General features: G+C 35.6%; 1 protein-coding gene across 1 annotated transcript; it reads right to left on the minus strand.

Annotated features, from left to right (window-relative positions):
* Positions 1-39,655: 39,655 nt before the first annotated feature.
* LOC141724350 (calcium-dependent protein kinase-like) lies at positions 39,656-45,584 on the minus strand. The gene is made up of 8 exons (XM_074526471.1): positions 44,606-45,584; positions 44,301-44,444; positions 44,037-44,189; positions 42,307-42,422; positions 40,944-41,111; positions 40,712-40,839; positions 40,119-40,218; positions 39,656-40,033 (listed from the first exon to the last, which is right to left on the minus strand). Exons 1-8 carry the CDS (start codon positions 45,324-45,326, stop codon positions 39,956-39,958), a joined length of 1,608 nt encoding a protein of 535 aa, XP_074382572.1. The 5' UTR covers positions 45,327-45,584; the 3' UTR covers positions 39,656-39,955.
* Positions 45,585-72,089: the final 26,505 nt, after the last annotated feature.

Here is a 72,089-nt window from a genome sequence, read left to right on the forward strand (position 1 = left end):
TATTTCTTATTTTAGTCCGGAAATATCTTGGTATGTTTGTTTGTCCACCCCCATTGTTATGTTCTGCTACAGACCAAGTCTATAGTAGAGACAAGGTTAAGGACTTGAGGTTTGTTTACTGAGTTCCATATGGTTATGTAAACCATCTAAAATAGTAATGCTTAAGTAAGACTATTTTGTTATTTATCATGGCTATCACAAATGTTAAATTTTGACACTTTAAGTAGTCAGCTATAAGTTAATGTGTTTGTGAATATGTAATTGTTGTGACACCATTGTCTAGCTTGTAACCTGTAGCCAGGCCCAAAGTGGTTCCAAATATATAATTGCCTATTTCTATTTCTTCTCTATTTGTATTGTTTGTATTAATTGTGTGAGTGTTGATCGACGAGGTTTGATATTAATGGGTTGCAGTTAAAGGGATTTTGTAGTAGTGTAGTTCGATTCAAATGATGCAATTCGTGTTGTTTGTGAAAGACGGTGATGGATATAAATAATTTAACCAAACAAAAGCCCCATGTGTAATAAATTATGCTCCACCTGACCTGACCATGAAAAATACCCGCTCTGGTGGTAAGGAATCATGTCTATATTCTGTGAATAAGAGTGATGATCTGGTTTGCAAGAGTAAGTCTGATGATATCATAGATGCTTATACGATAACTGATTTCTCTGAATATTTATAATTTTTATAATTTTTTTATTCTGATTTTATAGAAGGATTATCAATAGAGTTCATCTTGCATAGGAATCACCCAATCTGGATCTCCAAGAGCTTCACTGCTTCTTTTGGTTCCATTTGTGATAGAAACCCAGAATCTATTCAGTTGTTTGCAGCAGCTTTTCGAGCCTTTACTTCAGAATCTGAATCACCAAGTACCAAATGCCAAAGATGGTCTTTACTCCATACTTTTTGTCATGGCAAATTAGCCTTGATAATCCCGTATTTTCACCATTGTGTTGAGTCTTACTAGCGGATCCTTGTTCTGTTTCTTCTTCTGCTCCACCAGAGCTCTTTACATAGGCTTTTGACTTGTCGATATCTCTAGTTCTCTATATGAAGTTTTGACTTGTCGATATCTCTAGATCTCTCCATGAAGAAATGACTTGTTGATATCTCAAGTTCTCTACATGGACTTTTTGACTTGTCGATATATCTTGGGACTTCTCTACAAGATATTTTGGACTTCTCAACAGACTTCTCGATATTCCTTGATCTGTGACTTGTCGATATCTAACTTAGAACATTTTTCCTAGAACAGATTTATTCAAATCCAAGCTGATATACTTCGCTCTGAGGCATGATCAGGATTTCAAATTACAGGCATGTCTTGCACAACAGAGTTTCAAATTACTCAATCACAATACTCACAAGTAGAGATACACATCTAGTCCATCTAGCCTTTGACATGGTCTTGAAAAATTCATGTGTATTAGTCAAAATTCGCTTCGGATTTTAACTTGACCTGGCCGGGTCAAACTTCCAAAAAATATCTAAATATTTTTGGTTGTCGAAATAGGACGCATCCCGTTTTTTTCTTGATCCAAACTGAAACCGACTTGATATTTTTCGAGTCCGATCGGGATCGACTGATTTTTTTGAAATCGATAAATATTTCTATAAATTATGTAAAGCCATATTTTTTGGACAATTTATAATCTACAAACATGTATACTATACTGATAATTGGTCATTCATTTATTAATTTGATAAATTAGTTGATTATCCGTGTATTTATATTTTATTAATGTTAAATACATAATTATTTTAGATATGGGCATGCATATAAATTTAAAGTATTTTTTATTAAGTGCAAGTATACATAAACATATAAGTAAATATATAATAAAAATTGAATTTCACCCGGTTCAGATCGGGTTTTTTATTAGGGTCAGGGCCAAAACCGGGGTATTTGAAAGATTAGTTATTATGATTAGTGTGAAGATCTCAATGATTCTATGTGAAGTAGATTGTATCTGGTAGAAAAATTGACAATGATTTATAAAGATTGTAGTATGAAGGCCTAAGAGCGGAACTAGTCGCTTGTGAATCAGACCATTGCATTAGGCGTTAGTGATTCATAAAAGGAAACTAAGTACTATTATTAAGAAGATTGTTAAGTGATGATCTGAATCTGGATATGCAAGTTATATGATTTATACGAAGACTTTGAGAGAAGACTTGAAGACAGGACTGCTTAAGGACTATAATGCTCTACAAAAACTAAGTCAAAGTGATCACTACCTAGTAGTAGGAGTCACCATGGTCATTCTATTTCTTATCAGAATTAATAACCTTGAAGTATAGTTTAATATCTAAGTAAATGAATTGTTCTTGACCTAGTAGAAGCATCTGGGAAGGAACTCGAGCAGAAACTCTCTCCAAATAAGCTTGTATAGCTCATTGGTCACAACTAAGGTTCTTACTATGTCAAAATGTTTTTAAGGCACTAAGTTGTTACAAGGGACCCTCCTACAGCACTAGAGGTCGCAAGTAAGGGCTTCAATGGATATTCTAGTCGCAACTTAGATTGTTTTAAGTTAAAAATATTCTAAGTCACTAAGTTATTACAAGGGGCATTCCTAGAGTACTGTAAGTCGCAAGTTATGATTTTTTAAGGCAAATACAGCTCCTAGGAGATGTAAGTCGCAAGCTAGCCGTACAAGAAGGATATGTCATAACTAAGGAGGTTTCTAAGGTAATCTACTTTTTATAGATCCTTGTATACGCGACTTACATTAAAATCCAAGTAAAATAATACTTCAAGAGTGCAGGGGTCGCAAGTGAGCTTCTAGTCTTCTTGTAGTCGCCACTTGTGAAAGAATCTAAGATAATTCTTCCCTAGGTAAGATCTAGGTCATAAGTGAAGAAAGAAAGAAGCTCCAGGATCGTAAGTTGCTTTGGTTTTGCAAGATGTCACATATTTCCAAGTTATCAATTCAAATACTTGGTTATTTGTGTGTCATGTGTCCTTTATCTCTCTCACCTACCTACCAGCCTATATAATCAATCAGATGCAGATTGGAATTGAATCTCTCTCTCTCATTGAATATTTTGAAACTCTTACAAATTATTCTCAGCACCTAAAAAACTTGATTTGACAAAGAGAGCTCATGTCCAATTGTTTACTCACCATTTAAAGACTTACACATTAGATACACTCATCATTTATTGTTAGTCCCTTAACAATATAACAAGAATTACAGAAGGGGGGTTGAATGGAATTCTTGAAACTTTTTCTTGATTAAAAATATTCTAACTCGAATATATATATAAGTGTGAATTGATTAGCACAATGCGGAAAAGTTACTTAAATGAATCAAAACATAAGTAATTAAAAACAAGAGTCTTTAAAAACTTTCTGGTAGATTTGAATGATTCCACCAGAGATATATAATATATATCGAGAGAACTCTGTGTGCAAAATGCTCACAGCTGCTTACAAATATTGAACAACTAAGAATGCAGAGAAATGTTAAGAATTCTGCTTACAAATGTTCCTCTGCGTGTATCTCTAATATTTCCTTAGTTGCTGCTTCTTGGTTTATATATCACCAAGATTACAAAGTAATGAGACAGGATAATAAAACAAAAACAATCTAGTCTATTAAAATGCTACTTCATTACTCTATTCCAGCATCTTTGAATATCTTCATAATAGCATGGAAATGGCAATGCTTCTTTGTTCTCGAAAACCCAGTTGAATAGGCTACCACATTCCATTTGCATCCACTCGACGCATGTGACTGTGTTGTCACTGTCAACAGATATTTGAATTTTTTATCTGTCGGGTTCATGATCATCCGTCGAGTTATTGATCATCCGTCGGGTTGTTGATCATCCGTCGAATTCATTGTTGTTTATCCGTCGGGTAGCAATCAGGCACTTGACTTCATTTCACTTATGCAGAATTACAAGACATCATCTATGTACAATTAATCAACCTATTCTGCATATCTAACTAAAGTCAACATGACTTAAGTACTACTACAGATTCTAAATAATGTGTATGTAAAAATGTGCTACAGACTTATTGTTACATAAGCTACTCACTCGATGGATAATAAGTCATCATCCGTCAGGACTATATTGAGTCATCCGTCGGGACTATAAACCTTATCCACCGAGTGCTACATAATTTCACTAAATAAAATCTACCAATATGTTTTGTTCATGAAATCATCAAGTACACAACATATACACAACAATCTCCCCCAATTTATGTCTACTGGAATTGTAGCCATAAATTAAGAGATACTTGATGATAACAAAACACCCTAAAAATACAACTTTTAAAAGACAGTAGATAATACTGAAAAGTGCTTCAATTAACAAAATGTACAAAGTTTTGCTCACAGTCATTTTCAAGTTGCTCCTCTAGCCTGAGCAGATTTATCTAGTTCCTTGAAGGTCTGGATCTCTTTCCAAGCTTTCTGTTATTTTCCTCAATCTGATTTTGGAGCTGCCTGTGGAATTCCAGTTCATCAGATTCTGAGATATTTAGCTTTCCTTGCATTTCCAAAAGAGTCTCATTTCTAGAGATGCTCAATTGGTCTTCTAATCTGAAAAATCTTCTCACTCCTTTGTCATCCATGAACTCCATCAGCCAGTAGGGCCTTAGATGCACTCTTCTCCCTGTGTAAGGAATGATTAGAGTCTTTGGGAGTGCATCTTTAGCTCTAACACTCCTTAGCTCTTCAATCTTCTTCAGTATTAATCTTCTTGCAGTAATATTAAACCCAAAGTTCTTCTTGAAGGATGAATAAACTTTAATCAGTACAGCTTGGCTTTCTTGAAGGATCCTGTAAAGTGGCCACTAAATCTCCTTTCCTCCTTTGTACTTGAACACTAACCTTTCAGGTAGGTTTCTGTATGCATCAATTCCTCTCACTTCATCTAGTTCATCTAGATAGAGGTTTAGATCAGAAAATTCTTTGATGTCACACAAGTACATGTAATCTCCCTTATTGACTTTGGATTGAGCTTTGACTACTGATTTGGATTTGAGAGGTGACAGCTTCACTTTCTTAACTGCTCTTGACTTTGTTATATTTGGCTTGTTAAGGATTGGCAAATAGAAGTCAGGAATTGGTATGTTCTCCCATTCTACTGGTTCATCCTTAGGCACCATAGGTTCACCAAGGATGTTCCTGTAAGGATCCACCACTTTGATATCTTCAAATACCACAGAGGGTTTTGATGCTTGAGTTATAGTTGGAGTGGATTCCTTGGGAAACTGATTCTCCAATTCCTTATCAACAATGTCCAGTTTCCTTTTAGTTCTTTTAGCCAATTCCTTGATTCTTGGAGATTTCTTCTGTTGTTCAGTTTGCTTCTTTGATTCAATAACTTCAGATGGCTGAGAAAGAATTTGTTGTGATGAATTTACAGCATGTAGTTTGGCCAAGATAGCAATTTGCTCTTTCTTTTGTTTAGTCTTTTTAGCATCCAGAGCAGCTTGCTTTTTTTCTTGCTTTAATCTAGCCTTTTCTTCTCTCTTTGCTTGAGCAAATTGAGGATGTCCAGCCACCACACAAATTTATTTCCCATTCCTGAAAATTTTAGCAATTCTTCTTTTGGAAGCTGAATTAGCTGGATCTTTGTAGAAAGCAATTGACCTTGATAAAAGCTTCTTTTCATCAGGCTTAGGTGTCTCATACACAGTATCCAAAGGGTTCTTTAGTGATGATTTTGGATATTTCACCCTTGGCTTCAAAAGTACTTCAGCCTTTGGAGATTTAATGCAGGATGACTGTCCTCTTTCCAGATAGTTCATGCTCATCTCATTCACACTAATTTGCTTGACTTGAGAGTGATGGATGACTGACTTAACTGGCTCCTTGACAAGTTCAAACTTCTTTTGTATTTCCTCATCAATCTTCTCCCAGCTGACTAAACTCAACTTCTCCTTATCAACTGCTCTTATGTTGGCTGTTGCTGCATTGATCAGATCTATACTGTCTGTAACTGGTGGCTTTGAGATAGTAATTGAAGGCACAATTAATTTACTGATTTGAATCTGAAGCCTATCCCCCTCACTTGGTCCTTTCTCCCCCTTTTTGTTATCATCAAGTTGATTGGAGGAGGGAGTTTGAGCAGCCACCAATTTTTGAAGTAAATCTGTCTGTTGAGCTTGATGAAGATGAATGGCTGTTAAAGATGCTTCCAAGGCTGACATTCTTGTGTCCAAGGCATCTATCTTGGTTGACAGATCAGAATTTTTCCTTAATTGCCTCTTGATGTCAAGCATTGTAGCTTCTGGAAGTTTAGAATCCATCTTGTCTGAAATGGCCTTCTTCATCTCCTCAATATCATTCTTCATGGTGTTTATATCCCTAGTATGTTGGAAGCCCTGGATTTGTTGAAGTTGCGGGGAGGCTAGATGTGCCTGAAGGAGCTTCTTGGTGTTGGCATTAGTAGTGGTTTGAAGAGCAGTATTTGTCAGATTGATTAGCTGGATCATGGTTGTCTTAAAGTAGTGCTCATCACAGTGCTTTGAAAATGCCCATTATGGCATACCTGATCTTGAACTTGAACCTACTTCTCCCCCTATGTCCATTGCCTCATCTTCACTATCCCCACTCCCATCACCAAAGAAATCAGCTGAGCCACCAGTCTCATAGTCCACATCACCAGCTGTAGAAGCCAAAGTTGTGATGGCATCCTTAGCTCTCATCATAGACTGTGTAGTATGCACCAAATTCAGCATCTTTTCTGCATTATCATTGCCCTGTTCAGCTAGAAGTTGATAAGCTGGAACAGGGTGAGTAAATGCCTCAGCATCAAGGGAGGTAGAATCTATAACAGCTTTAAGATGCTGAGATAGTCCCTCCCTGTCTGCATCCTGGACATTCATTAACTCACTCGCAATGACATCCATCCTTATAGCTCCAGTACCTGCATTTCTCTCATTTTCTCTCTTTTGTTGCATCAGGGTCTCACCCTGGCTCCCCACCCTCACACCCTCACCTTCACCTACTAAGGCGGGACTCCTGTCACTTTTTTTGGCCAATCCTGAAGAAATGGATTGCATAGTTTCACTCATTTCCTCTCCTTTTTCTTGGGAGCAACCAAGACTCTCACTCAAAACACTCTTCTCTCTCAATCCTAAGAGTGACTATACAACCACTAAATCTTCTGCACTTGAAATAAATGAAGTCTGAAGCTGTGCAGAGATAATCGACGGATGAGTGATATCCATCGGGTGAGTGGTTTTGCTATCCGACGGATAACTGCTGTTAAGCTTATCCGTCAGGATACAATCACTACTCGACGGATGAGCAATATCCGTTGAGAGAGCAGAAATGAATGAACTGTGAATAGAAACCATTGTTGACTCTGTGCTGATAGAAGATATTTTGGCATAGATGATACAACAGTTCCTGAAAGAATTGGCAAGTGAGCCAACAAATCATCTAAAAGATGATGCTCACTTGCACTAGATTTTGGCTTCCCCAATAGAGTTTTAGATTTCTTCTTTCTGGCATAAGTTTGGGGTGAGCTTGTGTCCCTAACCCTCTTGGCCTGTGCTCTTGGTTGAGATCTTTGTTCAATAACTACATCCTTTTGGGAGGATGCAGCTAGAAATGAGCTTTTATCCTTTTTAAGCACTGCAGTTTTTTGGAAACCTACAGTATGGCTAGGCTGGGATCCACTCAACTCTCCAACCTTATTCTTGGGGTTTCTTTTATGTTCACCCCTTCCCTCACCTATCTTTCCCTCCTTCACACTCCCCTCTTTGGTTTTAGTGGATTTTTCAACTGGCGTCTTTTGGGAGATACCAGAGGGGGGTTTCTTTGATTTGGGTTTGAAAATTTTTGCAGTTTTGGTAGCTTGGGTAGGCAACTGTTTGGTTATTGACACAGTTGTCATATCCACACTGGAACTCAAAGAAATTAGTGAGGTTGGAATAGTGGTAGGGATAGATGAACTTACCTCACTTACCTGAGGTGCTTGCATTACAGGAAAATAGAACAATGGCACATCCTTGTGATGATTGGCCCTGTTCAAATCTGCAATGAGCCTTCTCTCTTGAACTCAACAATCTAGTTTATTGTTAGGGTTCTCAAACACAATCTCTTCACAGAGGTGGTTAGCTAACATCATAAAGAATCTAGCATAATACACATTTTTACCTCTTTTATTTAACTCTCCTAATTTAAAGCCTAACTCAAACAAGACAAGGTCACTGAAATTATAGAATTTATCTGTAACTAGCATGTAGAGCATGTTAAGCATTGAGATATTGACTGAATCAAAATTACTGACTTTACCTGAAAAGACCTTTGTCACAACATCACACATAAAACTCCATTATTTCCTAAGACCCATTCTCCTAATGTCACTTAACTTAGAAGTAGAAAGAGTTCATGGAATTAAGCATATTGATTATATCAGTGTCAGTGTGTGGTGAGGTCACAGTGTTATCAGGAATCTTAAAACATGCTTTTATAACATCACTGTTGATACAGAACTCTTTACCTTTAATGGTGAGTGTGATTGTCTTATCTGTTGAGTTGTAGGTAGCAGTGGTCCACATCTCTTCAACAACTTCACAGAAGATTGTGGGTGATTCCAGCATGGCATAGTTGAGCTTGAAATTCTTCACAAAGTCCATCATCTTGTGATAGTCACCAGATTGCTGAATACCCTTGTTCACTAGTGTAGTGAAATTGTTCTTCTCATAAATGAACCCAGTTTGAGACATAATCTTTACAACAGGTGCCATTGTTAGAGAGTAAGAGCTTGAAGAGAAAGAGAGTAAGTGCTTTGAGAGAGAATGAAATTAGAGCAGTTGAATTGGGAATGATAAAAGAAAAGCGATTGAAATGAAATAAGCTTTTATACTATCTCAAAAATAACTGTTAAAAATAATAAAGTAAAATAAAGTAAACAATAGAAATTGCCTAAAATAGTCGTTTAAAAATAAACTGTAAAAATTCCACCCATTATCCGTCGTTTTATGCTTACAAACTGTAAGTATACTCGATGGATAATGCACAGGGAATTAACGGCTAAGATTAAAACAATTCGACGGATGAGGATAAACGGTTATCCGTCGAGTCACAAAATATTCAAGAAAAATAATTGATTTTTATTAGCAAATAGTATACCAACGGATGATCAAACTCGATGGATAAAGATCATCCGTCGAGATGTAAATTTTGACTTAGCCAAAATTTCATCCTAGACTGAGAAATCAATTAAATTTGTGGTTGCATTTCAACTAGCAAATTAACTCATATGAATTTAAGAATAATTAAGCATACCTAACTCACTTACCAATCTTGAAAAGTTGGATTCATCCAGTGGCTTGGTAAAGATATCTGCAAGCTGCTTCTCACTTGGAATAAAATGAAGCTCCACAATACCATTCATTACATGTTCCCTTATGAAGTGGTACTTGATATCTATGTGTTTTGTCCTTGAATGTTGTACTGGATTTTCAGTGATGGCAATTACACTTGTGTTATCACAGAAAATAGGAATCCTCTCAACTTGCAAACCATAGTCTAGCAATTGATTTTTCATCCATAATATCTGTGCACGGCAACTACCAGCAGCAATATATTCAGCTTCAGCTGTAAAAGTAGAAACTGAATTTTGCTTTTTACTGAACCAGGACACAAGCTTGTTTCCTAGAAATTGACAGGTTCATGTTGTACTTTTTCTATCAATTCTACAACCTGCATAATCTGCATCTGAATAACCAGTTAGATCAAAACCAGAATCTCTAGGGTACCAAATGCCAAGTTTTGGTGTTCCCTTGAGATATCTGAAAATTCTCTTAATAGCTATTAAGTGAGATTCTCTAGGATCAGCCTGAAATCTAGCACATAAACATGTAGCAAATATTATATATGGCCTACTAGCTGTTAGGTACAAAAGTGAGCCAACCATTCCCCTATAACTTGAAATATCCATAAACTTTTCAGTAGTGTTTAATTCAAGCTTAGTTGCAGTAGCCATGGGAGTTTTTGCAGATGTTCAATCCACTAGATCAAACTTCTTTAAAAGATCAAAGATATATTTAGTTTGACTAATGAATATTCCATCACTAACTTACTTAACTTGTAAACTAAGAAAGTAAGTGAGTTCTCTCATCATACTCATTTCATACTTACTTTGCATCAATTTGGCAAACTTTTTGCAAAGTTTCTCATCTGTAGAGCCAAAAATAATATCATCTACATAAATTTGAGCAAGTATACTAGAACCATTAACATTTCTGAAAAATAAAGTTTTATCTACAGTACCTCTTGTGAAGTGATTTTCCAAAAGGAACTTTGATAAAGTGTCATGCAGGCTCTAGGTGCTTGCTTCAGTCCATAAAGTGCTTTCAAGAGATAATAGACATGTTCTGGAAAATTTGGATCTTCAAAACCAGGAGGTTGACTAACATAGACTTCCTCCTCCAAATCTTCATTCAGAAAGGCACTTTTGACATCCATTTGATAGACCTTGAAATTGGCATGGGCTGCATAGGCTAAGAAGATTCTGATGGCTTCAAGTCTTGCAACAGGAGCAAATGTTTCATCAAAATCTATTCCTTCTTGTTGACAATAGCCCTTAGCAACCAATGTTGCTTTGTTCCTGACTACTATGCCATTTTCATCCATCTTGTTTCTGAATATCCACTTGGTGTCTATTGGATTCTTTCATTTAGGCTTGGGCACCAGCTTCCATACATTATTCCTTTCAAATTGGTTTAGCTCCTCCTGCATAGCTAAAATCCAATCAGGATCCAACAAAGCTTCTTCTACCTTCTTTGGTTCTTTCTTGGAAAGAAAGCTGCTGTATAGACATTCTTCTTGAGTTGTTCTCCTTGTTTGAACTCTAGAAGATGCATCACCAATTATAAGCTCAAAGGGGTGATCTTTTGTCCATTTTCTTTGTTGAGGTAGATTAGCTCTAGATGAGGAAGCCTCATTGTTGTCTTGATGTGTGATTGAGTTTTGATTGTTAGAAACTCCCCCTGAGTTTGTGGATCTTTGATTTGAGAAAGGGGAACTTTCTGTAGGTGATCTATCTTGATTTCCAGCTTCTCTTGATAACCCGACGGATGGTGAATTTTGAGTACCGACGGATGAAGCTGGTTGTCTCCCGACGGATAACACAGATTGCCTCCCGATGGATGAAGCATTATGCAACTCGACAGATGTTGAGTTTTGTACTTCATTGGTAGTAGATTTTTATGCATTATCCTTAGATACTGTTTCTTGATCACTTTCATCATCACTATCATCACTATCATCACTAACCATCTCCACATTGTCGAATTTGAGGCTCTCATGGTAATCTCCATCTTGCAGTCCTTCAATCTTTTTATCATCAAACACAACATGTATTGATTCCACAACAATGTTGGTTCTTAGATTGTAGACTCTATATGCTTTACCAATAACATATCCAACAAAAATTCATTCATCTGCTTTAGCATCAAACTTCCCATTTTGATCAGTTTGATTTCTCAGAATATAGCATTTGCAGCCAAAGACATGAAGAATATTTAGAGTTGGCTTCTTGTTCTTGAACAATTGATAGGGAGTCATGCATCTTGCTTGATTAACCAGAGAAATATTCTGAGTGTAGCATTTAGTATTAACAGCTTCAGCCCAGAAATATGTTGGCAGTTTAGATTCTTCAAGCATTGTCCTTACAGCTTCAATAAGTGATCTGTTCTTCCTTTCCACTACTCCATTCTGTTGTGGAGTTCTTGCTGCTGAAAACTCATGCAGAATCCCATTTTCCTCACAAAATGCTTTCATGACAGAATTCTTGAACTCAGTTCCATTGTCACTCCTGATTCTTCTAACCTTAAAATCAAGGTGATTATTGACTTGTCTTATATGATTGATGATGATTTCACTAGCCTCATCTTTAGACTTTAGGAAATATGTCCAAGAGAACTTTGAGAAATCATCTACAATTACTAGGCAAAATATTTTCCTTGAGATAGACAACACATTGACTGGTCCAAACAAATCCATGTGTAGCAGCTGCAAAGGTTCTTCAATTGTTGAATCAAGTTTCTTCCTGAATGATGCTTTAATTTGCTTCCCCTTTTGGCAGGCATCACACAATCCATCCTTAGAAAACTCCACTAGAGGAATGCCTCCAACCAGTTCTTTATTTACTAGCTCATTCATGGTCTTAAAGTTTAAATGGGATAGCTTCTTGTGCCATTGCCAACTTTCATCCTGACTTGCTTTACTGAGAAGACAAGTAACAGATTCTGCATTAGATGAGTTGAAATCAGCTAGGCACACATTTCCTTTTCTCACACCAGTGAGAACCACTTTGTTGCTTCTTTGATTAGTCACAACACAGGCTTCTGAGTTGAAGGTTACTGAGTTGCCTTTATCACAAAGTTGGCTGATACTCAACAAGTTGTGTTTGAGACCATCCACTAAGGCAACCTCCTCAATGATGACATTGTCCTTTGAAATCAAGCCATATCCCACAGTATAACCATTGCTGTCATCTCCAAAAGTAATACTTGGGCCAACTCTCTCCTTAAACTTTGTGAGCAGGGTAGAATCACCAGTCATGTATCTTGAACAACCACTATCCAAGTACCAAAGATTCTTTCTGTTTCCCTGCACACATCAAAATTAAATCAAGTTGATTTTGGTACCCAAGTTTCCTTGGGTTCTGCCTTGTTAGCTTTCTTTTTCTGTTTCTTAAGCTTTATCTCATTTGACTTGGGGATATCAGATTCATCTTTGGTCATTTGAGTTGGGCCTTTGAAACCATTCATTGCAACAGAATTATCATGCATATTATAATCAACAGGGAATGGCATGCTATTAGTAAACATGTTATTCCAGTAAGGCATGTTAAATGGCATTTGTGGCATACTAAATGCAGCATAATAAGGATTAGGTGCAAATGGCATGTTAGCAAACCGTGCATTCATATTCTGTGTAGACATAGCATTCATAGGCATGGGAGGCATGGCATTCATGTTGGGAAAGTGAGGTGGCACAGACATGGAAGTAGGCATGGCAGATTTGCAATTAACAGACAGATGATTTACACTACCACACTTGACACAGATTTTTCTAGGAGCATATTTATCAGGTGTGTAGTTATTGTGTTTGTTAATCCCTACTTTACCATTTCTATTGTTTTTCTTTTTAGTCTCTATTTTTACCTCAATCTTTTCAAGTCTGTCACTTAACTATTTGACAGTCATGTGACCAACATTAGCCTTTTTCCCTTTCTTAACCTGACTCGATTCTCCTGAAACAAAGTTCTTGGAAACAGAACCATACTTCTCATTCAGCTTAACAAGTTTGGCTTTACTGATAGGCTTGCTTACAGCCGACGGATGAGGGTTTTCATCATTCGACGAATAACCCTTTTTGTTATCTGACGGATGATCCTCATCATCCATCGAGTCTACATCTGTTAGCACTCCATCCACCAAATTTGGTTCTAGTTTCTCTTTGTTCTTTTTCCAGGCTACATCACAGAAAGACTCAATTCCTTGAACTTTGGTGATTTGAGCATAGACATCCCTAGATGTTTTCTATGCCTTAACCACCTCCTATTCACGCTCGATCTGCTTCTTCAAAATTTCTTCTTTCTTCAAGGATTTAGTTAATTCCTCCTTGGCAATCTTACACTCAATTCATAAATTTTAAAAATCAATGAACTGAGACTCAAGCACATTATTTCTCTCACTCAAAAACAAATTATTTTCTTTGATTTTAGCATTTTCTTTAGTAAGAGACTTAAGTGTAACACGCAAATGATATAACTCAGTAGACATGTCATTTATAGCATCATTACACTCAGCTTTAGATAAATGTGCAAGGTTTGTAGTAATTACTTGATTACTTGAAGAACTTGTTTCTGTTTCATTAGACTTGGCCATTAGGGCTAGATTGACATAGCTGGCATCTTCATCTTCATCCAGACCATTTGTTGCCCAGACATTTTCTTGTGTTATGAAAGCCCTTTCCTTTTGATTGAGAAGTTCAAAGTATTTTTGCTTATAATCCACAGACTCAAACTTTTTGTTGCTGGAATCTGACTTTCTACACTCACTGGCAAAATGTCCTACCAAGCCACATTTGAAACATTTGAATTTTGATTTATCCACCATGTTTCTATTTGGCTTGGCTGCTCCAAAGTTCTTCTTGAACTTGAGCTTGGAAAATCTCCTGGAAAGAAATGCTAGGTGTTCATCAATATCTTACATGTCATCCTGGCTCAAAGAATCTTCACTTTCTACTGCAAGCCCCTTGCCCTTGCTTTCACAGACCCTTGAAGTTGACTCAACAGCTTCCATCTTCATCTCCTTCTCTTTCTCTAACTCAGCAACTAGTGCAATGGATCCTCCTTTCTTCTTTCCTCTCTCCATTCTCTCATCTTGCTCTATTTCAAGCTCATAAGTTTTCAGGATGCCATACAATCTCTCCAAAGTAAACTCCTTATAATCTTGTGAGTTTCTTAGTGAGACTGTCATTGGTTTCCATTCCTTTGGAAGAGATCTAAGGAATTTTATATTGGAGTCTTTTGTCTGATAGACCCTTCCATGCAACTTTAGAGCATTTAGTAGTTTTTGAAACCTACTAAAAATGTCAGTGATAGACTCACTTTCTTCATTATAAAAATGCTCATATTGCTGAATCAGGAGCTGTATCTTGTTTTCTCTTAACTTGCTCAGTGCCATGACAGATGATTTGTATTGTATCCCAAACATCCTTGCAGTTTTGCAGTTGATAATGTTGTCAAACATATCTCCATCAACTCCATTAAATAGGATATTAATGGCCTTTTTATCCTTCCTGACTTGTTCAATGTCAGGATCAGACCATTCATGCCTTGGCTTGGGGAATGATGGCTCGTTTCCTGTTGCAGCTCTCATTGGAATATGAGGGCCTCTTTCTATGCAGTCAACATAGGCCTCATCTTGAGAAAGAAAATGAAGATGCATCTTTACCTTCCAATGATGGTAATTATCTTTATCCAGAAAAGGGATCTTAACTCCAACATCCTTCATGTTCATCTTGCTGTATTGTTTTGATCTTTAAACTCTTTATAAGTTAAGAGCTTGCTCTGATACCAATTGTTAGTCCCTTAACAATATAACAAGAATTACAGAAGGGGGGTTGAATGGAATTCTTGAAACTTTTTCTTGATTAAAAATATTCTAACTTGAATATATATATAAGTGTGAATTGATTACCATAATGTGGAATAGTTACTTAAATAAATCAAAACACAAGTAATTAAAAACAAGAGTCTTTAAAAACTTTCTGGTGGATTTGAATGATCCCACCAGAGATATATAATATATATATCGAGAGAACTCTGTGTGCAAAATGCTCACAGCTGCTGTAATAACCCCAATTTTTGGGAAATTTTTGAAACCCTTATGAATAGTGTTTTTGCTGAATGAGAAAACTTTTCATGCCACACTATGTAGGGGTTCTGATATGGATATTCTGAGATTTTATTAGTACTTTATATGGGATATAAGTGTATGTAAAGATCGTCAGAATCCAAATCTGAACACTTTGATTTTTCCCGGAAATTCACAAGATACGGAGAGAATTGAGTATAAGGTAACAGGATAAAAAGGATTTAAATTAAAGGATTATAGGAGAGGATCATAAAAGGAATATAATATATTGAGAAAGGTTAAGGGAACCTAAGTAATAAGATCCCGGGTATGATCCCTCAAACGATAAACGAGAACGAAAGATAAGCGAACCGTAAAACAAATAAGTGATCAAGAGACAAGCTTGTACAAGAAGCCAGGGATTGTGACATCATCAAACCACAAGGTGTGGACAAGTGGGAGCATTATGACATGTGCAAGGTGACATAAGCATGACATGGGAAGGAAGGAGGTGTGGTGGCTTTGTAACCACACAAATTCAAGGGCAAGAAGGTAATTGACTAAAGCAAGCACAAAAACCAAGCAACCAAGCCAAGCAAATCATTTTTCATCAAAATCAAAAAGAAACCAAGGCATTGTTCTTCATGCTCTCGGCCAAAACAGAATCAGAACACTAAAACTGCTGTATCTCCTTCATTTCTCACTCAAATATTGTGTTCTATAGCTCATTGGAAAGGTATTGAGATGGCCTACAACTCTTGTTCACAAGTCTCATCCAAATAATCATGGTAAGACCCTCATTTTTACAGTTCTTTAAATCGGACTTTTAGAAACTTCAAAGCCTAACTTTGTGTTCTTGATTTCTTTGGAAAGATCAAGCTTGTAGGAGGCTCCCTAAGGCTTCCTAGCAACTTAACACCTCCCAAGGAAGGTATAAACTTCAAACCCTAGCCTTTACTTTATTTGTTAGTAAGTTTAATGGTTGGTGTTGTGAAATGAGAAGCATGGATTGTGATTATTAGTAGTTTGGTTTGATTTGGAAGTGTTTTGGTAATTGAAGCTTGATTATAGTTCATAGGTCTTGATTGTGGTTGTTTGAGTTGAAAACCTTGGAGATTATGGACTGATGTGGTATGGTTTAGGTGAAGTTTTGTTGTATTGATGGTTATGAGTTGGTTGGTGGTTAATTGGAGTAGTTTAAACATTGGTAATCGCGTAAACATAGCCGTCGTAACGTCCGATTTTCTTTGGACTGTTTTTGTGCATAACATTAGGACCCGAGAACCCCCTGTTAGATTATGACCACTGCCATGATTAGATAGCTCATGTTACGAGCTTTGTTTTGATATGTAGTTCGTTCGATTCTGATGCACGGTTTAGGAGAAACGACCGTTTCAAGTAACGGCGTTTCGCGAACGAAACTTTTCCCCTCGCCTTACTTTGAAACATAGGTTAAAGACCAAAAAGGGTTAATTAATGTATGAAACATTTATGGTAAGTGTGTTAGGCAGTTGGTAAGACACTCGCGAAGGAATCGTTTTAAAACTCGTAAAGGTTAAATTATTAAAAATGGTGGAGCCGAGGGTACCCGAGTGGCTTAAGCGAATCAGTGAGCGCAAAACAAGCGTTAGAGTCTAAGTTAGTTAAAGTATAGATTTACAAGTGATTTTGGTTTAATTCCAACTTACTTGTTGTTTATAGGTTACCAGACTCGTCCCGAGCCATTCGTAACCCCAGTCGCTCAGGCAAGTTTTCTACCCGTTATACTGTTGTTGTGATGTAAATATATGTATATGCATTATCTTGTGATATTGCATGATTGTTATTAGCAAATTTTGCGATATATTGGAGCATGCTAATATGGTATATATGCATGTCTGTTTCGTAATCTGGTTATCTATCTGTTGATTTCAATGCTTATAGTTGCATAATACCTATGCTAGAAATAAGCAAGTAGTTGCGTATACCCTTAGTATAGGGGATAAAAGGTGAACATATTTCTAAACCGGGAGTCGATGTTCCCGAGTATATATATATATATATATATATATATATTTATATATATATATATATGGATATAGTTTTTAAAACTATTAATCGAATAAGGTTTATTCGATAACTTTAACTTTATTTTATTATTGAATATTATTTCAAATATTATTCGAAGGCGTATGACTCCTTTACATTATTTATTGAATATTATTTGAATATTCATTTGAGGATGTATGACTCCTTTATTTTATTTAATGAATATTATTTATAATATTCATTCGAGGTATTATGACTCAGCTTATTTTATTTATTGAATATTATTTGAATATTCATTTGAGGATGTATGACTCCTTTATTTTATTTAATGAATATTATTTATAATATTCATTCGAGGTATTATGACTCAGCTTATTTTATTTATTGAATATTATTTGAATATTCATTTGAGGATCTATGACTCCGATTATTTGCTGAGATATATTCTTTAATTTATTAAAGAATAAGGTGTCGATAATCAAACTTATTTTTGATTATTCAAATAAAGATATTACTTTCGTATAAGTATATCTTTGATTATTTGCTATTCATTTCAAGTATAAGTTTTAATACTTCTACTTCAATTATTTTATAAAGATTATTCTTTATGGGAATATTATTTAAATAATAATATTCAGACATTTTCTAAATATTCTGGGGACTGATTTACTTCATTAAATCAGCTTCACTCCAAACATTCTTAAAAATGTTTTGCGAGTCTTCAAAATGATTTTTTTAAAAGTTAGAGCGGATCCCAAAACTCATTTTTTTAAGATCCTCATTTCGAAGGGGATTTAAATACTCGCTCAAAACCTGAGGGATCCGGCTCTGTGGTGTGTTTTATATTCGCAACAAGGTTGTTGTTTTGATAAATGAATTGATTACTTACCCAACACTCGGGAAGTAAAATTCTTGGAACAAGTTAATCCATTAACAGGCATCGCCTGGGAAATATCGGTGAGTTCTCCTTTCCAAATAGATACGACTTCTTGGTGGAGCCGTATCAACAAGTTTCTACTTGGGGAAAGTGGGGACAAGCTTTACGTTTCAGAGTCATGGATTTCATCTGAACTAGGAGTGGCGTAAGTGGCCGAGTAGCGCCGGCCCAGCCTTATTATATTGGCCCAAATGGCCTGGAAGTTCCGCTAAGGCGGTCCATTCCTTAGGAGTTCAGTGTTCGGTTGACAAGTAAATCCGACAGGTTCTCCTCTACATGTAGAAAATGGTGGGGTTGTACTACTACGACTGATCATCGTAAGTGGTCTTCCTGGCGCGGTAAACTCCCGTAATGAGTTCATCATCCAATTGGATATTTTTGCAACACTACCCAAAGCACTTCGATAGAAAGGCTACGGTTGGGCGATTGTTGAGTGTTGGCAGGGTCAAGTTTTCAAAATAATGTTTGCATCAAATGAAGTATCTCATAACTTCATTTTATTTTGATGATATTTTAAAGGTTGAATCTATTCAAGTATTATCTTGTAGTCTCGTCTATGTGATGAACTTTGGAAACTAATTATAACTTGAATGGTGGTAGTTCAAGTAGTATTTGGAAAAGATATAAGTATATTGGAGTATTTTGTAACTTCATCTTTTAAACTTATATCTAGTAAATGATTATCTTATGCATGACAAAGATTTTCAGAAAAACGTTGAGACAAGGTTAGATATATGAGATCACCTTGCAACGATATTTTTATACAGTTATACACTGGAATTCTGTGTGTATTATGCATGGAAGAGGACTTCCAATATTTTGAAAAGTATATATGTATATATATATATATATACTGAATATTTTGCGACTTCATCGCATTAAGATATCAACTTGGTTCATTTCTTTTGACCAAGACTTTCATGAGTATTATGAGTAGGCTCATATATTGTAAATCATTATACATATTATTTTGGTGGGCTTGCTGCTCACCCTTGCTTTATTTCTTCATCACACAACAACAGTTAGGAAAGATGGCCAGACTCCAGCAGACCCAGCGCAAGCGCATGGGAAGCGTCCTGTGTCTTCCCGTTGATGTTGTAGCTGCTATAGCTGCAGAGGTAGATCTATTGTAGATCAGACCATCTACTTTTGAGAATCAATTATGTATAATTATAACTTGTGGCAGATAATGGCAATTAACTGTAAATTTATCAAGTAATCATTTTGGGTTGTAATAACTTTTAAATTGTGGATTCAAAGACTTGTACTTATTTAAATTTCATCTCTGAGACTATAACGGGTTGTGGTGTGTGTTAGTGTGGGGTCACAGCATAAGGTTATTTATTAATTAAGTGAAGTGATATTGTGGAAAGAAAGACCGTGACGACCCGGATCCCCGACCCCGGATCTGGGGGTGTTACAGAAATGGTATCAGAGCTAAGCGTTATAAACCTCAGAGATGATGGGACGTTAAGATAATAAGTTCACTAAGATAATAAGAACTATTGCCAAGTTCATAGTCGGACTACCTAACGTAGTACTGACAGTTAAAACCCTTATGGGAACCCTTATAAATGTAGCGATAGAAGCGTAGTTCGTTATCGTATATGGTAGCGGGACTCCGAACCCTGAAGTTGAGGAACATCAACGCGATGATGTTTTATTACTAATTGGAGATCAGATTGTGGATCCAATAGAGCGTCCTAACGCAGGACCGGATGATGTTGATATTGAGGATGTAGAGGTTGAGGATGTTGTCCTAGAAGGGATAGTTGCTGAGGAGGATCCCATGGAGGATCCTGACGAGATTGGATAAAGGACCACTGATGAATTGATGACCCTGGTTGGGTCGACTACCAGAGGTAGGATTGGCCGGTCACTACCAGAGGTTCGTTCAAGTTTGTAAAGATAGTAGCCCCTTTAACGCGGCTTACTCGTAAGACTGAGAAGTTCGAATGGACAGAGAAATGCGAGAACAACTTTTAAGAACCGAAGCAAAGGTTGGTGACGTTCCCTATGTTGGCGTTGCCGGATGGAAAATGAGATTTTGTGATTTGTAAGTGACGCTTCACATAAGGAATTAGGGTGCTTCTTATATAGCACAGCAAGATAATCGCGTCTGCGTCAAGACAATTAAGGGAATTTAAAATTCGATATCCCCACCCATGAGCTTGGGCTCGTGGCAATAGTTTTGCCCTAAAGATTTGAGGCACTACTTGTATGGAGAGAAGTGTGAGATTCACAAACCATAGGAGCTCTAGTACATTCTTACGTAGAAAGAGCTCAACATACGCCAGAGGAGGCGGTTAGAGCTAATCAAGAATTATGATTGGGAGATTCTTTATCATTCGGTGAAAGCCAATATGGTGGCTGATGCCCTTAGTAAAAATGAGAGACTCAAGATGATAATGTCTTTTGGAGAGTTTATAAGAGATTTTGAGAAAATGGAAATAGTAGTGAAGGTAACCGGAGCCGGTACCGAAAAGCTGTTTGAGATAGCAATACAGCCCGAAGTATTGGAAAAGAACATATTGTGCCAGTAAAAGTGATGAATGAAGGCAGAGAGCCAACAAATAGGTATGAGATTAATACCGAGAGAAATGATAAGGGAATAATGAGGTATTCCTATAGAATTTGGGTTCCAAAGGTTTAAGAGCTTAAAGATGAAATCTTAGATGAAAGCTAGTTTGAGGAATAAGAGTTAGAGCAAACCCTGAACGTGATAGTCAGGGAGGTTGCCACCAAGACAAAAGGAACCCATAACATGATGAAGTGGAAAATGAGGATTTAAATTATGTAAGATGACCCCAATTATGGGGAGTAGGAAGAAATATTTAGACTGAGGAAACAAAAGTCGAGTAAGGACAGGAGACCCGAGATGGTACCCCTATACGGCAATTCATGGACCTGTCTAAAGAGAACTTAGACTATTATCCCCAACCACCACCCTGAGGAGACAGTGCGGTGGGAAATTCTTTCATGACCTTTAAGTCGCTAAGCTCTCAGAGTTCCAAGGAACAAGCTGACCCAGTCGAGGCAAGAGCCTGGCTAAAGGAAATAGATGAATCATTTGAGATTCTAAATGATTGACGAACCACAAAAGACTGTTTTGTCACTTACCCTCCTAAGAGAGAGACCACCCGCTGGTGAAAGGCCAAGGAAGGCACGGAGCAAGAGATTATAATAAACTGATTTAAGTTCAGATAATTATTTTCGGGAAAGTACTTCCCAAGGTTATGGAGATAGTGTAAAAGCTTAAGAGCCAGAACAAAGGCAGACGAGTATGATGAATTATGAATCTAAGTTGTAAAAGTTATCAAGATTCGTTCTGAAGACACGAATCCAGAATGACGGGATGTTTGAAATCAATGCTTATGTTGTGTTGGTTCATGAAATAACGATAAGAGAAAGGAATATAAAGGCAAGAGAGTTTGAGGAATGATAAGGGAGTTGGGTATGAGGAAACCCTAAAGACTCGTAGAAATAGAAATAGAAAAGTATGTAATCGTCCGGATGAGAGTGATTCACCATGAGTTAAATTGATGGTTGAAGGTATAAGAGATACATATATTTTATCCCCTGTAAGTTGGGAAGATTCGAGGAAACCTTGAGATAATTCGAAGGATAAATATGAGACGCGGATAGACTGAGGAGACAAGGAAGTAAGAAATTAGGAAAATTGGATGAAGGAAGTGACCTTCAAGAATGTGAAGTGTAAGACCGGTGGCTTGATACCCAGAAAGGGAGACGCCAGGTATGAAAGATATCCCAACATTGAGATGACTATTGAGATAAACAACAAAAGTAAATAAGGAATTATTAAGAAGAAGTTCACGTTGAACATGACCAATATCTTCCAGAACATCCATGTTATCATTACCAAATCAGGAAAGAAAAGCGGATGACCATTGTTATCTTTTGGAGGCCATATGGATTGACCTCAATTTGAATAAGGATGTTATTATGAAGTTAGGTATAGACTATCGAGGTGGGAATGATGAATAAGATAATCTATCAAGGATATATGACTTGATTTATCCATGGAAGGATGCAGGTACCTTTTAAAGGTGGAATTAAGGATAGAACATTGGTAACTTAAAATGAATCCTAGGGGACTGCATAAAGGTTGGCATGTCACCCTTAATAGGGACAGTATGAGTTTTGACAGTATGATTGGGAAAGGGTTAAGGTAACAACAACCTTTAAGAATCAGTGGAGAAATTTTTCAGAAGAATATAGACAATGGTTCTAGTATTAGTAAATGGTATTGTGATATGCCCTGTATCTAGGGAATACAGGAGGAACGATTCAAGGATAACCTTAGAGGTTTTGCAATGAGAAAGGTAATATTCAAAATTCTCAAGAATGGAAATGTTGATAAAGGAAATATGACGTAATTATAATGATGCCAAGTGAGGCACGTGTTAAACCACGAGAAAGTATGGATCGAACCAGTAATGGTCGAAATTATTCAGGGCAATTAGGACTTAAGATAAAAGATGTTCTAAGTATGATTGAGAGTCCGTCGTGATAGTGATTAGCCTCTAAAGACTGAGGCAATAACTTATGGAAAAATGGTGATAATTTTTTTTCCCATCTGATTTTAAGGAAAACATCTTCACTCAAGCAGTGATCGGAAATAAGGTAGAAAATTTAGTTGAAGGTGGTTAAAATGACATTGACTGTAAGGAAATTTTACTATCAGGAAAGGCCAAAGAGGTGGCCGACACTTTAAAGGTAAGAGGATAATTATAGGCGTTTGTGCCAAAGGAATACAGTGATGATGGTTAAAGCTATGAAGGTTGTATTATGGTTTGGAAGATTGACATTCCTTCTGATGACTGTGCAATACCCAACCGTAATAGTAGTTCGGTAAAGGTTTAATTCGTGTAATCGCCATGAACGGGCTATCTATCTTAGAAGGTACTATCTTGAGAATAAGCCAGGACCATGTTTCCAAAAAGGACTAGACGAACCTTTGAGTTAAGTCTTCTATCTAAGGCATATGATTAAAAATGGTATTAACCTGCTATCGTTGCTTCGATTGAAACTCTTCTGCACTTTTATTTGCTTCATGTCATGTATGTATGTCAGGATCACGAGTGTTCTTCATGAATTGTGATTGGTGGTTATGTTAATTCCTTAGAAGGATTTGATACGACATGTATGGACTCCGTATGGTTAGCTATTAAGATTTCATGGAAAGTGAATGATGACAGTGGGTCAGTGGTGGACCATAGTAAGGCAGCAATGATTCTGCGAGTAACGAGCTGATTACAACCGTGAGAGTTGTATTGGAATGGATGTTGAGATTGAGTACCACTAAACGGGTCGTGGTAGTGTATAAGTTATCATTGATAGACTAATTAAGTAGAGTATCTACCTATTGAATATTTATTCCCTCTTATGAAAAGAGAGTCGTATTACTATATGAGGAAGGTTGCGGTGCAAGCATAGAATTATAGTAACGATGATGTATAGAATGAGATCCCAGATTCGATTTTCGATGTCGAGGGAGTTTCAAAGGTGATTATGTATAAGCTCGAGGAAGAGTGTGGGTCCATGGAATGATGGACGGAATAGAAATATTTAGGCATGGGAAATACGATGCTATAATACTTGATGCTGATATAAATACGTATATGTTTTGTTCTCCTATGACAAACCTCTATAGTTCAGAGGTAGGTTCCAAGCCAGATATTTTGTGGCAGTATATTTTTTTTATATATACTATTCTCTTCAGTTCGTTCTTTTCTCTTCTTTTCATTTCATGTAATCTGAGAAGAACAACCCTTCCAGAAAGGGGAGGTATTGCCGAATGACTATCTATCTGTGTGATAGAAGCCTAGTAGGATACCAGCTATTGTTTAATTGCTTGTCAAGTACTAAAGGCTGGCCACCTTCTGTACTAACTATGCGATATAACAAGTGTTCATGATCTTAGTGATCTCTCAACAAATTCCTTTACTTCTATTTGATTGATCAAATTTTGGAAAATAGAAGCAACTGAAAAAGGAGTAATAAAGTGGTGGTAGTATGCGGAATGGGAACACATTCGTGATACTAAGGTTGACGTGGTTATTAAAAGGTTATAGAACGCTAACGAGCAAAAGTATAACCAGTATAATATTAGGAACGGAAGGTAGTAGCGATTACGAACTGGAAAAGAATGGGTTTTGAGAAGCAGAAGCTCTAATGTTAAAAGCAATAATGAGAGTCTGTGCAATAGACTTGAAAGAATTTGGAATGATCACTTAATTCGGATTGAGTTATCTTACGACAATAGATCATATGTCATTATCGAGATGTCGCCTTACGAGATCATTGAGGGAAGACAATGTCGATCTCCCTTATGTTAGGATGAAGTTGTAGAGCGCAAGATGCTCGGACCCGCAGTAGTCCAAAGGACCAAGGATATGATAGATCTAATCAGAGGACGGCTGGTAGTAGCCCAAGATGGTCATGATAAGTATGTTGATTTGACACGAAAGGATAAAGAGTATGAAATAGGGGACCTAGTAATGTTATAGGTATCCCTTGGAAAGGATTGATGAGGTTCGGAAAGAAAGGAAAGCTAAGTCTACAATTTGTTGGACCCTTGGATATATTAAGACGTTTGGGAAGTTACCATATGAGCTAGCCCTACCCCCGAACCTGTAGCAAGTTCATAACGTGTTCCACGTATCAATGTTATGGAAGTGTAATTCGGATGCCAGACAAATAGGGGCATATGAGCGCATAGACATGCAACCAGACGTAACCTATATGGAGCAACCAGGAAGGGTATAGAGTAAAAAGGAACGAGTGCTTAGGAGAAGGGTTATCAAACTAGTAAGAGTTTGATGGTAGAACCACAATGTGGGAAAATTTACTCGAGAGTTAGAAAGTGCAGTGCTAAGAGAGTATCCCTATTCACTTTCTATCTGATTCCGGGACGGAATCCTTTTAAGGAGGGGAGACTGTAATAACCCCAATTTTTGGGAAATTTTTGAAACCCTTATGAATAGTGTTTTTGCTGAATGAGAAAACTTTTCATGCCACACTATGTAGGGGTTCTGATATGGATATTCTGAGATTTTATTAGTACTTTATATGGGATATAAGTGTATGTAAAGATCGTCAGAATCCAAATCTGAACACTTTGATTTTTCCCGGAAATTCACAAGATACGGAGAGAATTGAGTATAAGGTAACAGGATAAAAAGGATTTAAATTAAAGGATTATAGGAGAGGATCATAAAAGGAATATAATATATTGAGAAAGGTTAAGGGAACCTAAGTAATAAGATCCCGGGTATGATCCCTCAAACGATAAACGAGAACGAAAGATAAGCGAACCGTAAAACAAATAAGTGATCAAGAGACAAGCTTGTACAAGAAGCCAGGGATTGTGACATCATCAAACCACAAGGTGTGGACAAGTGGGAGCATTATGACATGTGCAAGGTGACATAAGCATGACATGGGAAGGAAGGAGGTGTGGTGGCTTTGTAACCACACAAATTCAAGGGCAAGAAGGTAATTGACTAAAGCAAGCACAAAAACCAAGCAACCAAGCCAAGCAAATCATTTTTCATCAAAATCAAAAAGAAACCAAGGCATTGTTCTTCATGCTCTCGGCCAAAACAGAATCAGAACACTAAAACTGCTGTATCTCCTTCATTTCTCACTCAAATATTGTGTTCTATAGCTCATTGGAAAGGTATTGAGATGGCCTACAACTCTTGTTCACAAGTCTCATCCAAATAATCATGGTAAGACCCTCATTTTTACAGTTCTTTAAATCGGACTTTTAGAAACTTCAAAGCCTAACTTTGTGTTCTTGATTTCTTTGGAAAGATCAAGCTTGTAGGAGGCTCCCTAAGGCTTCCTAGCAACTTAACACCTCCCAAGGAAGGTATAAACTTCAAACCCTAGCCTTTACTTTATTTGTTAGTAAGTTTAATGGTTGGTGTTGTGAAATGAGAAGCATGGATTGTGATTATTAGTAGTTTGGTTTGATTTGGAAGTGTTTTGGTAATTGAAGCTTGATTATAGTTCATAGGTCTTGATTGTGGTTGTTTGAGTTGAAAACCTTGGAGATTATGGACTGATGTGGTATGGTTTAGGTGAAGTTTTGTTGTATTGATGGTTATGAGTTGGTTGGTGGTTAATTGGAGTAGTTTAAACATTGGTAATCGCGTAAACATAGCCGTCGTAACGTCCGATTTTCTTTGGACTGTTTTTGTGCATAACATTAGGACCCGAGAACCCCCTGTTAGATTATGACCACTGCCATGATTAGATAGCTCATGTTACGAGCTTTGTTTTGATATGTAGTTCGTTCGATTCTGATGCACGGTTTAGGAGAAACGACCGTTTCAAGTAACGGCGTTTCGCGAACGAAACTTTTCCCCTCGCCTTACTTTGAAACATAGGTTAAAGACCAAAAAGGGTTAATTAATGTATGAAACATTTATGGTAAGTGTGTTAGGCAGTTGGTAAGACACTCGCGAAGGAATCGCTTTAAAACTCGTAAAGGTTAAATTATTAAAAATGGTGGAGCCGAGGGTACCCGAGTGGCTTAAGCGAATCAGTGAGCGCAAAACAAGCGTTAGAGTCTAAGTTAGTTAAAGTATAGATTTACAAGTGATTTTGGTTTAATTCCAACTTACTTGTTGTTTATAGGTTACCAGACTCGTCCCGAGCCATTCGTAACCCCAGTCGCTCAGGCAAGTTTTCTACCCGTTATACTGTTGTTGTGATGTAAATATATGTATATGCATTATCTTGTGATATTGCATGATTGTTATTAGCAAATTTTGCGATATATTGGAGCATGCTAATATGGTATATATGCATGTCTGTTTCGTAATCTGGTTATCTATCTGTTGATTTCAATGCTTATAGTTGCATAATACCTATGCTAGAAATAAGCAAGTAGTTGCGTATACCCTTAGTATAGGGGATAAAAGGTGAACATATTTCTAAACCGGGAGTCGATGTTCCCGAGTATATATATATATATATATATATATATATATATTTATATATATATATATATGGATATAGTTTTTAAAACTATTAATCGAATAAGGTTTATTCGATAACTTTAACTTTATTTTATTATTGAATATTATTTCAAATATTATTCGAAGGCGTATGACTCCTTTACATTATTTATTGAATATTATTTGAATATTCATTTGAGGATGTATGACTCCTTTATTTTATTTAATGAATATTATTTATAATATTCATTCGAGGTATTATGACTCAGCTTATTTTATTTATTGAATATTATTTGAATATTCATTTGAGGATGTATGACTCCTTTATTTTATTTAATGAATATTATTTATAATATTCATTCGAGGTATTATGACTCAGCTTATTTTATTTATTGAATATTATTTGAATATTCATTTGAGGATCTATGACTCCGATTATTTGCTGAGATATATTCTTTAATTTATTAAAGAATAAGGTGTCGATAATCAAACTTATTTTTGATTATTCAAATAAAGATATTACTTTCGTATAAGTATATCTTTGATTATTTGCTATTCATTTCAAGTATAAGTTTTAATACTTCTACTTCAATTATTTTATAAAGATTATTCTTTATGGGAATATTATTTAAATAATAATATTCAGACATTTTCTAAATATTCTGGGGACTGATTTACTTCATTAAATCAGCTTCACTCCAAACATTCTTAAAAATGTTTTGCGAGTCTTCAAAATGATTTTTTTAAAAGTTAGAGCGGATCCCAAAACTCATTTTTTTAAGATCCTCATTTCGAAGGGGATTTAAATACTCGCTCAAAACCTGAGGGATCCGGCTCTGTGGTGTGTTTTATATTCGCAACAAGGTTGTTGTTTTGATAAATGAATTGATTACTTACCCAACACTCGGGAAGTAAAATTCTTGGAACAAGTTAATCCATTAACAGGCATCGCCTGGGAAATATCGGTGAGTTCTCCTTTCCAAATAGATACGACTTCTTGGTGGAGCCGTATCAACAAGTTTCTACTTGGGGAAAGTGGGGACAAGCTTTACGTTTCAGAGTCATGGATTTCATCTGAACTAGGAGTGGCGTAAGTGGCCGAGTAGCGCCGGCCCAGCCTTATTATATTGGCCCAAATGGCCTGGAAGTTCCGCTAAGGCGGTCCATTCCTTAGGAGTTCAGTGTTCGGTTGACAAGTAAATCCGACAGGTTCTCCTCTACATGTAGAAAATGGTGGGGTTGTACTACTACGACTGATCATCGTAAGTGGTCTTCCTGGCGCGGTAAACTCCCGTAATGAGTTCATCATCCAATTGGATATTTCTGCAACACTACCCAAAGCACTTCGATAGAAAGGCTACGGTTGGGCGATTGTTGAGTGTTGGCAGGGTCAAGTTTTCAAAATAATGTTTGCATCAAATGAAGTATCTCATAACTTCATTTTATTTTGATGATATTTTAAAGGTTGAATCTATTCAAGTATTATCTTGTAGTCTCGTCTATGTGATGAACTTTGGAAACTAATTATAACTTGAATGGTGGTAGTTCAAGTAGTATTTGGAAAAGATATAAGTATATTGGAGTATTTTGTAACTTCATCTTTTAAACTTATATCTAGTAAATGATTATCTTATGCATGACAAAGATTTTCAGAAAAACGTTGAGACAAGGTTAGATATATGAGATCACCTTGCAACGATATTTTTATACAGTTATACACTGGAATTCTGTGTGTATTATGCATGGAAGAGGACTTCCAATATTTTGAAAAGTATATATGTATATATATATATATACTGAATATTTTGCGACTTCATCGCATTAAGATATCAACTTGGTTCATTTCTTTTGACCAAGACTTTCATGAGTATTATGAGTAGGCTCATATATTGTAAATCATTATACATATTATTTTGGTGGGCTTGCTGCTCACCCTTGCTTTATTTCTTCATCACACAACAACAGTTAGGAAAGATGGCCAGACTCCAGCAGACCCAGCGCAAGCGCATGGGAAGCGTCCTGTGTCTTCCCGTTGATGTTGTAGCTGCTATAGCTGCAGAGGTAGATCTATTGTAGATCAGACCATCTACTTTTGAGAATCAATTATGTATAATTATAACTTGTGGCAGATAATGGCAATTAACTGTAAATTTATCAAGTAATCATTTTGGGTTGTAATAACTTTTAAATTGTGGATTCAAAGACTTGTACTTATTTAAATTTCATCTCTGAGACTATAACGGGTTGTGGTGTGTGTTAGTGTGGGGTCACAGCATAAGGTTATTTATTAATTAAGTGAAGTGATATTGTGGAAAGAAAGACCGTGACGACCCGGATCCCCGACCCCGGATCTGGGGGTGTTACAGCTGCTTACAAATATTGAACAACTAAGAATGCAGAGAAATGCTAAGAATTCTGCTTACAAATATTCATCTGCGTGTATCTCTAATATTTCCTTAGTTTCTACTTATTGGTTTATATATCACCAAGATTACAAAGTAATGAGACAGGATAATAAAACAAAAACTATCTAGTCTATTACAATGCTACTTCATTACTTTATTCCAGCATCTTTGAATATCTTCATAATACCATGGAAATGGCAATGCTTCTTTATTCTCGAAAACCCAGTTGAATAGGCTACACATTCCATTTGCATCCACTCGATGCATGTGACTGTGTTGTTACTGTCAACAGATATTTGAATTCTTTATCCGTCGGGTTCATGATCATCCGTCGAGTTATTGATCATCCGTCGGGTTGTTGATCATCCGTCGAATTCATTGTTGTTTATCCGTCGGGTAGCAATCAGGCACTTGACTTCATTTCACTTATGCAGAATTACAAGACATCATCAATGTACAATTAATCAACCTATTTTGCATATTTAACTAAAGTCAACATGACTTAAGTACTACTACAGATTCTAAATAATGTGTATGCAGAAATGTGCTACAGACTTATTGTTACATAAGCTACTCACTCGATGGATAATAAGTCATCATCCGTCGGGACTATATTGAGTCATCCGTCGGGACTATAAACCTTATCCGTCGAGTGCTACATAATTTTACTAAGTAAAATCTACCAATATGTTTTGTTCATGAAATCATCAAGTACACAACATATACACAACATTTATAACTTTTTTGATTCTATTGTTATCATTTGATAAGAACTATGAGTGTTTAGATTGATAGATACAGGCCATAGATTTGATAGCTTATAACTTGTATCTGTTTGTAACTTTGAATCTTTATTCAAAGGTGTAAGCAACCCATTACGATTTAATTTTGTTAGGTCACACACACTGTAGAAGGGGGTTGAATACAGTGTATACTACAATCAAATCAAATTAAGAACACAAGTATGAAACACAGAATAATCTTATTAATAAAACAGTATTGCAATGGAACCATTCTCTCTCAGTGATGAACAAATATCACGAGAGCTGCTAGGGTTACAATGAATAATATTCTCGATAATGATAACACATCTAGTGTAAACCCTATACTGTGTTTATATACCACACAGTTACAAGATAATCTTCTAATTGATATCGAATATAAGTTTGCATCCTAAAATATATCAATTAGTTATCTTTTCCTCCAAGTCTTTCATTCTTCATAGAATTCTTCTCCATGCATACTTCTTCTTGTGTTAATCTCAATCTTCTTTTCCTTGAATCAGCCGCCTTCCTTATCTGAAAGTCTTCTTAAGTCCTGATATTATCTCCTGATGAATATCTTCTGATATCTTAAGTTTTGATAACTTAAGTTCTTATATCTTAAGTTCTGACTTCGGTATAAGTACTGATTTCCAGTTAAGTCCTGATTTGTCCTGTTAGTCAAGATCTGAAAACTAAACACAAATCATTATTAGACATGACATCACAAATATATCTAAAAATCTCCCTCAACTTGTAAATTAGCATAATATACAAGTTCAATAGATATTTGATGATGTCAAAAACATTAAGTACAAATGCATATGAGAATTTGACTAGATAACTACAACTCACAGTCCTTGTAGCTTTTACCATCCTTAAAGTCTGATATCAGCTTTAGCCTGTATATCCTTCAAAATTTAACAGTTTTAGTCCTTGACTTGGCTTCAGTTTGTGATCTCTTGAATGTCAGGAGTTGTCTGAGATAGTTCTTCAAAAGAGTTCTCTCAGCATATTCAAGTTCATTTATCATCCTCCTTTTAGCATCTTTAAGTTCAAATGTATCTTCCCATGTCTGAAAGATAGCAGCCATGAGATCATTAATCTTTGCTTTCCTTATTTCCTGATCCAATGTGATCAGATAAGCTTTGTCAGACTCCAGATTAAATTCAACACCCTTAATACCCAAAAAAGTAGAAATCTTCACAGTATTGGGCTTCATCTCAACTAATTCACCATTGTGAGCTATGTACTTTGGATAGTATGGTATGTCGGACATTACAAAATAAAGTTTCTTCTATCTTTGAATATCATATTTTAAGTAACTGGTAGCACCATCTATTGACCTGTTCTTCACTTGAAGTAGAAATAAAACATGTTGCAGTTCTTCATAATACTTCAATCGAATTGCATTCTTTCTTATCTGGAATACTCTCCCATCTGTCATAAAATAAAGCATTATGTCTTCTTTCAGCTTGGAATTGTAAACCATCTGTACAGACTCCAATTGATTTAGACTTTCTGGAGTTGTCCCTACTCCTGGTTCAGAAAGAGATGTAGGATCTAAGGTAGAGTTGTTTACTCTCTTTTCATCAGCGTTACCCAGTCCTGTTTTATCTCTAGCTTCCTTCCCTTGGAGCAATCTACCCTTAAAAATATTTGTTGAAGTCTTCATAGATTGAGCATATTGTTGAGCTTTAGTAAACCCAGGTAGTAAAATTTTTGAAGGTTTCACATGAGCAATGTCAGAGGTTTCTCTTTCTTCAGATGTCAAGACAACTTGAGCTCTGTCAGAGGTTGCTTGAATATTGCTTTTCTTCTTCAAAATCAGAGTTATATCTTCATCAGATTTTGCTTCCAGATCCATAGTTGGCATATATATCTTTACAGGTTCATCAACTTTTTCCTTACCCTTGAATCTAGGATCAACTTCCACCTGTGATTTGGACTTGGCCTTAGATGCCTCAGTATATGTCCTCTCTTTGATCACAATGCCCTTAGGCTTAGGTGGTTTCTTTGCAATGACTTGAGCTTTAGACTTTGACTTAGATTTGTCATTTTCAGCTTTCAGTCTAATATCTTCTTCCTTCAGACTTTCAATATCCATGCCTGGATTGTCCTTTAGGAACAGCCTTTTGGAGATCTCTTCATCAAGTTTCAGAGTTTGTTCATTAGAACTCATCCTTTTACCAGTATCAGAACTTGTTCTTTGACTTGTAGTTCTGGCTTCCCTTGATAAAGAGCCCCTGCCTTGACTTAGACCTCTACTCCTTTCAGAGTTTCCCTGGTCTTCATTATCATCATCCTTACCCTTCAGTGGTTGATCAGTTTTGCATTTGGACTTAATCACTTTCTCCCCCTTTTTGGCATCATCTGGTAGAAGCAGAGAGACAAGCAATTCCACAGAGTTTTGGATTTCATTGAGTTGGATTTGTTGAGCAGCTTGATTCTTTAAAATATCAGATATTTGATCTTGCTGTTGTTCTTGAGTCTTTTCTATATACCCAATGCGGTCAAAGGAATACTTGCATAAACAGAATCATTTAATTCAGCGATATGTAAAAAATTTATCTATCTTGAACTGAGAATAGGGAAAATAATACTTGCATAAGAAGATTTAAAATAAATATCACTTGAACAATAAGTGATGATAGGGATAATTGCCTTTGGTTTTTAGCAGTTATTCACACTCGTATAAACGCGAGCAAACTGGGTAAGAGCATTCCTGATTGCAGCCGTCTTCGCCATGTGGAAGAATTTAGTGAGAAACTTTTACGCGAGATCCTCCCAAGTGGTGATAGATCCTGCTGGTAGAGAGTGTAACCGACACTTAGCCTTGTCCCTCAGAGAGAATGGGAAAAGGCATAGCTTGATAGCATCTTCAGTCACATCATTGAATTTGAAAGTATCGCAGATCTCGATGAAATCTCTGATGTGCATGTTGGGGTCTTCAGTAGGAGAACCCCCAAACTGAACTGAGTTCTGTATCATCTGAATCGTGCTTGACTTGATCTCAAAAGTGTTAGCCCTGATGGCTGGTCTGATGATGCTTGACTGAATGTCATTAATCTTAGGCTTAGAATAGTCCATCAAAGCCTTCGGATTTTCTGCTTGATCTCCCATCACTACTACAACTGGTTCTTCGACTTTCTCTTCTTACTCTACCTTCTTTTCTTCCTCAAAAACTTCCTTACGAACTACCACAACTTCTTCCTCGACTTTATCCAGTGTTCTCTTACGAGTACGTGAACGCGTATGAATCCACTCTCGCTAGAGCACCTGAAATAAGATAAGGAAACAGATAAGTAACAATGTCCGAGTCAATGAACTTTAACGACCACTGATGGAAAGCACATAAACTATCAATTAACACTGCAATCCCCGGTAGTGGCGCCAAAAACTTGTTTGTCGCTAAACACGCGCTAATAATACACGCAAGTATACGAGTTCGCAAGTAGTATAGAATCTTTTCTAGTTCATTCCCACAGAGACTGTATTGGTTAACTAATTAATTCATGCACTTAAGCAACAATGTACGGTTATTATTCAATGCTAAGACGATAACAAATTATGGTTGTTTATAACTAAGAATTAAACTAATGATTATAACTACGAAAATAAGATTGATTGAATTAATATATATAACAAACATGGGATTCTAACTTCATTAAATACTTCATTCAATAGCCTTATTGTTCTTAACCTTAGCATGCAATGGTGATGACACTAATCAGACAACACGAAACTGATAAACGCCAACTTTCATTGCACGAGTACCATACTACCAGACATCCACAAAAGAGATAGAAGCTGAATAAACACCAATTATATTGAGACCCTATATGTCTATACAATTTGACAACATAATGGTTTAAGCACAAGTTATCTATCTTGATTACACAGGGCAAGTAAGATGGTTAAAATTACCTACGAATCATGCATATCGAATACATGAACCTATGCTAGTATGGCAAGTTCTAAATCCTTAAATTCACTTTCGCTTCATTAAGAATTAACACACTATCTTATAAGTTCGCGACGCTCATAAGACGAATACGCACAACCAATACTAGGATATCATACAATCACCACATACTAAGGCATCAAACAATTCAACTAAAGAAATCCATAAATAAATCCGCTAGAACCCCATGATAACGATTAGCCCATAATCGGACTCATCATCAACGTGGGCTCCGATGAAAGCATGGTATATAGAACGTAGTCTTTATAACGAATAAATAAAACCAAGTACAAAACAAGATTAAGGTTCACAAATAAGAAAATTGGCATCCAAATACAACTTAAAACAAAGGTTCACAAGTAAAAATAAGATCTTCTTCGTCTTCGCTGAATCGTGCTAAATCGGTCTTCTTACGCTCTCCTTGATATGTCTCTGGCTTGATTACTTATTAAAAATGACCTAGAGTTGTTTATATAGTAGCCCCATGCAGTATAGAAGTCTCCCAATTCGAATTAGAATAGAATCAGATTTCTGCATCCCGACACGGCGCGACCGCGCACTTGATCAGCGCGGGCGCGCTGGCATTCTGTACTTCGGCGCGGCCGCGCGCTTGATCAGCGCGGGCGCGCTGGGCTTTTGCCAAAACTGACTTCTTTATTTTTCTTGCAGCTTCGAGCCGGCTTTCAACGAGCTTTTATTCCAACACCACCTTGACATCAAATTAGCACCAAAATTATGCTAATGCACCTGATTACCGAGATAATGCCTGAAATGTAAAAATACTCGAAAACACGTTAAAACACTTAACAACTTGAGTACAAAGGCATCAATTCAAAGTTTATTAGAGCATTATAAAGTGTCATAAATGCCACTCAACAAATATATATTTTCTGTTAAATATAATTATAAATTTTGAAGATAACCAAAAACATAGGTGATTGGACCATTAGCAACAAAACTTCCATTATATCATTTTTAATATAATAGTATAGATAGATAGATAGATAGATAGATATATGTAGTGTAAATCATATTTTATTAAACGGAATAGTCTGTAATTGGAAAGAGGTGTTTTAGTCGGATAAAATAAGAAAGGTCGTGTGTTTTTTCTTAAAAAAATAATTGATATATACAGACTATTTAAGTAATGATAAGTAAATAAATATTGAAATTACTAATAAAGGTAATTAAGTAAATTAACGAAATACCGTACCAACCAATTTTTTAATAACAATTATATATACCTCAATATAGAACTGAAATTGATAAAATAAATTGACTTTAACATCAATTAAAACAGTATAAAGTTTAATATGAGTTAAAATTTAAATCGGTAGATGAATTAACTTCAATATCAATTAGAATTAGAACTGATCAACCGAGAGACCAAACAACTTTTTATAATTATGGTAATTTTATTTTTTTTCAAATTAAAACAAAAGTGAAACATATTTGATTAATATTATTATTATTTTTCTATAAATAAATAAATATTATTATATACTATCATCACCTGGTATAATCAGTGTTGTAAAAAGTGCATTAAGCGGACGCTTAAGCGGGGGCTTAAGCGGAATCGGAGGTCAAAGTGTTTGGATTAGTGCAAAATCGGATATTTAAGCGTTTAATAAAATTTAAGCGGGTTTAAGCGGCTCTAAGCGGAATTAAGCGGATTTTGACCGATTAAGCGGTTTTTGACCAATTAAAAGGGGAATTAAAAAATAATTAGAAAAATATAAATCTTATTTTTAAAAATGGTATAACTTGATATTTTTAAATGTTACTTGTATTTTTTAAGTTGATTATGACTTTGTGAATGATTATTTTATTGATTAATTATAATACGTGAATGTTATCTCTTTATTCAAAAAAATATTTATTAATTTTAATATATATATATATATATTTATAATCTGATTAAGCGTCCGCTTTTAAAACCGCTTAAGCGCCCGCTTTAGCGCTTAAGCGCCCGCTTTAGCGTTTAAGCGCCAGAAGGTGATCTCACCGCTTAGGTCCGATTTGCGCTTTTCACGGCACTTGATATAATAGGAGTAATACTCGGTACAATCCACTTATTATTGAGCTTTGCTTTTAATTTAGCAAGGGTTGCCTAGTTCGTGTACAATTTGGCAAGGATAAATTTTAATTTTTGTTTTCCGGGAGCAAAAGTAATTTAGGAAGGATAAACTTTTTTTAGTTTGCTTTAATATTATTTGAATTAGAATAAATTAAGTAGGGATAATAACTTGCTTTAATATTATTTGAATTACAATAAATTAAGTAGGGATAATCAGGTAATTTCAGTAAGTACCGACCAACCGACTACCCAACTTTTAATATTTCGTCTATTATAATATAGTATAAATATGATGTGAAATTCATACCCTCAAAGATTACGGTCTTCTTCAATTTTAATCGGTCTAACCTTATTTGTAATGATAACAAAAAGTGTGTTAGAGCATCTCCAAAATTTTTTGTTATAATTGGTAGGCTAAATCGAACATGCAGGGACAAAAAAGATTGTTGAACCTGTAAGATATTGTACTTCGATGGTATTGCCTATATTCAATGTTCTAAAAATCCCCGATTTTTAAAAAAATTCCCGATTAATCCTTAAAAAATATTTGGCTGATCTATTTATTGAAATCCAATTAATATTTATAAATTATTTTTGAATTATATATTTCATAATAAATAAGTTAAATATATTAAATATTATTAAAATATTTAAATATATCCGATTTTTGTTCAGATTAATTCCTGATTTACCGATTAATCCCTAGTCAGTACCTAAACCGATTAGTACCGATTACAAATTTTTACAACCATGCATATATTGCTTAGTTATATTTTAAAAATAGTATATTATTAAAATTTTAAGGCATTATAAATAGAAAATATTACTTCAATGTGGTAATAAATGATTAATTCTTTTTTATAGATTTATTACAGTTCTGCAGTGGTTCAACAAATATAACCAATATCAAGAGGTTGACTATATTTATGAATAAGGGGAATTTATTATTGGAGATGATTTTTTTTAAAAAGTAATCTCTATATTTTTTATTTATAATATATATTAATGATTTTTAGCTAAGGATTTTATATGGTTGAAAATGCTCTTATTAAATTTTAATTTTTTTTCCATTTATATTATAGTACTTTCAAACTTATAGTTTTTAAAATTTTACAATAAATCTTAATAAGATAAAAAAATCGAAAAATTTGAACCAAAAAACAGTAATTAGTTGAACTGAAAAAATCGTTTAAGACCGTTTGATTACGTCTACAACATATAGAAACCGAACATACTCAATTTATACAAAATGTAACAATTACATGTAAAACTGGAAATTATGAGAGACTTGCTACTTTGAGACTGAAAACCTAAACTATAATTTGTAATCCTAGAGCTTTTCAATTTAGTATTATTTTTAATTTTTATTGAAGCGATTTTATAAACGAAATCAAACCTACGTTTTTTATATCCGAAACTGAATATACGGTTACAATTTCGATGTTAAAAATCGATGATACATTATTTCAATACTGTACCTGTCAATCGTCATGCTTCATGCCTGCATCATGCCATTTATAAAATTGGCACGCCTAAATTTAAAAATTCACCAGATTCCCGCCTAAATTTCAGCCCTTGCCCTTGACATCAATCCCTCCTAATTTCCTAGTATTGTTTAAGTTTCTCCGATTTTCTCCATCATTTTCTAAATTTTAACCATGACATCTATTGTTTTAAAAACATCATCAAAGAAACATAAACCTGTTCATCATAGATTTCTAAAGCCAGGAGCATTAGCTCGAATTCGAGACTCCAAGAAAGTCACATCTAATTTGAAAATACCCAATTCCCAAAACACTCTTTCTCCCTCGAAACTCATCAATTCGTCTTCAACATCGATAATCTTGGATACCCAGATGATCCATATGGCCCTGAAAGGTGTCCCTTTTTTCCGTGCTTTGAGAATTAGTTAGTTTTCGAAGCGCGGTCACCGGAAGAAACTGTTTGCTGTTGCGCCTGTTTTTGCTGATGTTCAGTCTTGATGGGAGATCTAGTGAGGTTTGATTAGTGGGTTTAACTTGATTTTGCATAAAAGCAAAGAAAGTTGTGATCTTTAGTATGTCTAGGGCTGGAATTTTGGGATATATGTTAGTAGTGTATGTTGATGTTTGTTTGTTGCGATTATCGGTTGTTTGAAGTGTTTGCAGGATTTATCAGTACTTGAAATTTTGTTTAGATGATGAGATGATAAAATGTTAGAAATTGTTGGTAAGATTCTGAAATTGAGGGGTAATGGACTATTGGTGTAATGGACTATTGGTGTAATGGACAATACCAGTTTGCTTGCTTCAATTCGATATTTATATGCAACTGGAAAAGTACATGTTTGCAAGCTTAATTTGAGGAAACATATGAATCTGGTACAGATAGCTGAACCACATCTTTTTGCATACTCACACACAGGTCACTAGTACATGAAGATTAGACTCAGAAGACGCCTTACGCACTGAACACATGCAGGGGACTGATAGTATTAGTCCCCTGCCTGTGTAAACAAGTTTACCAATGCCTTTACGACATGTTGAGAATTCAAGACAACTCTTTGAAATGGGAAGTACTTGGTTGTTTGCCTCCGATGGCTGCTTTAATAAGCGGAAAGACGTTTTAAGTGCACCCATGCCACCGGTATCTATACTGTTTTAGAATAATATTTTTTTTGGCATGGTAGAAGAATTGGGCGTTGGCATCTTTAAATCTACTTTAAATGTTCAAATTTTATACAATATTCTCATTTGCTTTATTGATCAAATGCATCTCTTGCTTGAAGTAGCAAAAACGGAACCGAATGCTTCCACTTGAACTCAAGCCCCAGTTACTTGATATGTATTTCAAAAACTAGAGAACTAACTAATTTTTACTTATACAAACTTTTTGCAATACAGAACTTAAGTAGTTTAGTCGTGAGATTAACAACAGCTGTTGACCCCAGCAACTGTGTAACTCAACTTGTGGGCATGCCTCGTCTATTCAGCGCTCAACAAATTGCTTGAAAAGTGAATGATGAGTGCAAGTACACCCCAAAGTTTAGAAACTTTCAGGCTGAAATTTATACTTAGTCTGCTCATCCTCCATGTCAAAAAATCTATATTAAATCATGGTTTGAAACCCAGTAACTTTCTGAAGAAAAAGAAACCATCAGAGCATTAATCCTCGCTTGATATTGAATATAAAAATTATGGGTGGAAGTAAACCAAAGAAGCAAAAGTGACAATGTTCAAACAAACACAACTCCAAACCAAATACGTACAAAAGTCAGGTTTCAACTCTAAAGCCGCAGCTATGCTAGTAGTTACCTTTATTTAAACTCAGCAAGAATATATGTGTAACCAAAACACTAATACCTCTGGTAGAATATATTTATCTTATGTCATCATTATGAGCTGTAGTAAGTAATAGAAGGCTCCCTGCTCTTGTAGATGTTAAAATTACTCACTTCGTTAAAAAAGTGACTTAGTATGTTGTGTGGTTCCGCTTTTCATCATTGCACAAAATTCCTCGTAGTTGATCCGTCCATCCTACAAATTAAACAAAGAATCAGTCTTTATAAATGTCAACTTAAAAAGAAGCGATAACATCAGCCGTCTTGAAATTACAACTTACGTTATCAGTATCCACTTCTGAGATTATTTCCTTGATGGTGGCTTCATCACCCATTCCATACTCTTTCATGGCAGATTCCAGTTCATCTCTAGTAATGAAGCTGTAGTTAAAATAAGAGATGAGATTATTACCATTTAATTTCGTATGAAATTAAATTTGAAACAGTTTGACATGGAGGGAGTAGAGCAAGTAGATTTGGTTGGACAGAGTACAACAAAACTGACCAGGTTATATAATCGAATCCATTTTGATGTACAAGTTCTAAATTTATAAAAAAAATTGAGCCTGACAGTTGAGCCCAGTCTTTCCTTAAAACATTGCTAAGATAATGGCAGATAACACCAACTACTAAGTAGCTTAGAATTTCTCCCAGTTTCCGTAAAAGTAATATAGCAGAATCACAGGGTTTTGCAATAAACGGGAAAACCTTACTTGGGCCCTTTATTGTTTAAAATCTTCCTAATTAGCGGCCATGGATAACATTGAGTGCTATCATCATATCATGTATAATAGTGAGCAAATACAAGGAACAAATCAATAGCCAGTACGTAGGACAACACGAGAAGGACCAAGATAAGATTTTATTGACCTACCCGCTATTATCCTTGTCAAAATACTGAAATGCTTTGTAAAGATGCTCATCCTTCTCGAGCTTGTGCCGGTGCATTGTGGCAGTAATAAATTCAATGTAGTCTATTGTGCCATTTCCATCCACATCAGCCTGTAATGCATGACACACAGACAGTCTTAGAAGTATATGCAGTAAATTGCTTTGTTAAAAGAGGTACAGACGGAATTATTTCAAATCTTTTTTATAAAACTTACGGCTTCCATAAGTTGCTTGACTTCAATTTCTGATAGCTTTGAGCCTAAACGTGCTAGTCCTGACTTTAACTCTTCATAGGTGATTGTACCACTCTTGTCAGTGTCCATATTTGTGAACATTACATTAAGTCCCTTGATATCTTCTTCAGATAGACTTTCTGCAATTACCTGGAAAATATTTTTCAAATGCAATAGAATTTTAGGGATATAGTAAAGAGAAGTCATCTTTGTCAACGGTGTTAGTAAAGTAAGGGAACTAGTTCATATTGTGCATCATTTTTATCCCAAAAAATTATCTGCAATCTCAGAAAACATATACACGGCCGGTTGAATAGTGAAATTGGGCATGCAAGCAAAAGAAAATGGCAGAGATGATTATCCATTATATATCCAGAATATTTGGCTACAAGTTGTATAAGACATAATTTAATCTTTTTAAAAATATAAAAAAAAATAGAGATTAGTGTGTGATTTTCCCATATTGTTTTAAAGTTTCAAGCTGATTAAGAAATATCCTATTTTAAGATTAGCAGTCACTATATTCAAAATCCCACATACCCAAAGCAACAAGATGCAAACTCCTAATCCCTTAAATAAGATTACAGCATTTGGGCACTTTATCAATACAATATGAAGAAAATTTCAGAATGGAACCTAACAAAGGTCCAAATATATATCTCTTCTTCGAGAGCAACTAACAGCTGACTAATATATTTTGGCAAGTAAGATTTCTCAAGGTTACAATAGTGATTCAAAACTTTTTTTTCGAAAACATAAACACATAAAAGGATACCAGTTGGTCTTCATTATTAAATTTCCTTTCTTTTTACTTTGTTTAGAACTACAAAATTTGCCAGATTAAGCCCAAAATGAGGATTATGATGTTAGAATTGCAGATGTTCCTATCTAAAAACTTGGTACTAGTATCCAGCTTATGCAATCAGGGAAAATAATTGTTAAAACTCATGAAGATAGTAAATGCCATTAGCTGAACAAATATCGCATGCCTTTAGGAATTAAAGATTTTACATAGTTAATATCCGACATGTACTTTCAAAAGATTTCCTGAAAAAGATCAAAAGATTACTAGTAATCGTGTACGCAAATGTAAGAGATTTTGCCACTATGCAAAGAATTAGGCAGTATCACAATGGCTGGTCAAACTGCAAGTACTCTATAAGAAACAAGTTATGATAAAGAGACCACTAGGGCATGTGGCAAGTCATATATAGAAAATCACTTTTAAGTGGCAACACAAAAGAAATCAGTACAAACTAATGATTTATTCAGACTTCTCTTCCGTCAACTTCAGAAATGTAACTATATAAACATAATATTTGATTCAAGAATTTTGAAAACCTACCTTCAGCGCAAGTTTCTTGAGCTTGTTCATTGCCCTAAATTGCTTCATCCTGGAAAGAACTGCACTATCTATTGGTCTATCAGATGCCTCTCCACCTTCTCTCATCCATGGATGTTCTAGATATAATGAGAGAATGAGGAAAATTAAATATTAATCAGAAGTTTATAAACGATTAACAATACCAAGCGACCGCTAATCTATAAGATATTGCATCTGAATTTTTGGTGGACATACTTCAGTTGAATCACATTTCAAAAATACTTGCTAAAGTTTTTTCCAAAGTAAAAATTGAGGTATTTAATAATCAATTTTTTAAAGCATCCTATCATAACATATATGAGGCTTTGTGTGTGCATTGTGCAGTTTGTGAGACCTGCCATCTTCACAATTCTTATAAATATTTTTTATCATCCAGTGATTTAAAAAGAATTCCTCAGTGGATTAACCATGCTCCTTCAATATTTCCTACGTAAAACACATAATCTCCAATTCTCAATCAAAGCGGTTCTGAACAGTCCAGTATTTACCCATCGCAGCACATGAACATCCTTATCTGTCATCCTTGAATCCAGCTCTACTTTTGGATGATAAATTATTTTAGTGGAAAGAAGTTTAGTCATAGATCATTTTTGCGAAACTGTTTTTTTGGAGTTAGAAGTAGATGTAAAATAACTGCAAATGTATTAACATAAGGTCTGCCTGTGTTCGCGCACGCACGTTCACTACAACTACATGCATCTTAGCTATAATTACTCGTTAAAATTACTGCAAATGTATTCCTCACTAAATTCGCCAAAGAGGCATAATTGACCTTAACTATATGCATCTTCTCTTCAAGCTACTATATACACACCAAATGTGCAACTACAAGAGAAGAAATGACTTTGGACTTAAAAAAAACAAAACCCAAATTAATATAGTCAAACTTCTGCCAGTTTTCTGTGCAGAAACAGTTAAGTGATATATTATTTCCTCTTTGCTCCAAAACCTACTTCGTTTCCATTATATATTATCTGGGAAAAGGCTACTTCGTTCTTATAGCCAAAAAAATATCATTTTCGGTAATAAGATTCTGAAAACCAAGAATCCCATTCCATCCGGGCCTTCGTCTCTTTAAGCATAGATGGACCCAAAAGTGTTCCCCTGAACTGAAACCCAATCCTACAGTGCCCTGATTTTTGTGCATTATAGTGATGACCTAAAACACCTAAGGTGGCATACATACTGCTTCTGCCTCAAAAGATACTACCCACCAAGATGACATTTTAAAGAACCAAACTAGCCATCCGCAAGCCTCCCAATACTTTGACCATACACCCTTTCCACTGTACTAATATTATCTTCTCATCCTTTACCCTAGCCTAATAAATCCCTTTTTTATAATTTCTTCAAGGGCCACTCTGATATTCATGAGAACCTAAAGATCCTAAACAGTAACAGGCTAAAGAGGAGATGGTAGTTATATATAAGTTCAGATCAAGGAAAAATTCTAGTCCTATTTAGATAATGTACTATTCCACTTATCAAACTGATGGCTTGATGTCTCAGGTGATTTGAGTCCGAGAAGTAAGGTACTTAAGGATCAGCATCAAGAATCACAGAAAAATAAACAGTCCTAAATTACATAACCAGTCAAAAGAAATAGCATAAAAAGTAGCTCTGCACCAAGAATTTAATGTTATCATCCATCTACATTACACATGCTGTAAGAGGAAAGGTCAGTATGATACCAAGGACTTGTGCAGAAGTAATCCGTTTCCTTGGATCACGCGTCAGCATCCTGCGGACAAGGTCTTTTGCACTTTTTGAGATTGATGGCCATGGTTCGCAATCAAAGTCAATCTCTCCTTCCTGAATGGCATCAAAAATCCCTTTCTCATTTTCTGCAAAAGAATATTTAAGATTAATGTACAATTAATCTTAGCAAGCAATTAGAATTGGCTGAGGAACCAGATGTGAAGCAAAACATTAGTAAACAGTAGTTCTTGTCTTACCGGCCCAAAATGGAGGTACACCACAGAGGAGAATATATAAAATAACTCCTGCGCTCCAGATATCAATTTCTTTTCCATAACTGCGTTTTAATACTTCAGGAGCAACATAATAAGCACTGCCAACTATGTCACGGTATACTTTGCCTGACATCACAATTCCAAATATCAGTTAAATGAAGATTATAATTAGATAAACATGGCCTGATAAAATTTTTGGTATATAACATGTTGAAATTGTCGAAAAGATAACGAAATTATCTAAAGAGTAAAAAGACAGTCATATGCCAATTAACAAAAAAAATCACCTTCTTCAATGAAAACCGACAAACCAAAGTCAGTTGCCTTTATCATTGCTCCTTCACCCTGACTATCCAACAAAAAGTTCTCGGGCTTAAGATCCCTATGCATAATTCCCATAAAATGACACACATGAACCACATTGACAATCTGCCTACAAATCGTGGCAGCAGCTCTCTCAGAATAATGTCCTTGAGCAATAATCCTATCAAACAACTCCCCACCAGCACAAAGCTCCATAACTAGATGCACAGATTTCAAATCCTCATAAACACCCTTAAACTCGACAATATTCGGCTGACCACTCATATGCTGCATTATCTGAATCTCTCTCTTCATATCCTCCTTATCATTCTTAGTCACAAGCTTTCTTTTCAAGATTGATTTACAAGCAAACAATTCCCCACTTAAGTCCTCAGTACAAAGATAAGTTACACCAAATTGACCCCTACCCAATTCTCTACCAAGGCTATAATGCAACTTAACATCCTCAAAAGGCTTCCCTAAAATACTACCATCAGGCCTACTAACACTCCTATAACTCTGTGCCACATGCTTCACAACAGGCGCATTATGTGTTTGTTGTGTGTGAGACTGAGAATCATACCTTGGTTCTTGATGAGATTGATTATAATCTGAGATGGGTGTTTCATAGGTTTGATTTGAAACAGTTTGGTAGCCATTTGAGTGTGTCTCAGAGTCTTTGTCTTTGCTAAAACAAGAACCCATTATTTAATAGAATTGAACAAGTGATTGATTGGGATGGGGGATGAGACAATTTATAGGGTGAAGAATGGACGTGTGCAAGATTTAAGGAGGGGTTTTAGCAATGCGCGGATCACATTTAAGGCAAGTACAGGAGATGAGTAGTGATTAGTGAATGAGATGTGTGTAAATTCGGACAAAAGTAGAGTGACTTTATGGTTGACTTTGATATTAAAATATTGAATTCTTTGAGACCAAGTAATTCACGCGTGTTTACCTTCTTCACTTACTTTATTGCCTTTCTTTATCCCTAGGTCTAGGATGTAGCAATTCTATAGTAACAGTAATATTTGTCAGAAAACACTTGTTTTTTGGACTGCAATGGCGAAAACGAGTCGAGCTGATTTGGGTAGGATTTGGAGTTTAAACGAGTATTCTCTCGCTACTTTTCATTTCTTTCCCTTTTTAATGTCTCATTCATTTATCATTTATTTCTAATCGATAGATCACATCATTTCTCAATTTTTTCTCTTTTTTCACACTACTTTCACCTCACTATCTCATTTTTATACATTACAAATCAATTGGTCCATCCATTTAACCAACTTTTCTCTCTCAATTTCACTACTTTATACTATTACCTCCGTCCCAAAATACAAGCACTTTGACTTTTTACGCGTATTTTAAGGTGAATAAAAATGATAGCTCCCCAAGACATTTTTAAAATTTTTCTTTTCTGAATAAAAATATACATGTTAAATTTTAATTCAAGAAAAAAAAATTAGAAAAAAATATGCGGAAATATGATTTTTATACACCTTAAAGTACACGTAAAAAGTCAAAGGAACTTATATTTTAGGACGGAGAGTATATATTTTTCTTAATCTCCGTGTCCTTATTAAAAGGGCGGAGAGAGTAGTATTTTCAATACCAAGCTTGAAAAATGCCACGATAAGACCTCGACATATTTAAACTCGAGTCAAATATTTAAATAATTTTATTTGAAAATTATATAAGTTTCAAATATGATAAGTTTGATTTTAGTTTGATAGACTATATATGTAAAATAAACATTAATTTTGAATATTTATATAATAATATATTATTGATATATAATTACTTATAAATACAAGTTCAATTAAGCTTGCGGGTAGAAATACACCAAAAAATATGTGCCCAAAAATTTAAACTAATCACATACGAAATGTGTTCACGTTTAAAATCTTTAAGTGTTTATGTATATTTTGACGAAGGCTAGGTTGGCCAGGTCTAGGTCTTTTATATATACTAGTTTATAACATGTGTCAAGTATGAACGAATTTAGTTTTATTTAGTATTTTTATGTATTGACTGTTTTTTGTTCTACGATATTTCTAAAACATTTTGTTTTAATTTTTCTTATATACATTACTTTTATATTTTGAAAAAATAGAAAAACTGAGATTTCGTTTAACTTAAATTACTTACTTCAATATTTTAACCGAATATGAAAATATATGTGCATTTATTTAAATATTGTTAACTTTGTTATTAATTGGTTTGATATTTTAAGATTAATATCAACAAAGTTAAGATGTTATTGTATCCATTAACAATTAACGTGGTTAACTTGTACATGGGAGGTTGAATATATATTAAAATTTTCACAATAATTCATATTTGGGAGATGAAAAATGAACATATATATTCAAAATTTTCAAATGGTTTTTTTTTTGACTTGCCACCTGAGGTTTTTATTAAAGAAATAATCTGTTACGATTACAAAGTAATTTCACAGCTGCAGGTTACATCGTCTCACTCAGATGGGGATCTATCCATATGTTCTTAATCAGAATTACATGACATCGAGTATTTACAATTAGCCACCCTATTCTAGATTATTCATTGAGTCAACATGACTTCTGAATGAATAACAATGTTAGGTCCAAAAGGTACATACAGAGGGGGTAAATGTATGTTCTTCGTTTTTACTATAAAATGCAGCGGATTTTGAAACTATAAAACGAAATAAACAAATACAAGTGATTTCACGGAATAATTCTCGTATTAAGAAATTTGTTAGATATATTTGTGATGTCATGTCTAATAATGATTTGTATTTAGTTTTCAGATCTTGACTAACAGGACAAATCAGGACTTAACTGGAAATCAGTACTTATACTGAAGTCAGAACTTAAGATATCAGAACTTAAGTTATCAGAACTTAAGATATCAGAAGATATTCATCAGGAGATAATATCAGGACTTAAGAAGACTTTCAGATAAGAAAGGAGGCTGATTGAAGGAAAAGAAGATTGATATTAACACAAGAAGAAGTATGCATGGAGAAGAATAGAAGACTTGGAGAAAAAGATAACTAATTGATATATTTTAGGTTGCAGACTTATATTCGATATCAATTAGAACATTATCTGGTAACTGTGTGGTATATAAACACAACATAGGGTTTACACTAGATGTGTTATCATTATCGAGAATATTATTCATTGTAACTCTAACAGCTCTCGTGATATTTGTTCATCACTGAGAGAGAACGGTTCCATTGCAATACTATTTTATTAATAAGATTATTCTGTGTTTTATACTTGTGTTCTTAATTCGATTTGATTGTAGTATACACTGTATTCAACCCCCTTCTACAGTGTGTGTGACCTAACAAGTGGTATCACAGTCAATCTGTTAACATAATACATTAAAGATCCAAAACAATCATGTCTGAAGAAGAACAAACTCCAACTAAGCCCACCAAAACTGAAGAAACTCCAAAGACTCAAATCCATAGTCGATATGAGACTATTAGGGTTCCCATACTGAGACCTTCTGAGTATCCCATATAGAAAGTGAGGATGACTATGTTTCTGGAAGCTATAGATCCAGAATACCTTGACAGAATTAATGAAGGACCACATAAGCCAACCAAGCTCTCTATTGTAGTTGCAGATCAGCCAGCAATGATTGTACCAAAGGAGAAAAATGAATATACAGCTGAAGATATCTCATCTATAGCCAAATATGCAAAGGTAAGGCATTTGCTGCACAGTGCCATTGATAATGTCATGTCAAATAGAGTAATTAACTGCAAGACTGCAAAGGAGATATGGGATGCCTTGAAGACAAGATGTCAGGGAACTTATACAATTAAGAAGAACAGGAGGACTATACTCACTCAAGAGTATGAGCACTTTGACTCAAAACCTGATGAGTCATTAACTGGTTTATATGACAGATTTGTCAAACTCTTGAATGATCTGTCACTGGTGGATAAGGAATATGATCTTGAAGATACTAATCTTAAATTCCTTATAGCTCTTCCGAAAAGTTGGGATTTGAAGGCAACTACTATAAGAGACAATTATGCTCTTGATGAAACTACTCTTGATGAAATTTATGGTATGCTCAAAACTCATGAACTTGAGATGGATCAAAGAAGCAAGAGACATGGGAGAAAGTCAAGAACAGTTGCTCTTAATACTGAGGAGGAATCCCCCAAAGTGGTTGTCTCAAAGAAAGGCAAAGGAAAGGCTCTCATCACAAAGTCTGATTCAGATTCATCAAGTTATGATAATGATGAGGATTCAGAAACTGATAGTCTATCTGAGATGGATGTTGATGAAGAGATGATGAGATTGTGTGCTCTTATGGTGAAGGGCATCACAAAGATAGCTTACAAGAAATTCAGAAAGGAAAAGAAGTTTTAGAGGAAAAGTGGAAGTTCTGATAAGAAGGGATTTAGAAAATATGAAGGCAAAACAGGAAAGTCTGACAGAGGAGATTACTCAAATGTTAAATGCTACAATTATGGTGAGAAAGACCACATATCTCCTGACTGCAAGAAAGAAAAAGGTGACAAAGGCAAGGCACTTGTCACAAAGAAGAAAAGCTGGACATACACTTCAGATTCTGAACATGAGGTGAACTATGCCTTGATGGCAAATGCTGATAGCAGTTCTGAAGCTGCTGAGTTAAAGGTACCTCAAACAACTTATGCTTTTCATACTGATGATATTACTGAGTTGAGATTTTATCTTAAAACCATATTCATTAGCTATACATATCAAACCTTAACATGTGATAGGTTAACTTCTAAAAATCTGGCTTTTAAGAAAAGAAATGACTATTTAGAAAAAGAATTAGTTATGTTCCATCAAACTCAGAAAGAAAGAGATGATGCCTTTTATGTTAGAGATGAAGTGTTAAAATTGGATCAATCTCTAAAAACTGAGTTAGAAAAGGAAAGAGAGATTATCGGGATTTGGACTAACTCTGGCAGAACAACTCAGAATATGCTAAGTAGTGGAAACTGGAAAGAGGGCTTAGGTTATGGAGATGATAAAAGTGAAATAGGAACTAAACAAATTAAGCCAATTATTGTTAAACAGACTACTAAGCCAAAGGTAAATCCTGTTAAGTTTGTAGCTAAAACTGTAAAGTCTGATTCTGAAAAGATGAAAGATATTGATACAGAAGTTAAGGTAGAGTCAACTTCTGACAAATTAAAACAGGATAAACCAGCTGAAGTTAACATAGGCTTAATGACAAAGAAGCATCTTAAGTATAAGCTGAAAGAGATTAAGAATGTAAACAAGGCCAAGCCACCTAGGAAAAATAGGAATAGAAAGGAAGGTGTGAACAAATGCAATAATTATAAGTCTGTTCCTAATGCTCCCAGAAAGAAATGCAATAACTGTGGAAACACTAACCATCTTGCTTCTTTTTGCAGGAAGAATAAGGATATAAATTCTTTACCTCCTAAATCAGGAGTTAAGAGTTAGTCTGTTAGGTTTAAACCATAAAATCCTTGTTTTCATTGTGGTAGTTTATGGCATTCCATTTATACTTGTAAGGAATACCATAGTTTGTACTATGATTATTATCAAATAAAACCTTCTTTGAAGAAAGTTAGCATTATTCCTTCTAGCGTAAGTTCTGATGCAAAGTCTGATACTGTAAATTCTGATAAGATAAATGTTAACATAAACTCTGATGTTAAATCCGCTGTAAATGATAACAAACTTAATAAGGCCAAAGGATCCAAGCAAGTCTGGGTCCTTAAAACTAATCATTAGTGGTCTTTATGATTGCAGGGCAACAGAAAAAACATCCTAATTCTGGACAGTGGATGTTCAGGACATATGACTAGAAATAAAGCCCTGCTATCACACTTTGTGGAGAAAGCTGGCCCATGAGTTTCTTATGGAGATGACAACATGGGAAAAACTTTGGGATATGGCAATATCAATCTTGGGAATGTCATCATTGAAAAAGTAGCTCTAGTCTCAGGACTTAAACACAATCTGCTGAGTGTTAGTCAAATCTGTGACAAAGGTTATCATGTGGATTTCTTTGAAGAACACTATAAAGTTGTAAGCAAATCTACAGGCAAAGTTGTTCTGAAGGGATACAGGCATGGTAACATTTATGAAGCCAAGCTTTCAACAAGTTCTGATGGTTCTGCAATCTGTCTGTTAAGTAGAGCATCAATTGAAGAAAGTTGGGATTGGCACAAGAAACTCTCTCATTTAAACTTTAACAATATAAATGAATTAGTCAAGAAAGATCTTGTGAGAGGACTGCCAAAATCAGTATTTGCTCCTGATGGCCTTTGTGATTCATGTCAAAAGGCAAAACAAAGAAAATCTTCATTCAAGAGCAAGACTGAATCTTCAATTCTTAAGAAGAAATATGCTCTGGTCATAGTAGATGAGTTTACCAGATACACATGGGTGTATTTCTTGCACACAAAAAGTGAAACTGCATCTATCTTGATTGATCATGTCAAACAACTGGATAAATTGGTCAAAGACTCTGTGAAAATCATAAGAAGTGATAATGGCACTGAGTTCAAGAATTTGATTATGGAAGAGTTCTGCAAAGACCATAAAATAAAGCAGGAATTCTCTGCTCCTGAAACTCCACAGCAAAATGGAGTTGTTGAAAGAAAGAATAGAACCCTTATTGAAGCTGCACGAACTATGCTTAATGAAGCAAAGTTACCAACCTACTTTTGGGCTGAAGCTGTGCAGACTGCTTATTTTACTCAGAATGCAACACTTATCAACAAGCATGGAAATACACCATATGAGATGGTGAAGAAAAAGAATCCAAATCTGAAGTACTTTCATGTATTTGGATGCAAGTGTTTTGTTCTTAAGACTCATACTGAACAGCTATCCAAATTTGATCTAAAAGCTGATGAAGGAATTTTTGTTGGATATCCACTTTCCACAAAAGCCTTCAGAGTCTACAATTTAAGAACAAGGGTTGTCATGGAATCTATCAATGTCTTTTTTGATGATAAGAAGATTACTGGACTTGAAGATTTCAATGATCATGATCAGCTAAGATTTGAGAATAAAGTTTTAAATTCTGATTCTGTAAATTCTGATAGTCTAAATCCTGATACTGCAAACTCTGATGGGTTAAACTCTGATGTTATTGAAATTGTGGTCTATGTTCAGAATAGCTAAGTGATTTTACTTATCAAATTACTGGATTTATAAATATTTTCGATTTTGAGAAAGATGATTTTGTTGCGAGAATTCCTGCCTAAGTGAATGGGGGAATAAAATTATTTAGGATGTCTGTAATAACCCCAATTTTTGGAAAATTTTTGAAACCCTTATGAATAGTGTTTTTGCTAAATGAGAAAACTTTTCATGCCACACTAGGTAGGGGTTCTTTTATGGATATTCTGAGATTTTATTGGCACTCTATATGACATATAAGTGTATGTAAAGATCGTCAGAATCCAATTCCGAACACTTTGATTTTTTCCCGGAAATCCACTAGATACAGAAAGAATTGAGTATAAGGTAACAGGATAAGAAGGATTTAAATTAAAGGATTATAAGAGAGGATCATAAAAGGAATATAATGTATTGAGAAAGGTTTAGGGGAACCCAAGTAATAAGATCCCGGGTATGATCCCTCAAACGATAAACGAGAACGAAAGATAAGCGAACCGTAAAACAAATAAGTGACCAAGAGACAAGCTTGTACAAGAAGCCAAGGATTGTGACATCATCAAACCACAAGGTGTGGATAAGTGGAAGCATTATGACATGTGCAAGGTGACATAAGCATGACATAAGGGAAGGAATTGTTGGATGATTGTGAGCCACACAAAAGTTACCATGGTAAAAAGGGTAGGAAAACAAAACAAATCAAAAGCCACCAACCAAGCCAAAACATTTCATTTTCATAAAAAAAAACACAAACCCCCCATTTTCTTCATGAAGCTCTCGACTTCTTTTCTTAAAAAATGAAGATCCAAGCTCCACCACTTACTATTTAGCAAGGTATTTATCTAAGCTTCCCCATGGATAGTTACATACTCCCTATAAGTTTAAGCTTCTAATTCCAAGCCAATATTTTTCTATAAATCATGGAAGAAGATGGTGAATAGTGTTTTTCAAGAACTAAAATTTGTGTTCTTGAAGTTTTGTTTAGATTAAGCTTGGATAAGGACTTTAAGGGTGATTCCAAGCCATTCTCTTGATTCTCCACTCTCCAAGGAAGGTATAAACTACAAACCCTAGCTTTAGTTTTGAGTAATTAGGAATGAATATGTTTGATATAGTATATGTGAAGCATGATGCTTGTTTGTTTAAAGTTTGGTTGAGTTTGTAGAGATTAGTTGGTTTGGTGGTATTTTTGGAGTTGTAAATCTTGATAATTAGTTAAAGAACCTAAGTAAAGCTTTTAGTTCATGTGGGGAATAAGTATAAATTGTTAATGTGGAGTTGTTGGGGCTGTTATGATGTAGTTTGGATGGAGTTTTGATTGGGTTATGAATTGGGGTTGAATTGTGGTGGATTTGGAATGGTTTAAATTTGGTAAATCGCGTAAACATAGCCGTCGTAATGTACGATTTACTTTAGACTGCTTTTGTTCATAACATTAGGACCCGAGAACCCCCTGCTAGATGTTGACCATTGCCATGTTTAGATAGCTCATGTTACGAGCTTCGTTTTGATAGTGGTTCGTTTGATTCCGATGAACGGTTTAGGAGAAACGGCCGTTTTAAGTAACGACGTTTCGCGAACGAACCCTTACCCCTTGCCTTACTTTGAAACATAGGTTAAAGACCTTAAAGGACTAATTGAAGTATGAAACATTTATGTAAGGTGTAATAGGCAGTTGGTAAGACACTAGCGAAGGAATCGCCTTAAAACTCGTAATGGTTAAATTATTAATAATGGTGGAGCCGAGGGTACTCGAGTGACTTAAGAGAATCAGTAAGCGCAAAACGAGCGTTAGAGTCTGAGTTGGTTAGAGTATAGATTTACAAGTGACTTTGGTTTAATTCCAACTTACTTGTTGCTTATAGGTTACCAGACTCGTCCCGAGCCATTCGTAACCCCCAGTCGCTCAGGCAAGTTTTCTACCCGTTATAACTGTTGTTGTGATGTATATGTGTATATGAATGATCTTGCGATAAATGCATATTTGTTATTAGCAAATTCTTGCGATATATTGTAGCATGTGATATGGTACATATGCATGCCTGTTTCGTATTCTTGCCATATATATCTGTTGGTTCAGTTGATAATATCTATGCTAGAGAATAGCGGTAATTTGCATATACCCTTAGTACAGGGACCCAAAGGTGAAAATATTTTCTAAAACCGGGAGTCGAGGATCCCGAGTAGATTATATATATATATTTATTTATATATATATGGTTATAGTTTTCACAACTATTAATCGAATAAGGGTTATTCGATAACTTTATTTTATTATTGAATATTATTTCGAATATTCATCCGAGGACTTATGACTCCTTTATTTTATTATTGAATATTATTTCGAATATTCATCCGAGGACTTATGACTCCTTTATTTTATTATTGAATATTATTTCGAATATTCATTCGAGGGCTTATGACTCAGCTTATTTTATTTATTGAATATTATTTGAATATTCATTTGAGGATCTATGACTCCGATTATTTGCTGAGATATATTCTTTATTTTATTAAAGAATAAGGTGTCGATAATCAAACTTATTTTCGATTATTCAAATAAAGATAGTACTTTCATATAAGTATATCTTTGGTTATTTAATATCCATTTCAAGTATAAGTTTTAAAACTTCTACTTCGATTATTTTTATAAGGATTATCTTTATGAGAATATTATTTAAATAATAATATTCAGATATTTCTAATATATCGGGACTGATTTATTTTTATAAATCAGCAGTACTCCAAACATTCTTGAAAATGTTTTCGAGTCTTCAAAATGATTTTTAAAGTTAGAGTGGACCCCAAAACTCATTTTTATATTTATGATCTTCCTTTCAAAGGGGATTTAAATACTCGCTCAAAACCTGGGGGATCCGGCTCTGTGGTGTATTTTACATTTGCAACGTGGTTGCTGTTTTGAGAAAACTAATGAATTGATTACTTACCCAACGTTCGGGAAGTAAGCCCATCTAATTGAGTCGGCATAAGCGACAGGCCGGGGTACGGTCTATCAAAGTGTAAATGGCTGGGTGGCAGTCCATCAACGCGTAAGAGGCCGGGTGGCGGTCCAGCACAAGGTCCTTATGTGGCCAGGGTGATGACCGGTGGGGGATTCATCCATCTACTAGTAGAAAAGGTTACTTATTGGTATCTTTGCCTGATCAGCAAGATATCAGGTTTATGCCAAAATTTCTTTTCTTTCCAAATTCATTGGATATTGCAACTCTGTTCATACTTTACATTACAGAGGTTTTCAGGAAATGTATGAGAGATATATATAGGTGTATATATATATCGGGACTTAATGAAGCATCTCGTAACTTCATTTCATTTAATAATATTTCAAGAATTGAATCTATTCAAGTATTATCTTGTAGTCTCATCTATGTGATGAACTTTTGAACTAATTATAACTTGAACGGTGGTAGTTCAAGTAGTATTTGGAAATGATATAAGTATAGTGAAGTATTTGGTAACTTCATCTTTTAAACTTATATCTAGTAAATGATTATATTATGCATGACAAAGATTTTCAGAAAAACGTTGAGACAAGGTTAGATATATGAGATCACCTTGCAACGGTATTTTTATACAGTTATACACTGGAACTCTGTGTGTATTATGCATGGAAGAGGACTTCCAATATTTTGAAAAGTATATATATATATACTGAATATTTTGCGACTTCATCGCATTAAGATATCAACTTGGTTCATTTCTTCTTAACCAAGACTTTCTTGAGTACTATGAGAATGCTCATATATTGTAAGTTATTATAAATATTATTTTGGTGGGCTTGCTGCTCACCCTTGCTTTCTTCTTTCATCAGACAACATCAGATAGGCAAGATGAACAGGACCAAGCTCCCAATTCGCGAGCGGATAGGAAACGTTCCGCAGTTTCCTATAGGCGTTGATGTCGCTGTAGCTGAGGTAGGAACTACCAATAGGCTAGGTTTTCAACTTTTGATGTATCAGATTATGTATATTTATGAATTGTAATAATGGCAAAGAAAATGTAAATTTATTCAGAAAACCTTTTAAGGTGTATTGGCAGATAACTGTGGAATAAAATGACTTGTGATTATTTTTGGATATTCATCTCTGAGACTATAACTTGTGGTGTGTGTGTTTATTGTGGGGTCACAGTACAGAGTAGTTGATAAATTATTAAGATTGGGTGTTATTAAGGGAAATGGAACTCGTGACAACCCGGATCCCCGACCCCGGATTTGGGGGTGTTACAGAAGTGGTATCAGAGCTAAGTGTTATAAACCTCAGAGATGATGCGACGTAAAGATAATAAGTTCACTAAGATAATAAGAACTCTTGCCAAGTTCATAGTCGGGCTACCTAACGTAGTACTGACAGTTAAAACCCTTACGGGAACCCATATAAATATCGTGATAGTAACATAGTTCGTTCTCGTATAGGGCAGCGGGGCACCGAACCCTGAGGTTCAGGAGCATCAACATGAGGATGTTTTATTACAAGCCGGAGATCAAATTGTGAATCCGATGGAGTACCCTAATGAGGGACCAGATGAGATTCATATTGAGAATGTTGCGGTTGAGGATGTTATTCCGGAAATGATTGTGGCTGAGGAGGATCTCATGGAGGATCATGATGAGAATGAAGAGAGGACCGCTGAGGAATTGATGACCGTAGTCAGGGCGACTACCAGAGCAAGAATGGCCGCGAGGGTGGCACTAGAGGATGAAGAGTTACCAAGGGCACAAAGGTTAATGAGGGCAGAAGGAGTGGGTCCTTCCACGACCCCAATTATACCAGTATCAGACCCACTTCTAGAGGTTCCTGTAGACATCCATGAGGTTCCACCAATTCCTGTTCCCTCCCCTGTACAGAGCCCAGCACCTACTGAGGAAATGCCACCTTTATCTCCTGCACCATTGTCACCTGATACCGTGCTTGGTTATCCGTTTGGATCTCCTGGGTCTGCGCCACCTGCACCCCATGGACTGCTAGATGCTACCACTCAGGCTTCTCTTATCGCCAATTATCACATGACTTTGGGTGGCCTGTCCGAGGCCCGTAATGTTAGGAGTGATCTGTTGGATCGACTTACTGCACCAAGGATTGAGGGCGGGGTACTTCCGGCAGGATTAGCTCATAGCATGGAAAGGATTGAGGCTACCACCCGTGTTACAGCTAGAGGCCATCTTGAGGGTCAGATTGATCCAGCTCTACTTGCAACTATCCTAGACCTCATCACCGCTTTGATGGAGCAGGTTAGGGATGTCGTGCATGCCCGCATTTCTTGATCCATAATAGTGTGCAGAGTCTGAACAATCTGACAAGAATTTCATGCAGCACCGCTTTTGGAGGATTAGCCTAAGTTATGGATGATTAGTTTTAATGACTAGATGATTATCTATGGTAGTACTTTTGGGTTATAAGCGATCAGATCAAATGATGTAATTCTCTTTAATATGCTCAGTTGTTGTACCCTCGAACAAATGGTTATGTATATATCCGTTAATTTCAGTTCAGATCAGTTTGTTTGTGATAAGATCACATTGTTAATTGCACTATTAACACTTAAGAGAGTGTCATGAAGTTTATCGAACTTAAGAATTCATAATTTGCAATCGTGCAAGGACTAAACGAGGGGAAGACTTAAGCAAAGTAAGTAAGACAAATATCCGGAGATTCTCAAAATTTTTCCAAGTAATATGCCCCACAAGGAATAAGATTAGGGGCAAACCTTGAATATGATAATCAGGGAGGTCGCAATTAAGATATAAAGAACCCGGAATATAATAAAGTGGAAAATGAGGATTTTAAATTAAAAGATGACCCCAATTATGGGGAGTAGGAAGAAATATTTAGACTAAGAAAGCAAAAGTCGAGCGAGATAAGGAGACCCGAGACGGTACTCCTATACGGAAATTCATGGACCTGTCTAAACAAAACTTATACTTTATTCCCAACCACCACCTTGAGAGAAACAATGTAGTGAGAAATTCTTTCAGGACCTTTAAATCGCTAAGCTCTCAGTGTTCCAAGGAACAAGTTGACCCAGTCGAGGCAAGAGCCTGGCTAAAGGAAATATAGGAATCATTTGAGATTCTAAATGATTGACGAACCACAAAAGACTGTTTTTGTCACTTACCCTCCTAAGAGAGAGACCACCCGCTGGTGAAAGGCCAAGGAAGGCACGGAGCAAGAGATTATAATAAACTGATTAAAGTTCAGTCAATTGTTTTTAGGAAAGTACTTCCCAAGGTTATGGGGACAGTGTCGAAGCTTTAGAGCCAGAACAAAGGCAGAAGAGTATGATGAATTATGAATCTAAGTTGTAAAAGTTGTCAAGATTCGTTCTGAGGGCACGAATCCAGAATGACGGGATGTTTGAAATCAATGCTTATGTTGTGTTGGTTCATGAAATAATGATAAGAGAAAGGAAAATAAAAAGAAACTAAAGTGGAAAGGAATATAAAGGCAATAGAGTTTGAGGAATGATAAGGGAGTTGGGTATGAGGAAACCCTAAAGACTCGTACCAATAGAAATAGAAAAGTATGTAATCGTCAGGATGAGGGTGATTCACCATGAGTTAAAATTGATGGTTGAAGGCATAAGAGATACATATATTTTATCTCCTGTAAGTTGGGAGGATTCGAGGAAACCTTGAGATAGTTCGAAGGATAAATAATGAGACGCGGATAAACTGAGGAGACAAGAAAGTAAGAAAGTAGGAAAATTGGATGAAGGAAGTGACCTTCAAGAATGTGAAATGTAAGACCGGTGGCTCGATACCCAAAAAGGGAGACGTCAGGTATGAGAGTTATCCCAGCATTGAGATGACTGTTGGGATAAACAACAAAAGTAAATAAGGAATTATTAAGAGGAAGTTCACGTTGAACACGACCAATATCTTCCAGAACATCCTTGTTATCATTACCAAATTAGGCAAGAAAAGCGGATAACCGTTGTTATCTTTTGGAGGCCATATTGATTGACCTCATTTTGAATACAAATGTTATTGTGAAATTAGGCATATACTACCGAGGTGGGAATGATTGAATAAGACACCCTTATCAGGGATATATGACTTGATTATCCATGGAAGGATGCATGTACCTTTTTAAAGGTGGAATTAAGGATAGAACATCGGTAACTTAAAATGAATCCTAGGGGAATGCATAAAGGTTGGCATTTCACCCTTAATAGGGACAGTATGAGTTTTGACAGTATGATTTGGAAAGGGTTAAGGTAACAACAACCTTTAAGAATCAGTGGAGAAATTTTTCAGAAGTATATAGACAATGGTTCTAGTAGTAGTAAATGGTATTTTGATATGCCCTGTATCTAGGAAATACAGGAGGAACGATTGAAGGATAACCTTAGAGGTTTTACAAGGAGAAAGGTAATATTCAAAAATTCTCAAGAATAAAAATGTTGATAAAGGAAATATGACATAATTATAATGATGCCAAGTGGGGCACGTGTTAAACCACGAGAAAGTATGGATCGAACCAGTAGAGGTCGAAATTGTTCAGGGCAATTAGGACCTAAGATAAAAGATGTTCTAAGTATGATTGAGAGTCAGTCGTGACAGTGATTAACCTCTAAAGATTGAGGCAATAACTTATGGAAAAATGGTGATATTTTTTTTTATTTACTCATCAGATATTAAAGAAAAGTATTTTCACATAAGCAGTGATTGAAATGAGGTAGAAAATTTATTTGGAGGTGGTTAAAATGATATTGACTGTAAGGAAATTTTACTATCAGGAAAGGCCAAAGAGGTGGCCGACACTTTAAATGTAAGAGGATAATTATAGGCGTTCGTGCGAGAGGAATACGGTGATGATGGTTGAAGCCGGGAAGGTTGTATTACGGTTCGGAAGATTGACATTCCTTCTGATGACTGTGCAATACTCAACCATAATAGTAGTTGGGTAAAGGTTTAATTCGTGTAATCGCCATTAGCGGGCTATCTATCTTAGAAGATCCTATCTTGAAAATAAGCCAGGACCATATTTCAAAAAGGACCAAACAAACCTTTGAGTTAAGTCTTCTATTGAAGGCATATGATTAAGAATGGTATTAACCTGCTATCGTTGCTTTGATTGAAACTCTTCTGTAATTTTATCTGCTTCATTTCATGTATGTATGTCAGGATCAGGAGTGTTCTTCATGAATCATGAATGGTGATTATGTTACCTCCTTAGAAGGATTTGATACGACATGTATGGACTCCGTATGGTTAGATATTAAGATTTCATGGAACGTGAATGACGACAGTAGGTCAGTAGTGGACCATAGTAATGCAGCAATGATTCTGCGAGTAATGAGCTGATTACAACCGTGAGAGTTGTATTGGAATGGAGGTTGAGATTAAGTACCACTAATCGGGTCATGTTGACGTATAAGTTATCTTTGATAGAAAACTAGGTCGATTATTTACCTATTGAGTATCCATTCCTTCTTATCAATAGGGAGTCGTGTTACTATACGAGGAAGGTTGCAGTGCAAGCATAGAATTCTAGTAATGATGATGTCTAGAATGAGATTCCAGATTCGATTTTCGATGTCGAGGGAGTTTCAAAGGTGATTGAGTATAAGCTCGAGGAAGAGCATGGGTTCATAGAATGATGGACGGAATAGCAAAAATATTTAAGCATGCGAAATGCGATGCGATAATACTTGATGTTGATATATATATACACATATGTTTTGTTCTCCTATGACAAACCTCTATAGTTCAGAGGTAGATTCCAAGCCAGATATTTTATGGCAATAAATTTTTTTACGTATATACAATTCTCTTCAGTTCGTTCTTTTCTCTTCTTTTCATTTCATATAAACTGAGAAGAACAACCCTTTCAGAAGGGGAGGTATTGCCGAATGACTATCTATCTGTGTGATAGAAGCCGAGTAGGATACCAGCTATTGTTTAATTGCTTGTCAAGTACTAAAGGCTGGCCACCTTCTGTACTAACTATGCGATATAACAAGTGTTCATGATCATAGTGATCTCTCAACAAATTCCTTTACTTCTATATGATTGATCAAATTTTGGAAAATAGAAACAGCTGAAAAAGGAGTAATAAAGTTGTGGTAGTATTCAGAATGGAAACACATTCGTGATACTAAGGTTGACGTGGTTATTAAAAGGTTATAGAACGCTAACGAGCAAAAGTGTAACCAGTATAATATTATGTACGGAAGATAGTAACGACTACGAACTGTAAAAGGATGGGTAGTGAGAAGCAAAAGCTATAATGCGAGAAGCTATAATGAGAATCTGTGCAATAGACTTGAAAGAATTTGGAATGATCACTTAACGCGGATTGAGTTTTCTTACGACAATAGATCATATGTCAGTATTGAGATATCACCTTATGAGATCCTTGAGGGAAGACAATGTCGATCTCTCTTATATTAGGATGAAGTTGTAGAGCGCAAAATGCTCGGACCAGCAGTGGTCCAAAGGACCAAGGATATGATAGATCTAATCAGAGGACGACTGGTAGTAGCCCAAGGTGGACATGATACATATGTTGATTTGATACGAAAGGACAAGGAATAGGAAGTAGGGGACCTAGTGCTGTTATAGGTATTCCCTCGGAAAGGATTGATGAGATTCGGAAAGAAAGGAAAGCTAAGTCCACAATGTGTCGGACCCTTGGATATATTAAGAAGTATTGGGAGGTTAGCATATGAGCTAGCCTTACCCCCGAACATGTAGCAAGTCATAACGTGTTTCACATATCAATGTTAAGGAAGTGTAATTCGGATGCCAGACAAATAGGGGCATATGAGCGCATAGACATGCAACCCGACGTAACCTATATGGAGCAACCAGGAAGGGTTATAGAGTGAAAAGGAACAAGTGCTTAGGGTAAGGGTTATCAAACTAGTCAGAGTTTGATGGAAGAACCACAATGTGGGAAAATTTACTCGAGAGTTAGAAAGTGCAATGTTAAGAAAGTATCCCTATTCATTTTCTATCTGATTCCGGGACGGAATCCTTTTAAGGAGGGGAGACTGTAATAACCCCAATTTTTGGAAAATTTTTGAAACCCTTATGAATAGTGTTTTTGCTGAATGAGAAAACTTTTCATGTCACACTAGGTAGGGGTTCTTTTATGGATATTCTGAGATTTTATTGGCACTCTATATGACATATAAGTGTATGTAAAGATCGTCAGAATCCAATTCCGAACACTTTGATTTTTTCCCGGAAATCCACTAGATACAGAAAGAATTGAGTATAAGGTAACAGGATAAGAAGGATTTAAATTAAAGGATTATAAGAGAGGATCATAAAAGGAATATAATGTATTGAGAAAGGTTTAGGGGAACCCAAGTAATAAGATCCCGGGTATGATCCCTCAAACGATAAACGAGAACGAAAGATAAGCGAACCGTAAAACAAATAAGCGACCAAGAGACAAGCTTGTACAAGAAGCCAAGGATTGTGACATCATCAAACCACAAGGTGTGGACAAGTGGAAGCATTATGACATGTGCAAGGTGACATAAGCATGACATAAGGGAAGGAATTGTTGGATGATTGTGAGCCACACAAAAGTTACCATGGTAAAAAGGGTAAGAAAACAAAACAAATCAAAAGCCACCAACCAAGCCAAAACATTTCATTTTCATCAAAAAAACACAAACCCCCCATTTTCTTCATGAAGCTCTCGGCTTCTTTTCTTAAAAAATGAAGATCCAAGCTCCACCACTTACTATTTAGCAAGGTATTTATCTAAGCTTCCCCATGGATAGTTACATACTCCCTATAAGTTTAAGCTTCTAATTCCAAGCCAATTTTTCTATAAATCATGGAAGAAGATGGTGAATAGTGTTGGATTTTTAAACGCAGCGGGGCATGGCAAAACACTTTTACACATACAAAATCCAAATAAAAGCATATAAATCGTGAATAAAAATTTGAGGGATCGAATCTAACCTTTAAAAATAATTCGGAGACAACGATCAGAGATCCTTAGCAGTTGCTCCTCAAGTGTGAAGCACTCCACCGGTATCCACCAAGAAAACGACTTTTAGGAGGAGGAGGAGGTGGAGAGAATTTGGTTTTCTAAAACTTTTGGGTTTCAGGGGTTAAAATAAAATAGGGTCTATAATAGTGTATTTATAGGCAAAATTTTCAGCTGAAATTTTCCCATAAATAATATTATTATTATTATCCCATTTATTATTCTCATTAATAATTAAAACACCTTTTAATTATTAATCCTTTTTCTAAATACTTTAGAAATAATTCTCTCTCTTGATTTAATTTCCAAAAAAATTAAATCCTTAATTAATAATATTAAGAACTTTTCTTAATTAATTTATAATCAATTAAATCTCATTTAATCAATTATTAAATTTTCCAATTAATTATTTATTTCACAAATAAATAATTATTAGCCATTATTAATTAATTCCTCCACCATAAAATCATTCTCTTTTTATGGTGTGACCCTGTAGGTTCAATATTAAGCCGGTAGTACAAATAAATAATAATAAAACTATTTTATCATTATTTATATAAATTCTCTAATTTATTAAATATGATTAATTAATTAATCACATTTATTCTACATCGTGAGTGATACTTCTCAACATATCGCGACTATCCGGATAATATGAATTCACTGCTTAGAATACCAAGAACCTGTCAGTGAATAGTTACCGTACAATAAACTCCTTCTACCCTATAATGTCCCGATTAAATACAAGGCATGGATCTCGTGTCAAGCCTATCTAATTCAATCACTTGCTTACCATTTACTATGCGTAGTTCTATGCAAATTAGAAACTCCTTTCTAATTTCATTCATTCTGGCCAGAGATTCCTGAACTAGCATAAGTGGATCAGCCTTGAACATTCGCTTCCTTCACTGGAAGGGGTAGATCCTTTATTGATCATACACTATCTTCGTGTACAAATTCCTATACCCAGAAGAGCCCTAATAATTGTCCCTGGAGACTAAGAACTAAACCAAAGCATAGTTCAGTGTACACAAGATGACTATGATGACCTCAAGTCTAATGATACTTGTACAACTATCACTAAGCGAACAACTGCTGACACGTGAGTGAACTCCATCAGTTGTTCAGCTGGGCGAGTCATGTTCAGTGAACTTATTCTATAATAAGCACCTACATACTAGCTATAGTGTCACCACACAAATGTCTATGAGAACAGACATCCTTCGTAATGAAGCAAGCATAGTATGTACCGATCTTTGCGGATTATTAATTACCAGTTAGTAATCCTACGACCAGGAACTATTTAAGTTTAGAGTTATCATCTTTTTAGGTCTCACTATTATGATCTCATTATAATTCATAAAAAGCTTTACTCTAAACTATGGTATATCTTATTTAAACACTTAAATAGATAAAGCCCGTAATAAAAACAAAACAAGTCTTTTATTAATATCAATGAAATCAAAACAGATTACATAAAAGTTATTCCTAAATCCTCATACATGATTGGACTTAGGACATATTTCTTTCAAATAGTGTTTTTCAAGAACTAAAATTTGTGTTCTTGAAGTTTTGTTTAGATTAAGCTTGGATAAGGACTTTAAGGGTGATTCCAAGCCATTCTCTTGATTCTCCACTCTCCAAGGAAGGTATAAACTACAAACCCTAGCTTTAGTTTTGAGTAATTAGGAATGAATATGTTTGATATAGTATATGTGAAGCATGATGCTTGTTTGTTTAAAGTTTGGTTGAGTTTGTAGAGATTTGTTGGTTTGGTGGTATTTTTGGAGTTGTAAATCTTGATAATTAGTTAAAGAACCTAAGTAAAGCTTTTAGTTCATGTGGGGAATAAGTATAAATTGTTAATGTGGAGTTGTTGGGGCTGTTATGATGTAGTTTGGATGGAGTTTTGATTGGGTTGTGAATTGGGGTTGAATTGTGGTGGATTTGGAATGGTTTAAATTTGGTAAATCGCGTAAACATAGCCGTCGTAATGTACGATTTACTTTAGACTGCTTTTGTTCATAACATTAGGACCCGAGAACCCCCTGCTAGATGTTGACCATTGCCATGTTTAGATAGCTCATGTTACGAGCTTCGTTTTGATAGTGGTTCGTTTGATTCCGATGAACGGTTTAGGAGAAACGGCCGTTTTAAGTAACGACGTTTCGCGAACGAACCCTTACCCCTCGCCTTTGAAACATAGGTTAAAGACCTTAAAGGACTAATTGAAGTATGAAACATTTATGTAAGGTGTAATAGGCAGTTGGTAAGACACTAGCGAAGGAATCGCCTTAAAACTCATAATGGTTAAATTATTAAAAATGGTGGAGCCGAGGGTACTCGAGTGACTTAAGAGAATCAGTAAGCGCAAAACGAGTGTTAGAGTCTGAGTTGGTTAGAGTATAGATTTACAAGTGACTTTGGTTTAATTCCAACTTACTTGTTGCTTATAGGTTACCAGACTCGTCCCGAGCCATTCGTAACCCCCAGTCGCTCAGGCAAGTTTTCTACCCGTTATAACTGTTGTTGTGATGTATATGTGTATATGCATGATCTTGCGATAAATGCATATTTGTTATTAGCAAATTCTTGCGATATATTGTAGCATGTGATATGGTACATATGCATGCCTGTTTCGTATTCTTGCCATATATATCTGTTGGTTCAGTTGATAATACCTATGCTAGAGAATAACGGTAATTTGCATATACCCTTAGTACAGGGACCCAAAGGTGAAAACATTTTCTAAAACCGGGAGTCGAGGATCCCGAGTAGATTTTATATATATATATATTTATATATATATGGTTATAGTTTTCACAACTATTAATCGAATAAGGGTTATTCAATAACTTTATTTTATTATTGAATATTATTTCGAATATTCATCCGAGGACTTATGACTCCTTTATTTTATTATTGAATATTATTTCGAATATTCATCCGAGGACTTATGACTCCTTTATTTTATTATTGAATATTATTTCGAATATTCATTCGAGGGCTTATGACTCAGCTTATTTTATTTATTGAATATTATTTGAATATTCATTTGAGGATCTATGACTCCGATTATTTGCTGAGATATATTCTTTATTTTATTAAAGAATAAGGTGTCGATAATCAAACTTATTTTCGATTATTCAAATAAAGATAGTACTTTCATATAAGTATATCTTTGTTTATTTAATATCCATTTCAAGTATAAGTTTTAAAACTTCTACTTCGATTATTTTTATAAGGATTATCTTTATGAGAATATTATTTAAATAATAATATTCAGATATTTCTAATATATCGGGACTGATTTATTTTAATAAATCAGCAGTACTCCAAACATTCTTGAAAATGTTTTCGAGTCTTCAAAATAATTTTTAAAGTTAGAGTGGACCCCAAAACTCATTTTTATATTTAAGATCTTCCTTTCAAAGGGGATTTAAATACTCGCTCAAAACCTGGGGGATCCGGCTCTGTGGTGTATTTTACATTCGCAACGTGGTTGCTGTTTTGATAAAACTAATGAATTGATTACTTACCCAACGTTCGGGAAGTAAGCCCATCTAATTGAGTCGGCATAAGCGACAGGCCGGGGTACGGTCTATCAAAGTGTAAGTGGCTGGGTGGCAGTCCATCAACGCGTAAGAGGCCGGGTGGCGGTCCAGCACAAGGTCCTTATGTGGCCAGGGTGATGACCGGTGGGGGATTCATCCATCTACTAGTAGAAAAGGTTACTTATTGGTATCTTTGCCTGATCAGCAAGATATCAGGTTTATGCCAAAATTTCTTTTCTTTCCAAATTCATTGGATATTGCAACTCTGTTCATACTTTACATGACAGAGGTTTTCAGGAAATGTATGAGAGATATATATAGGTGTATATATATATCGGGACTTAATGAAGCATCTCGTAACTTCATTTCATTCAATAATATTTCAAGAATTGAATCTATTCAAGTATTATCTTGTAGTCTCATCTATGTGATAAACTTTTGAACTAATTATAACTTGAACGGTGGTAGTTCAAGTAGTATTTGGAAATGATATAAGTATAGTGAAGTATTTGGTAACTTCATCTTTTAAACTTATATCTAGTAAATGATTATCTTATGCATGACAAAGATTTTCAGAAAAACGTTGATACAAGGTTAGATATATGAGATCACCTTGCAACGGTATTTTTATACAGTTATACACTGGAACTCTGTGTGTATTATGCATGGAAGAGGACTTCCAATATTTTGAAAAGTATATATATATATACTGAATATTTTGCGACTTCATCGCATTAAGATATCAACTTGGTTCATTTCTTCTTAACCAAGACTTTCTTGAGTACTATGAGAATGCTCATATATTGTAAGTTATTATAAATATTATTTTGGTGGGCTTGCTGCTCACCCTTGCTTTCTTTTTTCATCACACAACATCAGATAGGCAAGATGAACAGGACCAAGCTCCCAATTTGCGAGCGGATAGGAAACGTTCCACAGTTTCCTATAGGCGTTGATGTCGCTATAGCTGAGGTAGGAACTACCAATAGGCTAGGCTTTCAACTTTTGATGTATCAGATTATGTATATTTATGAATTATAATAATGGCAAAGAAAATGTAAATTTATTCAGAAAACCTTTTAAGGTGTATTGGCAGATAATTGTGGAATAAAATGACTTGTGATTATTTTTGGATATTCATCTCTGAGACTATAACTTGTAGTGTGTGTGTTTATTGTGGGGTCACAGTACAGAGTAGTTGATAAATTATTAAGATTGGGTGTTATTAAGGGAAATGGAACTCGTGACAACCCGGATCCCCGATCCCGGATTTGGGGGTGTTACAATGTCGATTGATTCAGATCCTTTTTCAATAAAAAGGTTTTAAGATTGGAATGGTTACTGGTTACAGCGTAGGTGATCGAGATATCGGTCCAGCTGTAATATCTTTCAAGGCGAGTATATGCCTTTTTTTGCGCCCTATACGTACCGTATGACTGCGGGATACGGGTAGTACCTATATGTTAGTCCCTAACACTGCAACAAGAATTACAGAATGAGGGTTGAATGAAATTCTTGAACTTTTTTCTTGGTTAAAAAAATATGTTCTAACTTAAAATATATATCTATGTGAATTGATTTGCAAAGTGCGGAATAATAACTTGGAATGAATCAAAACACAAGTAGTTAAAATCACAAGTCTTTAAAAACTTTCTGGTGGATTTGAATGTATCCACCAGAGATATATATTATATCAAGAAAACTCTGTGGAGCAAGATTAGCTCACAGCTGCTTACAAATATGAACAACTAAGTTTACAGAGAAATGCTAAGAATATAGCTTACAAATGTTTCTCTGAGAATTTTCTTGCTTAGTGTTCTTGTTGTTCTATTTGCTACTTTTTGGTTTATATATCACCAAGATTACAAACTAATAAGACAAGATAATAAAACAAAACCTATCAAGTCTAATACTATGCTGCTTCATTACTCTATTCCAGCATATTTGAATATCTTCATAATAGCATGGAAATGGCAATGCTTATTTATTCTCTAAAACCAAGTTGAATAGGCTTCCACATTCCTTTTGCATACACTCGACGTATGTGACTGTGTTGTCACTGTCAACTGATGTTTGAATTGATTATCCGCCGGGTACATGATCATTAATCGGGTTGCCTTATTGATCATCCGTCGAGTGGCATTGTTATTTATCCGTCGGGTAGCTATCTGACACTTGAATTCATTTCATTTATGCGGAATTACAAGACATCATCTATGTACAATTAATCAACCTATTCTGCATATCTAATTAAAGTCGACATGACTTGAGTGCTACTACAGAATCTAAACAAGGTGTATGCAGAAATGTGCTACAGACTCATTATTACACAAGCTACTCACTCGATGGATAATAAATCATCATCCGTCGGGATTATATTGAGTAATCCGATCGGGACTATATTTCTTATCCTTCGAGTGCTACATTTTTCACTATGTAAAATCTACTAAGGTACTTTGTTAATAAAATTATCAAGTTCACAACATATCCATAACAATCTCCCCCAATTTATGTCTACTGGAATTGTAGCCATAAATTAAGAGAAACTTGATGATAACAAAACACCCTAAAAATACAACTTTAAAAGTAAGTAGATAAAACTGTAAAGTGCTTCAAATAACAAAATGCACAAAGATTAGCTCACAGTCATTTTCAAGATACTCCTCTAGCCTGAGCAGATTAATCTAATTCCTTAAAGTTATGAATTTCTTTCCAAGCTTTTTGTTATTTTCTTCTATCTAATTTTGGAGCTGTCTGTGGAATTCCAGTTCATCAGATTCTGAGAGATTTAGCTTTTCTTGCATCTCCAAAAGATTCTCATTGCTAGAGATGCTCAATTGGTCTTCTAATCTGAAAAATCTTCTAACTCCTTTGTCATCCATGAACTCCATCAGCCAGTAGGGCCTTAGATGCACTTTACTTCCTGTATAAGGAATAGTTAGAGTCTTTGGGAGTGCATCTTTAGCTCTAATACTCCTCAGTTCTTCAATCTTCTTTAGAAACAGTCTTCTTACAATTAAATTGAATCCAAAGTTCTTCTTGAATGATGAATAAACCTTTATCAACACATATTAGCTTTCTTGAAGGATCCTGTGAAGTGGCCATTGAATCTCCTTTCCTCCCTTGTACTTGAAAACTAACCTTTCAGGTAGATTCCTGTAGGCATCAATCCCTCTAACTTCTTCCAGTTCATCTAGATAGAGGTTTAGATCAGAGAATTCCTTGATGTCACATAAGTACATGTAATCTCCCTTGTAGACTTTGGATTGAGCTTTGATTAGAGATTTGGATTTGAGAGGTGACAACTTCACTTTCTTGACTGCTCTTGACTTTGTTCTCTTTGGCTTGTTAAGGATTGGAAATTAAAGTCAGGAATTGGTAGACTTTCCCAGTATATTGGTTCATTCTTAGGCACAATAGGTTCACCATGAATGTTCCTGTAAGGATCCACCACCTTAATGTCTTCAAATACCACTGAGGGTTTTGATGCTTGAGTTGTAGTTGGAGTGGATTCCTTGGGAAACTGATCCTCCAATTCCTTACCAACAAAGTTCAATTTCCTTTTGGTTCATTTGGCCAATTCCTTGTATTTGTGAGATTTCTTCTGTTGTGGTTCAACTTGCTTCTTTGGATCTTGAGATTCAGTGATTTCAGATGGCTGAGTAGAAATTTCTTGTGTTGGTTTCACAACTTGTAGCTTGGCCAAGATAGCAGTTTGCTCTTTCTTTTGTTTAGCCTTTTTAGCATCTAGAGCAATTTGCTTCTTTTCTTGCTTCAATCTTTCCTTTTCTCCTCTCTTTCCTTCAGCAAATTGAGGATGTCCAGCCACTACACAAATTTCCTTACCATTCATTAAAACTTTAACAATTCTCCTTTTCAAAGCTGAATCAGCTGGATCCTTGTAGAAGGCAATGGATCTTGACAACAGTTTCTTCTCATCAGGATTTGGTGTCTCATACACTGTATCCAAAGGGTTCTTTAGTGATGATTTTGGATATTTCACCCTTGGCTTCAAAAGTACTTCAGCCTTTGGAGATTTGATGCAGGATGGTTATCCTCTTTCCAGATAGTTCATGCTCATTTCATTCACAGAGATTTGCCTGACTTGAGAGTGATGAATGGCTGACTTTTCTAGCTTCTTTGCTAGCCTAAACTTCTTTTGAATGTCCTCATCAATTTTCTCCCAGTTGATTGGATTCAACTTCTCCTTTTCAGCTGCTCTTATATTGGCTGATGCTTCATTTATCAGATCAATGATGTCCTTAGCTGGTGACTTTGAGATAGTAATTGTAGGCACAATTACTTTGCTAACTTGAATATTGAGCACTTTTTGCTCCCCCTCACTCCTAGAACTCTCTATCTCCCCCTTTTTGTTATCATCAAGCTGAGTAGAGGAGGAGGTTTGTGCAGCCACCAGTTTCTGAAGCAAGTCTGTTTGTTGATCTTGGTGTAGATGAATTGCTGTAAGAGATGCTTCCATTGCGGTCATTCTTGTATCCAAGGAATCTATCTTTGTGGCAAAATCAGAATTTTTCTTGAGCTGTCTCTTAATGTCGAGCATTGTAGCTTCTGGAAGTTTAGAGTCCATCTTGTCAGAAATGGCCTTTTTCATCTCATCAATATCACCTTTGATAATGTTGACATCTCGAGCATGTTGAAAACCTTGGATTTGTTGTAGTTGCAGAGAAGCAAGATGTGCTTGAAGGAACTTTTTGGTGTTGGCATTTGTGGTGGTTTGAAGAGAAGAATTTGTCTGATTGATGAGTTGGATCAGTGTTGTCTTGAAGTAGTGTTCATCACAGTGCTTTGAAAATGCCAAAGATGGCATGCCTGATCTTGAACTAGAGCCTACTTCTCCCCTATGTCCAATGGCTCTTTTTCAGTATCTCCACCTTCACCTCCAAAGAATTCTTCTGAACCACCAGTCTCATAATCAACATCACCAGCTGTAGAGGGCAAAGTTGTGATGGCATCCTTAGCTCTTAGCATTGACTGTGTGGTGTGCACCAAGTTGTGCATCCTTTCTGCATTGTCATTGCCCTGTTCAGCTAGAAGTTGATATGCTGGAACAGGGTGAGTAAATGTCTCAGCATCAAGGGAGGTAGAATCTATAACAGCTTGAGGTTGCTGAGATAGTCCCTCCCTGTCTGCATCCTGACATTCATTAACTCACTTGCAATGACATCCACCCTTATATCTCCTGTACCTGTATTTCTCTCATTATCTCTCTTTTGTTGCATTAAGGTCTCACCTTGGCTCCCCACCCTCACACCCTTACCTTAACCATCTAAGGTGGGACTACCCACACTCACTTTTTCCAATCCTGAAGAACTGGATTGCATATTTTCACTCTTTTCCTCTCCTTTTTCCTGAAAGCAACCCAGACTCTCACTCATAACACTCTCTTCCCTCAATCCTAAAATTGATTGTACTACCACTAAGTCTTCTGCACTTGTGATAATTGATAAAATTTGAAGCTGTGCAGAGACACTCGACAGATAAGGGATATCCGTCGAGTTAGCAGTTTGACTATCCGACGGATAACTGCTATTGAGCTTATCCATCGGGACACAATCACTACTCGCCGGATGAACAATATTCATCGAGAGAGTAGGAATAAATGAGTTTGGAGTGGAAACTATTGTGGACTCTGTGCAGATTGATGAAAATTTTGGCACAGATGTCTCAACAGTTCCTGAAAGAATTGGCAAGTGAGCCAACAATTCATCCAAAAGATAATGCTCACTTGCACTGGATTTTGGCTTCCCCAACAGACTTAAAGAAGGGGAATCAGGA

The sequence above is a fragment of the Apium graveolens genome, chromosome 5 (assembly GCF_009905375.1).
Source record: "Apium graveolens cultivar Ventura chromosome 5, ASM990537v1, whole genome shotgun sequence".
Classification (NCBI taxonomy): Eukaryota; Viridiplantae; Streptophyta; class Magnoliopsida; order Apiales; family Apiaceae; genus Apium; species Apium graveolens.

What these genes read in the sequence shown, in the direction of transcription:
- LOC141724350 (XM_074526471.1), bottom strand. Translation starts at nt 45,326, where the DNA reads ATGGGTTCTTGTTTTAGCAAAGACAAAGACTCTGAGACACACTCAAAT. An exon ending in TACTTCTGCACAAGTCCTTG is followed by an intron (nt 42,423 to 44,036) that starts GTATCATACTGA and finishes CATTATATCTAG; the next exon opens with AACATCCATGGATGAGAGAA. An exon ending in TTTGACAAGGATAATAGCGG is followed by an intron (nt 40,219 to 40,711) that starts GTAGGTCAATAA and finishes TTTTAACTACAG; the next exon opens with CTTCATTACTAGAGATGAAC.